Raw genomic sequence first — 72,089 nt, forward strand, 5'->3', positions numbered from 1 at the left:
GAGGTATTCCATACCACAGCACGTCATGCCCAGGGAGGTAACTGGGAGCTACCCGGAAGGGCACGTCCTCTTTTCTGTCGGGCTCTTTTTTCCGGCGGGCGGTATCGTATTCTCTTCCCTTGTTATTTCTCTTATCATTATTATTATTGGTGGCAGCAGTAGTGATTTGTGTTATACCTTAGTTACTGGACTGTTTTTATCTCAACCCGTGGGAGTTACATTCTTTCGATTCTCCTCTCCATCCCTCTGGGGGGCGGGAGGGAAGTAGACTGCGTGGTTCTAATTTGCAGCTGGAGCTTAAACCACGACAGAAGGACATGAAGGTGTTGGAGCAAGTCCAGAGGAGGGCCACGAGGACGATCAGGGGACTGGAGCACCTCCTGTATGAAGAGAGGCTGAGAAAGTTGGGGCTGTTCAGCCTGGAGAAGAGAAGGCTGCGTGGAGACCTCAGAGCAGCCTTCCAGCATCTGAAGGGGGCCTACAAGGATGCTGGGGAGGGACTATTCATCAAGGACTGAAGTGACAGGACAAGGGGTAACAGGTTCAAACTTAAACAGGGGAAGTTTAGATTGGATCTAAGGAAGAAATTCTTTACATGAGGGTGGTGAGACACAGGAATAGGTTGCCCAAAGAAGTGGCAAATGCTCCATCCTTAGCAGTGTTCAACACCAAGTTGGACAGGGCCTTGGGTGACATGACATGGTCTAATGGGAGGTGTCCCTGTCCATGGCAGGGGAATTGAAACTAGATGATGTTAATGTCCTTTCCAACCATAACTGTTCTATGATTCTATGATTCTGGGGTTCTATGATTCTATGATTCTATGATTCAATGTATACGTTAACATTTGAATTTAAGTATTAGAAGCAATTTGATGAGTAGTAGAATCTGTAAGCCTAGTTAGCAGTTGCTTTGTTGTGTTTGTGAATCCTCTAATACCTTTGTCGTGGTTTAAGCTCCGGCTGTAAATTAGAACCACGCAGTCTACTTCCCCCCACCCAATTCCCCAGAGGGATGGGGAGGAGAATCGAAAGAATGTAACTCCCACGGGTTGAGATAAAAACAGTCCAGTAACTCAGGTATAACACAAATCACTACTGCTGCCACCAATAATAATAATGATAAGAGAAATAACAAGGGAAGAAAATATGATACCGCTCGCCGGAAAAGAGCCCGACCGAAAAGAGGACGTGCCCTTCTGGGTAGCTCCCAGTTACATCCCCGGGCATGACGTGCTGTGGTATGGAATACCTCTTTGGCTAGTTTGGGTCAGGCGTCCTGTCCCTGCTTCCTCCCGGCTTCTCCTCCTCCCTGGCAGAGCATGAGACTCACAAAGTCCTTGGTCAGTCTAAACATCAGTGTTATCAGCTGTTCCCAGGCCAAAAGTCAGAAACACAGTGCTGCAACAGCTACTAAGAAGGAGAAAAATTGACTGCTACTGCTGAACCCAGGACAGTATCCACCCCTTATTCCATACCATTCACGTCATGCTCAGATCCCACATTTTCCATATACCCTCACTCTCATTTCAGTGCACTGTTATCTTAGTGCACGGACGAATTCCTATAAAGCTACTGAGTCCATTCGGTTCATGATGTTGGGCTCCATCTCTTGTAACAGTCTTTCAGGGCAGGAGAAGCTGTGTGCAGTGTTGGATCGTTATCTGCTGATGCTGATCATTCCTTTACTGTAGAACTCGTCCGGTTCTATCAAAGTTCATTCTCTGTTGGGTTGATGGTCGGAGGGAAGTCAGGGCCAGTCGCTGGTGCCCTGCAGACTTCTAGTTGATGGCTATAGCAGGCAACAGCGTACAATTGAGTTCATTGTCTGTTTTCCCCTAAAATCAAATCCCCTTGAGGTACGCATCGGACTTCCCCATCTTCCCACATTACCCACCAAGTATATCCAGGTCCCTGAGCAAAAGCAATCCCACGAGTGGGTTTGCCTTTACCTGAAGCAGGAATCACCCAGACTGTCTTCCCCAGAAAATTCTTCATGTGCACCACAGGAACTTTATCCTGTTTTACAGCATGTGAAAGTTCTGACTGGGCTGGGCAAGCCCTGTTGGCAGATCCTCTGGTGTTGACCAACCAGGTGGCCTTTGGTAAGTGTGTATCCCAATGCTTGAAAGTTCCCCCACCCATTGCTCTCAGTGTAGTTTTTAAGAGCCCATTATACCGTTCGATTTTCCCAGAGGCTGGTGCATGGTAGGGGATGTGATATACCCACTCAATGCCATGCTCTTTGGCCCAAGTGTCTATAAGGTTATTCCAGAAATGAGTCCCATTGTCTGATTCAATTCTTTCTGGGGTGCCATGTCGCCACAAAATCTGGTTCTCAAGGCCCAGGATAGTGTTCCGGGCAGTGGCGTGGGACACAGTGTATGTTTCCTGCCAGCCGGTGGTTGCTTCCACCATGGTAAGCACATGGCGCTTGCCTTGGCGGGTTGGTGGGAGTGTGATATAATCAATCTGCCAGGCCTCCCCATATTTATACTTCAGCCATTGTCCTCCATACCAAAGAGGCTTTAACTGTTTGGCTTGTTTAATTGCAGCACATGTTTCACAATCATGAATAACCTGAGCAATAGTGTCCATTGTTAAGTCCACCCCTCGATCACGGGCCCATCTATATGTTGCATCTCTGCCCTGATGGCCTGAAGTGTCATGGGCCCACCGGGCCAAAAATAATTCACCTTTATGTTGCCAATCTAAGTCCATCTGAACCACTTCAATCTTAGCAGCTTTATCCACTTGTTGGTTGTTCTGGTGTTCCTCAGTGGCCCGACTCTTGGGTTCTAATTTACAGCCGCGGCTTAAACCACGACAATGGGCGTCTACATGGCGTACCTTCACCACCAGGTTCTGCACCCGGGCAGCGATATCTTGCCACAGTGCAGCAGCCCAGATGGGTTTACCTCTGCGTTGCCAGTTGCTCTGCTTCTATTGCTGCAACCACCCCCACAGGGCATTTGCCACCATCCATGAGTCAGTATAGAGATAAAGTACTGGCCACTTTTCTCGTTCAGCAATGTCCAGGGCCAGCTGGATGGCTTTCATCTCGGCAAACTGACTCGATTCACCCTCTCCTTCAGCAGTTTCTGCAACTTGTCATTGAGGACTCCATACAGCTGCCTTCCATCTCCGATGTTTTCCCACAATACGGCAGGACCCATCAGTAAACAAGGCATACTGCTTTTCACTTTCTGACAGTTTATTATATGGTGGGGCCTCTTCAGCACGCATCACCTCCTCCTCTGGTGACATTCCAAAATCTTTGCTCTCTGGCCAGTCCATGATGACTTCTAGAATGCCTGGACGACTGGGATTTCCTATTCGAGCTCGTTGTGTAATTAGTGCAGCCCATTTACTCCATGTCGCATCGGTTGCATGATGTGTAGAGGAGACCCTGCCTTTGAACATCCAGCCCAGCACAGGCATCCGGGGTGCCAGGAGGAGCTGTGCTTCAGTGCCAATCACCTCCGAAGCAGCTCAAACCCCTTCATAGGCTGCCAGTATCTCTTTCTCAGTTGGAGTATAGCTGGCCTCAGATCCTTTGTATCCCCAACTCCAAAAGCCGAGGGGTTGACCTCGAGTCTCCCCTGGAGCTTTCTGCCAGAAGCTCCAGGTAGAACCATTCTCCCCAGCTGTGGTGTACAGTACATTTTTTACAGCTGGCCCAGTTCGGACTGGTCCAAGTAGCCCTTGGGCTACTGCATGAACTATCTCACGTTTAATTTGCTCAAAGGCTTGTTGTTGCTCAGGGCCCCATTTAAAATCGTTCTTCTTCCGGGTCACATGATAGAGAGGGCTTACAATCAAACTGTAATTTGGGATGTGCATTCTCCAGAACCCCACAGCACCCAAGAAAGCTTGTGTTTCTTTCTTATTAGTTGGTGGAGACATTGCTGTTATTTTGTTGATCACATCTGTAGGGATCTGGCGACGTCCATCTTGCCATTTGATTCCCAAAAACTGAATCTCCTGTGCAGGTCCCTTGACCTTACTCCGGTTTATGGCAAAACCAGCTTTCAGCAGGATTTGGATTATTTTTCTCCCTTTCTCAAAGACTTCTTCCGCAGTATCACCCCACACAATAACGTCATCAATGTACTGCAGGTGTTCTGGAGCTTGCCCCTGTTCCAGTGCATTCTGGATCAGTCCATGGCAGATGGTAGGGCTGTGTGTCCACCCCTGGGGCAGTAGGTTCCAAGTGTACTGGACGCCCCTCCAAGTAAAAGCAAACTGTGGCCTGCACTCTGCTGCCAAAGGAATTGAGAAGAATGCATTGGCAATATCAGTCATGGCATACCAGTTGGCTGCCTTTGACTCCAGTTCATACTGAAGTTCTAGCATGTCCGATACGGCAGCACTCAATGGTGGTGTGACTTCATTCAGGCCACGATAGTCTACTGTTAGTCTCCACTCTCCATTAGACTTTCGCACGGGCCATATGGGGCTATTAAAGGGTGAGCGGGTCCTGCTGATCACTCCCTGACTCTCCAGTCTACAGATCAGCTTATGGATGGGAATCAGGGAGTCTCGGTTGGTGCGATATTGCCGCCGGTGCACCGTTGTGGTCGCGATTGTCACTTGTTGTTCTTCAACCTTCAGCAACCCCACAACAGAGGGATCCTCTGAGAGACCAGGCAAGGTGGACAGCTGCTCATTTTCCTCAGTCTCCAAAGCAGCAATACCAAAAGCCCATCGGTACCCATAGGTCTTTGAAGTACCCTCTCCTGAGGTAATCTATGCCCAGGATGCATGGAGCCTCTGGATCAGTCACAATGGGGTGCTTTTGCCATTTCCTCCCAGTCAGGCTGATCTCAGCCTCCAGTACTCTTGGGATCCTCCTATCACTCCAGAGATATAGATGGGTTCCACCCCTTGACAGCTTGACGGCATCAGGGTACACTGTGCACCGGTATCTACGAGAGCTTTATACTTCTGTGGGACTGATGTGCCAGGCCATCTGACCCACACAGTCCAGTAAATCCGATGGTCCCCTACCTCCACCTGGCTGGAGGCAGGGCCCCTTTAATAGTCGTCAGAACATTGGACATTTAAGTTGTGTTGAAAGGGATTATTCTTCATTATCACAGGAGCTGGAGTAAAATCAGCTCTTCCGCTCCATCTGGGAACCTGCTCACCAGAGACTGAAGCCGCAGCTCTCATGGGATGATTAGTCTTGACCCTTGTTCCTATTTTCAATTCATGCACCCGTTCCTCCAAAGCTGAAGTAGGTTTTCCATCCCACTTCGTCATGTCTTCTCCATGATCCCGCAGGTAAAACCATAGGGTGGCCCGTGGTGTTTGCCTTCTATATCTTCTGTCTCAAACAATAGGACGTCTTTTGTTAATAGCTGAGACGTGTGTTGGTACACGTGAGGAGCTGGATAAATCAGATAGATTGTCCCTCAATTGTTTGACATCCTGGGACAGTTTTTCCACAGCTGAGATGATGGAAGGGGTGAGATTGTCTTCGAACTCTTGGAGTTTATGAATCATTTCATCTACTGTTGGGCACCAAAAAAAACTGTCATGGTTTAAGCCAGTCAGCAAGCCAGCCATGCAGTTTCTACTCCCTCCCTCCCCCCCCGCCCCGAGGGATGGGGAGGAGAATAGAAAGAATGCAACTCCCACGGGCTGAGATAAGAATAGTCCAGTAACTAAGGTATAACACGAATCACTACTGCTACCACCAATAATAATAATGATAAGGGAAACAACAAGGGAAGAGAATACGATACCACCCGCCGAAAACGAGCCCGACAGAGAAGAGAACGTGTCCTTCCGGGTAACTCCCACTTACATCCCTGGGCATGACATGCTGTGGTATGGAATACCTCTTTGGCTAGTTTGGGTCAGGTGTCCTGTCCCTGCTTCCTCCCGGCTTCTCCTCCTCCCTGGCAGAGCATGAGACTCACAAAGTCCTTGGTCAGGGTAAACATTCTGACCAGCAACTGAAAACATTTGCTTTATCAGTATTATTCCCAGGTTGAAAGTCAAAACCATAGCGCTGCACCAGCTACTAAGAAGGAGAAAAACTGACTGCTGCTGCGGAACCCAGGACAGGTATGATATGCTGAAACTCTGAGATTAAGAGTAACAACTTTGAGAGCCAATAAATCAACATTGTGATGAGTGACTATTAGTCTGAAGCAATCAATGCTTATCACAAATACAATTAGACACACTCTGGCCAGATCTGTCATTATCTCAACCCTTTGAGCCTCATGTTGGGCTCCACAAAGAACTGTTGTGGTTTAAGCCCAGACGGTAACTCAGAACCATGCAGCCACTCGCTTACTCCCCCTTTTGATACCCAGCCTGACCAAATCAAAAATCTAGCCCTTCCGGCTAACTCCCCCCACTTTATATGCTGGGCATGACATGCTGTGGTATGGAATACCCCTTTGGCTAGCCTGTGATCACCTAGATCAGGTGTCCTGTCTCTGCTTCCTTCCGGCTTCCCCTCCTTCCTGGCAGAGCATGAGACTCAGAACGTCTTTGGTCAGAGCAAACATTACTGAGCAACATCTAAAACCTTTGGTGTTATCAACGCTGTTCCCAGGCTGAAAGTCAAAACCATAGCACTTCACCAGCTACTAAGAAGGAGAAAAATGACTGCTACTGCTGAACTCAGGATAATAGGTCATGACAAATGACCCCAGCTGACCCAAGAGATATCACAAGGGATATGACATCATGCTCGCCAATAGAAGGTGAGGAAAGAAGAAGGAAGGGAAGGACATTTGGATCTTTGGCAGTTGTCTTCCCAGGTAACTGCTGCTTGTCATGGAGCCCTGCTTTCCTGGACATGACTGAACACCTACCTGCCAATGAGAAGCAGTGAATGAATTAATTTGCTTGGACACACAGCTTTTTCTATGCATATTAAACCATCTGTTTTCCTATACATATTAAACTGTCTGTTTTCTCAACCCCTATGTTTTTGTACTTTTCTTCCATTTGTCTTTTCCATCCTTCTGGGAAAGGGTGAGTGAGCAGCTGTGTGGGGTGCAGCTGGCTACCAGGTTTAACCCATGACACTTAGAAAATAAAGTACAAGTGTCAACAAATGTCAATGTGTGTGTATTTTTATACTAACTGACAAGGCTTCTAGTGATGATTCTTGCTTTTAACCACAGATCCACAACTTGAATGGGTAAGGAAAAAATTAATAAACAACCATCTTACCCTTGTAATTCCCTCCACCTCAGTAAATTTTCCGGAGGTATGATAGCTGAATAGCACAGGATAAAATAACATTTGAACATAGCATTTAAAAATAATTATTCTTAGGCCATATGCTGTAATGCTGGCTTGTATCATTGAGGATGAGAGGTTTTTCTGAAATACAGAAGTTGACTGGAATGCAGCTATGTCTTAAATCTGTGGTTTGAATTGACTTTGGAAGTCATATATATACTTCTGCCTGTTCCAAATGGAATTAATGATGGGCAAGACATCCCACTGCAGTTTTTTATCCTGAGATGAGTTCATTTCTACAGCTAAAATAAATGTGCTTTTCATTATGAAATATATTTGACTGTGGATTGAATATGAATGCAGTACACTTCATCAGTGTTTTCTTCCTACAGTGTGTCACAGGGTATAGATTTTCCTTTCTAAGTGGGGAAACAGTTCTAAATTGATACCTTTGACAGCTGAATACATTTTTCATTCCCAGGATATCATCAGGTACAGGCTGCAAATGATGTGAAAAACTTATTATGTCATGGAATATCTCAGGCAAAACAGTACTTTCATTAGTTCTATCCTCATGTTTCCAAAGTGTTTATACTAAATCTCTTAATCCATCCTTGCAAATTCTGCCATGCAACTAATTTAAATGGTAGCTCCAGATTGCCCTGCACAACTTCTAGTATGAAGCTTGGCTCCTGTATAAATAGATATATTATTCTCATCAAGAGCATAATTTGTGAGCAAGGAAAGTTTGGTTGTGTTTTGGAACAAAAGATAAATGTTAATTCTAACCATTTATTTCTATTGTGGTTTAAACCCAGTCGGCAACTCAGCCACGCAGCCAGTTTGCTCACTCCCCCCTCTTCCTCTCTCAGCTTCTGGAGGAATGGGGAGGAGAATGGAAAGAATGTAACTCCCATGGGCTGAGAGAAGAACAGTCCAGTAACTAAGGTATAACACAAAACCACTACTGCTACCACCGATAAATAATAATGATAAGGGAAATCACAAGGGAAGAGAATACAACCGCTCATCACCCACCAATGGATGCCCAGCACAACTGAGCAGTGAGCTAACCCTTCCGGGTAACTGCCCCCAGTTCTACACCCTGGGTATGATGTGCTGTGGTATGGAATACCTCTTTGGCTAGTTTGGGTCAGGTGTCCTGTCCCTGCTTCCTCCTGGCTTCCCCTCCTCCCTGGCAGAGCATGAGACTCAGAAAGTCCTTGGTCACAGCAAACATTACTTAGCAACAACTAAAACCATTGATGTTATCAGCACTGTTCCCAGTCTGAAAGTCAAAACCACAGCACAGCACCATCTACTAAGAAGGAGAAAAGTGACTGCTACTGCTGAACCCAGGGCAATTTCCTTGATGTGCAATATAAGTCTCAGCATGCTTTATGATATATCTTTTCAAATGTTTGTTCCTTTCTAAAGATATGTTTTGCTACTATTTCTTCTATGCATAAATATGCAGTTTCAAGGTATAGATAGGAGGTTTGGGTTTTAGCTCAGTGCTGCTATCTATATAATTGTGCCCATTGACTCTTGTTCTGCCACTGGGCACCCCTGAAAAACATCAGGCTCTGTCTTCTTTATACCTTCCCTTTAGGTATTTTTACATTATTACAAGATGGAACTATTCAAGGTCAGGCTGGATGGGGCTCTGAGGAATCTGATCTAGCTGAAGATGCCCCTGCTCATTGCACGGGCATTGGACTTATGACCTTTAAAGCTCCCATCTAACCCAAACTATTCTATGATTCTAAGATCCTCTCTGGTCCTTCTTTTCTCCAGGCTGAACAGTCACAGCTCTCAGCCTTTCATCACATGAGAGATGCTCCAGTCCCTTAAATCATCTTAGTGGCCATTTGCTGGACTCACTCCTGTATGTCAATGGCTCTGTTGGTGTTACTATGTCACCCCAGGTTACTGTTGCCAATGAATGGGCATATGATGACGGTGCATTCCGTGTAAGTTTTCGCCACATGGGTCGTGTACATTCGACTTCATCTGGGTCTATGGGTATATCTCCGTTATTCGGTTTGATGTGATAGATCATCTCTACGATGGCTGATTCCCTCAGAGACTGGATGCCTTTGTCTAAAGTAGTCCACTTGGCCGAACGACTCGTAACATCGTCCTTGTATGGAAACCTTTCTTTCACAGCTGCCAAGAGCCGCCTCCAAAGACTGAGGGACTTCTTCTCTCTTGCAATTGCTTTGTCAATTCCCCCTTCTCTAGCAAGTGATCCCAGCTGCTTGGCTTCCGTACCTCCTAGTTCGTGACCATCGGCCCCATTGTCCCAGCATCGGAGCAACCAGGTGATGATGTGCTCCCCTGGTTGACGGGTAAAATCTTTTCGCATATTCCGTAGCTTGGTTGAGGTCCGAGGTCGAGAAGTCACCTCTTCTTCTTCGTCATGTGATGATGACTCCTGATCAGATGGTGGCCCGGGTGGTGAATACATTGTTTCTTCATCTTGCTTCACCCTTCTTGCCTCTTTTTTGCTTTTTCTCTTGCGTAGAGGGGCAATCGATATTGGTACGAATTGGTCCTCTGGTTTAGCTGCAGTCATTATCACTGTGCTTTGAGTAGTAACAGTACTTGTTGCTGGGGGTGGTGTAGCTGCTGTGCTTGGAGCTGGGGTAGCTTCGCTGTCTGTCGCAGTCAAAGTTTGAGTAGTGTCTGTACTTGTCACTGGGGTAGCTGCACTGTCTGTTGCAGTCGAGGTTTGAGTGGTGGCTGTACTTGTCGCTGGGGGTGGTGTAGCTGCTGTGCTCGGAGCTGGAGTAGCTGCGCTCTCTGTTGCTTCGCCCTCAGATCCAGGGACATTTTTTTCCTTTTGAAGGTGCTGGATAGTGTTGAACAAGGCCCGGTAAGCATAGGCCAAGCCCCAGCATGTTGACATGATTTGTCCCTCTCTGGTATGACCAGGATGACAACACACCTCATTGAAGTGTTTTACTAATTCTTCTGGATTTTGCAGTTGTTCGGTGGTGAAATTCCAAAGCCCTGGAGGGGCCCACTGACCTAGATACTTGCCCATACTATCCCACACACCCTGCCACTCATGGCTGTCCAGCCTCGGGGAAAATCTCTCGGTCCCCCTATTTTGTCGTCTAACCCCAGACAAGGCCCAAACCCGACTCTGCTTAACTCTTGAGATCAGACATAATGGTTGTGAACAAAACACACTCTGTATGCGTGCCAACATGGTGATCCCCATCACAATCAGCAAACAGGTCTCAACAATATTAAAAGGCCACTCAAAAATTTCAAAACTCTCAAACGATGCTGCAAACGGTCTGGGAGGGGCACTGGGAGGGTGAAAGAATGTCTCCTTCAAAGGTTGACCACCCGGGAAGGAGAAAAAAGATGTATAGTTGCTAAGCATTTGTATTATATACCTCCCAAAGTATAAAGGTGGTGACTACACTGGGAACACAAGCCAGATCAGTTTCATGATCAATCCTTCTATTGTATTGCAAGTCATTGCCACAAAATACAACAAGACAACAACCTTAGCCCAAGCCCCACACTTGAAAAACACCAACACAGCAAATACCGGCTCTAAGTAAGCTACGGCATATTGAGACTGTGAGATCAAAACGAACAACCTTGAGAGCCAATAAATCAGCATTGTGACGAGTGACTATTAATCCAAAACACTGAATGCTTATCACAAATACGATTAGACACACTCCGATAAGATCTGTCGTTATCTCAACCCTTCGTGCCCCACGTTGGGCGCCAAAAAGAACTGTCGTGGTTTAAGCCCCGGCTGTAAATTAGAACCACGCAGTCTACTTCCCCCCACCCAACTCCCCAGAGGGATGAGGAGGAGAATCGAAAGAATGTAACTCCCACGGGTTGAGATAAAAACAGTCCAGTAACTCAGGTATAACACAAATCACTACTGCTGCCACCAATAATAATAATGATAAGAGAAATAACAAGGGAAGAAAATATGATACCGCTCGCCAGAAAAGAGCCCGACCGAAAAGAGGACGTGCCCTTCTGGGTAGCTCCCAGTTACATCCCCAGGCATGACATGCTGTGGTATGGAATACCTCTTTGGCTAGTTTGGGTCAGGCGTCCTGTCCCTGCTTCCTCCTGGCCCCTCCTCCTCCCTGGCAGAGCATGAGACTCACAAAGTCCTTGGTCAGTCTAAACATCAGTGTTATCAGCTGTTCCCAGGCCAAAAGTCAGAAACACAGTGCTGCAACAGCTACTAAGAAGGAGAAAAACTGACTGCTACTGCTGAACCCAGGACAACCTTACAGGAAGATGAGCCTTTTCTTGCTTTTTCTCTCCTATGTGCTTAAAATTCAGATCTTTAAACTGCATTTATACACTTAAATGTGACTTCCCTGAATCAAGCAGTGTTCCCTTCGGCATTGCCAAAAAAATAAGGTTCTCAGCTCCTCTTTGAATAAGATCAGCTATAGATCAAGAGCCACCTTACAGCAGAATCACAGAGATGGTCTTGGTATCAGGAAGGGAAAGTGCATTGGAAAAAGTAAGCATATTACATGACACAAAAGGAAGAAACTCATACTTGGTTAAGATTTACATGTTTTTAAGGAAACCAGACCATCTCTAAACCCTCAGCATGTTCAAAATTTCCTAGAGTTCAAAATTAAAAGAATAAGATTGTATTTTATCTCCTATATGGAAACTGGATAAAATCAATTCAAAGCAGTTTTAATAAAAAACAGTATCCCTAAGTTTGTAGCTAGTTACTCAATGCATAGACTCCCATATTTAGTATGTCTGCTTTTAGTAGAAGCCCTGCATTATATATTTGTTTGTTTCAAGGAGGAAAAGAACTCTAAAAGATCTCTTTTGAAAAGAAAATCAAACATATTCTTTAAATTCAAGAAATGGTATGCCAGCCTGAAAGTGTTGATCTCAAATTATTGTAAGCTGTAGAACTGAATTAACATGGAACTTGTGTAGCTAACTGACTCGCAAGCAGTTTGTCTGTAGAAAATACCTGTAGTGTTGTATGAAGAAAATTTGAAAAACAGAGAAATTACAAATACAACATCTAAAGATGTATGGACTGACTGGAAAATGTAATGCTGCAAATGATGAGAATATCAATGTGTGTTTAGTGTGTTTATAAGCACATAAAATTTCATATGGGATGCATGATAGAGTAGAATAAGCAATATAAGAATGTGTGATACAACATATAAAAAACATACTGAGCAGAATTGTGGTTGATATCTTTGAAACTGGGCAGCTGAGTGCCATGATATGCGGATAGACTCCACAACTCGTTAAAGTTGTAAAGTAGGTACGCTTTTATTCAGCTGAGGCGCATGGGGGATCACTCCTCCAAAAGCATGCGAAACCCTTCGTCGTTTTCCCTCTATATTTATTCTTTAAAGGTATACATATTAATCAGGTTACATGACATGCCTATACATGTTAATGATCTATCTCCGCTTCATATTATAATGAGGGAAAAAGTTCTCTGCGCCTGCGCAGTGCTTCCTGATGGTCGTGGGCGAGGGTCTCAGGATGAAGTAAACGAGTCTTCCTCGGCTCTGAACTTTTCACCTTTAGTTGTCACGCATGCTCCCTAGTCCCTTGGTCTCGGTCCAAGCTCAGAGGCTGGTTTCGGCTGGCTTAGAGGTCCAAGGAGCAGGAACCAAGTCACGGTTCCTTTCCTTTTATCAATAGCCTTGCATCCTTCCAACCTGCCTTGGCAAGCACAGTAAGTATTTAGCAAGCAGTATGCATTGTTTAGCAAATAGCTGTAGCCCCTAATAAATCATGGTAAGGCATGGTAGCCGTTAAGCAAGCGATGTATTCTAAACAAGACCCCCCTGTACAACCCCCCTGTACAATAGTCCATATCAGCCACAGCTGGTTTTCTCAAGAGCTGCTGAGAGCCATGTTACAGTTATCCCACTGCCCCAATAGCCAAATAAGCAGAATTCCTCCAGGGTAGTCCAGGTTCTCCAAGGGCAGTGATGAGTAAGTATGGTACCTCCCAGAGGCATGAGATAGACAGAACATGGGTCAGGCGGGTGTAGCGCATCACAGAGCAGCTGCAGCTTTAAGTCTCAGTGGGGGCTTGGCAGGATGGGAGCAGTGAGCCAAGTGGATAGCAAGAGAGGACAACTGCAGAAAGAGTAATCGGTGCAACTGATTTGATTAGGTGAAATTCAAAGAAAAGACAGTTGCACCTGTGACTTCTTAATTTTAAAATACTTTTACATATTTAAATCAGAAGATGCTGCAACAGTCCTTGTTGACTTTGCCCAACTCTTCTATTATAATAGTACCTTTCTGCTTCAGGAATATTTCACATTACTAGAAATATCTTCTTGCTGTTACTATCATGCAGTGAAACTCTATACCTGCACAATCTTATAACTGAGCAGTGTCTACAGCTCTAAAGCTAGTTGTCAATTTATTGTCATACATCGGTTATATTTTATCATATTTATTGTAAGAGAATTGCCGTTAGGATATAAAAGCTTTATCGTCCTATCACTGACTTAAATTAGCCTGAAACTGTGCTTGAAAGTCCATTATTCTTCCATTGCATAGGCTCAGACTATGATAGAGACCCATCTACAATATCAATACATCAGCTGATAGCGTTCAATGGCAGTTTTGAATAACAACAACAACAAATCAAACTTTCAAGGCTTGTGACTGAGCTAACTTCCCACGTGTAGTTCATTGCTAATGGAGATCTGTTAGAGGAACAGCTTGCAGAAGTTTATGCTTTCTCTACACAACCAGTTTTCTACCTTGTGAAATAAACCCACCATTTTTAATGCATCTATCTGCAACTCCCCTGAGCCATAACTTCACATTAAAGTTAGAAATAATGTAAGTTTGTTTTCTCTCAACTTAAAATACAAAAAGCACTCATATTGCCTCAGTTACACGCTAGACTCTTGCCCCTTCAATTTTCCCAGTTGAAATGTCTTTTCAAGGCATGTTAAAATAAAAGACATGAGTACTTCTCTCTAAATTGCATATTTGTACTGTTATTCTATGATTCTATTCTATTTTATGTTTCTACAGTATTTTATTTTAGGGAGCATATAGCACATTAGGTTTGTTGACCTCATGAACATATCCACACTAACATCAATGAGACTTCTTTTTTTTTGCCTGATTTTTAAGATTCAGCTCCATATCTTTGGTAAACATATCTGGAAAATACTTGAACTTGGAAATCTTTGAATTGACACCATTCTGTACTCTTTGCATTGTTATATAAAATACGAATGGTGAGGATACTGAGCACAGTACCTTATAATAAGGTACTCCGCTGTCTAAAAAAGAGACTATTATATTTGAGGAGTTAATCTAGTCTTCCTTAGCCTAATCTAGACCAATATTTTTAGCTTTCCCATAAAGTATTGTGCCACTTTAATTCACTTCAGGTGAAACAACAGAATTTGCCAGTTCTATTTTAAACACACCATCTGTGACAGTTCTGTTGTGAATGTTGGCAGTATACTGACACTACATTGCTAAAATGAATGAGACCTGACACATGGAGAAATCCCCGGTTCCTGTTCTAGCTAATATATACATATAATATATATATATATGTAAGTTGGCTCTTATTCACAATTATTTTTTTCTTTGGGGAAGGTGACTTATACTACCAATAAATTTTTGGAGATGAAGAAGTCTGCCTTAGAAATATGTGCATGAATGTGATATGAGAAAGCAAGGTACCTCTTAAATGTCAATTTTTTGTCATCCAATCCTTTACATTACTTGTACAATATTTTTAATTCTGATAACTAATACAAGTCAGAATTAAATGAATATGCAGCTCCTCTTGTCACTTTACTAGTATAACTAATTATGTTAAGGCTAAAATATAGCTTCACTTAGAAAGTGTAACATGTAAGTTAGCATGTTCTCCAAACATTTTTGCATGTCAATGTACCTTACAAGCTTACTTTTTTTCAGAAATGAAATGCTTATTTTCTTCTTGCTTAGTTTCCTCAGAGAAAGGACATTTCTCAGTATTCATGAAAACCAGGCTAAGCTTAAGATCCTAAATATAATGGTATTAACTTTTTTTAGCAGTTAGCTATATAACCAAGTAGTACAGTATATGACCAGCATTAAATCCATCACAGCAGTTTCATGTTCTTTCCAGAAAAGCTCCCTTCATGCTTTATAGATGGCTCCTACAGTTCTCTGGTCTTTTAAAGCAAAGGAGGACTCCAGAACAAAACTTGTGTGTGATTGTGTGGGGCTGGAGAAGCAGCTTAAAAATGCATTGCAAAAAGTTTATTTAGGTCATAGAATCATTTAGGATGGAAAAGATCTTTGAGAACACTGAGTCCAACTGTTAACCCAGCACGGCCAAGTCTACAATAATGTCCTGGGTTCAGCAGTAGCAGTCATTTTTTTCTCCTTCTTAGTAGCTGGTGCAGTGCTGTGGTTTTGACTTTCGCCCTGGGAACAGTGCTGATAACACCGATGTTTTTAGTTACTGCTCTAATATTTAGTCTGACCAAGGACTTTGTGAGTCGTATGCTCTACCAGGGAGGAGGGGAAACCAGGAAGAAGCAGAGACAGGACACCTGACCCAAAGTAGCCAAAGAGGTATTCCATACCACAGCATGTCATGCCTGGGATGTAAGTGGGAGTTACCCGGAAGGGCACGCTCACTGCTCAGTTGGGCTGGTTTTCAATGGGTGGTATCGTATTCTCTTCCCTTGTTATTTCCCTTATCACTATTATTGTTGGTAGTAGTAGTAGTGGTTTAGTTACTGGGCTGGTCTTATCTCAACCCATGGGAGTTACATTCTTTTGATTCTCCTCCCCATCCCTCCAAGAGCGGGGGGAGGGGGAGAGTGGACTACGTGGCTAACTTGACGACAGGGTTTAAACCACAACACATAAATAGTGTCCCTGAATGTCTACACATCTCTTAAATACCTCCAGGGATGGTGAGTCCACCACTTGCCTGGGTGTCCTGTTCCAATGCTTGATAAGCAAACTGTGTGGTACAGTTGACACACTGGAGGGAAAGCATGTCATCCAGAGGGACCTTGAGAGACTTGAGAGGTGAGCCACTGCAAGCACCATAAATTTCAAGAACGCCAAGTGCAAAGTCCCAGACCTGGGTCAGGACAACACCAAGAACAAATGGAAGCTGGGCAAAATTTGATTGGGAGCATCCCAAAGGAGAAAGACTTGGGCCTTTTGGTTCATGTGAAGCTCAAAATGGCCTGGCAGTCTGTGCTTACAGCTGAGAAAGACAGCTGAATGCTGGGCTACTTCAAACAGAGTGTGATCAGGAAGTCAAGGGAGGTGATTTTCCTCCTCTACTCTGCTCTTCTGAGACCCCTCCTGCAGTACTGCGTTCAGCTTCAGAGTCCTCAGTACAGGAAAGACATGGACCTGTTGGAAAGGGTCCAGACAGGGGCCACAGAAATGGCCAAAGGGCTGGAGCACCTTTCTGATGAAGAAAGGCTGGTAGAGTTGCAGTTGTTCAGCTTGGAGAAGAGAATGTTCCAGAGATACCTTAGAGCAGCCTTCCAGTACTGAAAGGGAACCTACAATAAAGCTGGAGAGGAACTTTTTACAAGGAGCTGTAGGGACAGGACAAGGGGGAATGGCTTTAAACTGACAAAGGGGAGATTTAGATTAGATATTAGGAAAAAATCATAGAAACATAGAATCATAGAATAGTTAGGGTTGGAAAGGACTTTAAGATCATCTAGTTCCAATCCCTTTGCCATGGGCAGGGACACCTCACACTAAACCATGTCACCCAAGGTTCTATCCAACCTAGCCTTGAACAATGCCAGGGGTGGAGCATTCACAACCTCCCTGGGCAACCCATTCCAGTGCATCACCACCCTCGCAGTAAAGAACTTCTTCCTTATATCCTATTTAAATTTCCCCTATTTAAGTTTGAACCTGTTACCCCTTGCCCTATCACTACAGTCCCTAACGAAGAGTCTCTCTCCAGCATCCTTGTAGGCCCCCTTCAGATGCTGGAAGGCTGCTCTGAGGTCTCCACGCAGCCTTCTCTTCTCCAGGCTGAACAGCCCCAACTTTCTCAGCCTCTCTTCATGCGGGAGGTGCTCCAGTCCACTGATCATGCTCATGGGCCTCTTCTGGACTTGTTCCAACAGTTCCATGTCCTTCTTATCTTGAGGACACCAGAACTCCAAGTGACACAATACTCCAAGTGAGGTCTCATGAGAGCAGAGGGGCAGGATCACCTCCTTCAACCTGCTGGTCACGCTCCTCTTGATGCAGCCCAGGATACGGTTGGCTTTCTGGTCTGCGAGTGCACACTGCCGGCTCATGTTAAGTTTCTCATGAAATCCTTTACTGTGAGGTTGGTGAGCAGGTTGCTCCGAGAAGTTGTGGATTCCCCATCCCTGGAATTGTTCCAGGCCAGGTTGGACAGGGCTTTGAGCAACCTAGTCAAGTGGTAGGTGTCCCTGCCCATGGCAGGGAGGTTGGAACTTCATGATCATTAAAGTCTTTTCCAACCCTAATCATTCTATGATTTATGATTCTATGATCTTGATGTTAGGTCTGCACCATCTTTTAACTGATTAAATGCATTGACTTTTAAAACAAGTTTGTGCTAGACCACTCTTTTTTCTTCCTGCATTGTAGAACAGTGCATTTGTAACCCTATATAACTATATTTACAGTAAATATAATTTATCTTGTACCTTGTTGTACTGCATGTGGGTGACAAGGTTTTGGTAATTGTGGGAGCTGCAGAGGTGGCCTTTGGGATCAGAAGCCAGACCTGTCCATGTCAGACACAGGTTGTTCCAGCCACCTCCAAACTGCACTCTGTGCAGGACACAGCTGAGACTCACAGAGGAATTTGTGGTGTTTCCTGGAGAATATGTTTCAAAAATTGCAAAATCACTGCTCAGCACTGAAGTAGGGGAAAGTGTGAGAAACAATCCTTCAAAAACCAAAGTTAGAGAAGGAAGAGAAGGTGCTCCAGGCACTGGGCAAAGATTCCCCTGATGCCTATGGAAGACATCACAGTGGAGCAGATATCCATGCTACAGCCTGTAGTAAACCCATACAGCAGCAAGTGGGTATGCCCTGAAGGAAGCTGGGAGCCTGGGAGATCCCACGTTGGATTAGAGAAGAACTTTACCATGAAGGATTGCAGCTCACGGAGATGATGCACACTGGAGTAGAGAAGAAGTCTGAGGAGAAAGAAGTAGCTGACAGGAACTGTTACGGACTGACTGTAGCCCTCAGCAACCCCTTTGTGATGAACAAAGGCAAGGGAGAAAGCGTGTTGATTTAACTTGCCTTTATTTCTCACCATCAAACTAACTACTAATGAATTAAATTAATTTTCCACAAGTAAAGCATGTTTTGCCCATGATGGTAATTTGTAATTGATCTCCCTATCTTTATCTCAACCCATGAGCTTTTCTATCTTATTTCTCCACAGCGCCTGCTGAGGAGGAGGGTGAGAGTGGCAGGGTGCACATCTGGCAACCTGCCAAGGTCAACCTACAACAGTTACAAAAAAACATTAATCAGGCATCTCTCAAATGCCATATAGAGTATTTAAAATCCAAATGTCAACACTTTCTAAAGAAATATTATCTTAAAAAAGTATTTTTCTTCATGAAATCTATGCAGTGGCAAAACATTTCTCTGCTTTATCATTTTTAAAGGGTTTCTAGAGAAATTCTCAAAAAGTGTAATGCTGTTGGACCCAGCCTTTCATCTGAACAGCATTAATGACATTCATTCTTTATTTTTGAAAGCTTTCCCAGTGAATCCACAGGTGCTGGCAGATGTTGGGGTGTGGCAGAAGGGAGTCACAGGATGTGCTTTTACCTAGCCAAGCAGTCTCCCGTGGACTGTGATGTATGCTCACTATGACCTGAGTGTCACTATAATCCAATGTTTCCTGGGTAAACTTAAATAACCACCCACCACTTTAGATCTTCTTCAGTCAATCTATATTTATACTACTTTTATAGATTGATTCAGGGCCAGAGGTGATCTTAGAATCTCTCCCATTCCTGTCTAAAATAAAAGTCCTGGGAAATCTTTACCTACAATCCTTTCAGGGAGTAGTCCATTGCAATAATCAGGCTTAAGGGGTGCTGAGAATGCCTTTAAAATAATGTCTAACAGGAGGGTGGCAGAACTGTCATTTCTTTATCAACAGCAGTCTTTCTTCAGTCCTTGGTCTTTGTTTGGTGCAGATGTGAATATCCAGGATGCCTGACAAAACGAAAGACTTATTCCAAAGCAGCAAGCATCTGGAATATCTTTAGCATTGTACCTAAAGGTGAACAGATGCCACCTAAGAAGATGGCGGTAGTGTGCTTCCTGGAAAAAAACGGCAATGATGCAGTCACTCCGTACATATATTTAAAGGCAGTTTATATTTATGTGAGATCTCTGCAAAGCCTAGCAGAGAACACAAATCTCTTCTGAGACTTTTAATACTCTATGCATTTTTATAATAAAGAGTTACATGCCCAGAATTTTTGAAAGAATATAATCCTCTATGTAAGGGAAATGGTATCTCAGCAAATTTATACTTTTTCACCCTTGTTAAATTCTGTGGACTTTGTCATAAAATTATCTGATCTATGAGCAGGAGCTCTGCATTGAGATAATAAATGGAAGAATAACCATAGAATACCTTCAGCTACTAGCCATATATTCAGATACATATGTACATATGTATATATGTGCTTGATACTATAGCAACACCACCAGATCTGATAGCCTTGATAGTTTGTATCTTTTACAAGAAATAATAGCTTTCAGTTGTGAAGAAACTGGTACCTGCAATAGCATATCAGCAGCATTATAAGGGCTCACTACGCAGTTTGAAAAAGCTTCAGCTTTCTCATTCCATCAAGTTGCTGCCACCAATTGATCAGCATGACTTTCACCTTCTGAGAACTGAATTTTTTAAAATCTATATTCTGCCAAGGGTTGCAGTGATGAGAAAAATTGCTAACTGCATCTTCTTTGTTCTGGAAGATGGATCACTATGACTGATCACAAAGTGGAAAGTGTAAACAAGAAATCTACACTGTTTACAGAAAAAAGCATCTTTTTATCTCTGTCAGTTACAGAGGAAATTATTAAGGAACCAGGAAAAGTAAAAAATAGATTTTATTTCCAAAGTTTTCCAATGTAATTTTGTGGGAATAAAATTCTATACAGCAATGCAGCATCTATGAATACTTGATTTGCCATTCTGGAGCAGAGATGCCAAACAAAAAATTAAAAATCTTTCTTGAGTTATTTTGGTTCTTTTGAATCCAAATTCTTCTAAAGCTTGTGAAAGATCTTTTCCTTGTTAAAGGTGATATACATGATACATGATGTGGATGTTATATTATTGGTTTAAATTCAAACCTTCTGCTTTATGATTCTCCTAATAAGGACAAGAATAGAGAGTGAGTTTAAAAACTCTGTATTATTTCCTCTGAGGGTTTTATTTCCTGGGATTTTTGCTTTCTTTTACAAAATGCAACATATTTTTTTCTGATTAAATGTTTTATTATTTTGCTGACTGTTAAAAGTATGCCTTCATTGTACAAATGTGTACATCACATTACCACTTCTACACTTACTTTATAGTCCACAGGTGCCTTTAAGGGGGAGGAAGTGGACTCAGTGACATTAAAAGGTCACTACAATCCTAGGGTTTTAATTTTGTTCCTTTCGGTTCTGAAAAACAGAACAAAAATAAAGATAATATAATCACATGCATGTTCTTTTCGTTGAAAGTGGTGATCAGTAGAGGAAAGAATCAGAAATGCAGTCAGGTAGAGGAATGAATCAGACATGCTGACAGACTGACCTGAGAAGCCAGCAGAGGAAGGATGGGACTGGGGATGTCCCTGCACAGTGGCAGTGGAAGAGCAAGCGCTGAAGTGGCAGAAACACAGCACCAGCAGGGCATTAGGAAGGCAAGCAGAGGGTGAGGATCAGCAACATGAGTTGAAAGGGCATTGTGCTGTCAGTCTCTGTCCATGTCGCAGTGTTGACCAACATCTGCAATCACTCACATATCCAGGGTATGAGCAGCTGAGTTAATTCCGCTTAACATGGTACCTGGACACAGAGATTCCTCATATAAATACAAGATGGATGTGTTGTGCTAAAAAATACAGCTGAAATATAGCCTTCTGAGTTAGAACATTTTATTGTCTCATCAGCACTCAGCACCTTTGCATCACAGTATCACAGTATGTTAGAGATTGGAAGGGACCTCAAAAGATCATCTAGTCCAATCCCCCTGCCAGAGCAGGAACACCTAGATAAGATTACACAGGAATGTGTCCAGGCAGGTTTTGAATGTCTCCAGAGAAGGAGACTCCACAACCTCCCTGGGCAGCCTGTTCCAGTGTTCTGTCACCCTCACTGAGAAGAAGTTTCTTCTCAAGTTTAAGTGGAACCTCTTGTGTTCCAGTTTATACCCATTACCCCTTGTCTTATCATAGTTTGCCATTGAGAAGAGCCTGGCTCCATCCTCATGACACTCCCCCTTTATATATTTATATACACTAATAAGGTCCCCCCGCAGTCTCCTCTTCTCCAAACTATAGAGACCCAGCTCCCTCAGCCTTTCCTCATAAGGGAGATGCTCCACTCCCTTAATCATCTTTGTCGCCCTGCGCTGGACTCTCTCCAGCAGGTCCCTGTCCTTCTTGAACTGAGGGGCCCAGAACTGGACACAATATTCCAGATGCGGTCTCACCAGGGCCGAGTAGAGGGGAAGGAGGACCTCTCTCGACCTACTGACCACCCCCTTCTAATACACCCCAGGATGCCATTGGCCTTCTTGGCCACAAGGGCACAGTGTTGGCTCATGGTCATCCTGCCGTCCACTAGGACTCCCAGGTCCCTCTCCCCTACACTACTCTCTAACAGGTCGTTCCCCAACCTATACTGGAACCTGGGGTTGTTCCTGCCCAGATGCAGGACTCTACACTTTCCCTTGTTATATTTCATCAAGTATCTCCCTGCCCAACTCTCCAGCCTGTCCAGGTCTCGCTGGATGGCAGCACAGCCTTCTGGCGTGTCAGCCACTCCTCCCAGCTTAGTGTCATCACCAAACTTGCTGACAGTACACTCAATTCCCTCATCTAAATCATTGATGAATATATTAAATAATACTGGTCCCAGTACTGACCCCTGAGGCACTCCACTAGATACAGGCCTCCAACTGGACTCCGCCCCATAGACTACAACTCTCTGGCTTCTGTCCTTCAGCCAGTTCGCAGTCCATCTCACTACCTGATCATCCAGGCCACACTTCCTCAATTTAGCTATGAGGATGCTGTGGGAGACTGTGTCAAATGCTTTGCTGAAGTCAAGGTAGACCACATCCACCGCTCTGCCATCATCCATCCACAATGTTATTTCCTCATAAAAGGCTAGGAGGTTAGTCAAGCATGACTTCCCCTTGGTAAAGCCATGTTGACTGCCCCTCATAACCCTCTTATCCTTGACATGCCTTAAGATGGCATCAAGGATAAGGTGTTCCATCACTTTCCCAGGGATGGAGGTGAGGCTGACTGGTCTATAGTTACCCAGGTCCTCCTTCTTGCCTTTTTTGAAGACTGGAGTGACATTTGCTTTCCTCCAGTCCTCAGGCACCTCTCCCGTTTCCCAAGACTTGGTAAAGATGATGGAGAGTGGTCTAGCAATGACTTCCACCAGTTCCCTCAGCACCCACGGGTGCATCCCATCTGAACCCATGGCTCAAAATAGATGAAAACCAAGCAGAGGAACAAAGAGGTTTAGAAGAGGAGATAAAAGGATAGCAATGAAAGTAAAAACATGTCACTTAAAAAAAAAAAAAAAAAAAAAAAACTTAAAAAAAAGTAAAAACACATGCTCAGGGAAAGGCAGAGAGCAGTGGCAAAGCCTGAAGCTCTGTACTCATGGGATCTTCCTTCCAGTGCTGCATGTGTTACAGATGAGCATATAATGTGGAGGTCAATTTTTTATTGATAGTGGATGAACACAGAGGTCTTTGTTTGCCTCTGATAACTGAAGTGATATAGAATCATAGAATCATAGAATAGTTAGGGTTGGAAAAGACCTTGAGATCATCTAGTTCCAACACCCCTGCCATGGGCAGGGACACCTCACACTAAACCATGTCACCCAAGGCCTCATCCAACCTGGCCTTGAACACCGCCAAGGATGGAGCATTCACAACCTCCCTGGGCAACCCATTCCAGTGCCTCACCACCCGCTCAGTAAAGAATTTCTTCCTTATATCCAATCTAAACTTCCCCTGTTTAAGTTTGAACCCGTTACCCCTTGTCTTGTCACTACAGTCTCAGATGAATAGTCCCTCCCCAGCATAATTGTAGGCCCCCTTCAGATGCTGGAAAGCTGCTCTGAGGTCTCCACGCAGCCTTCTCTTCTCCAGGCTGAACAGCCTCAACTTTCTCAGCCTGTCTCCATACGGGAGGTGCTCCAGTCCCCTGATCATCCTCGTGGCCCTCCTCTGGACTTGTTCCAACAGTTCCATGTCCTTCTTATGTTGAGGACACCAGAACTGCACACAATACTCCAAGTGAGGTCTCACAAGAGCAGAGTAGAGGGGCAGGATCACCTCCTTCAACCTGCTGGTGACACTCCTTTTGATGCAGCCCAGGATACGGTTGGCTTTCTAGGCTGCGAGCGCACACTGAAGCCGGCTCATGTTCATTTTCTCATCGACCAACACCCCCAAGTCCTTCTCTGCAGGGCTGCTCTGAATCTCTTCTCTGCCCAACCAGTAGCTGTGCCTGGGATTGCTCCTCTTGGTCCAGCTGGAGGACCTTGCACTTGGCATGGTTAAACTTCATCAGGTTGGCCTCAGCCCATCTCACAGGCGTGTCGAGGTCCCTCTGGATGGCATCCCTTCCCTCTGGCGTATCAACCGAACCACACAGCTTGGTGTCATCGGCAAACTTGCTGAAGGCGCACTCAATCCCACTGTCCCTGTCACCAACAAAGATGTTGAACAAGATCAGTCCCAACACCAATCCCTGAGGGACACCACTCGTTATCGGTCTCCAGCCAGACTTCAAGCCATTGACCACAATTCTCTGCATGCAGCCATCCAGCCAGTTCTTTATCCACCGAGTGGTCCACCCATCAAATTGATGTCTCTCCAATTTAGAGGCAAGGATGTCGTGTGGGACAGTGTCGAAGGCTTTGCACAAGTCCAGATAGATGACGTCAACTGCTCTGTCCCTGTCTATCAGTTTCCTAGCCCCATCATAGAAGGCCACCAAATTGGTCAGGCAGGATTTCCCCTTAGTGAAGCCATGCTGGCTGTCACCAACCACCTCCTTGTTTTTCATGTGCCTTAGCATGCCTTCCAGGAGAATCTGCTCCAAGAGTTTGCCGGGCACAGAGGTGAGACTGACTGGTCTGTAATTCCCCGGTTTATCCATTTTCCCCTTCTTGAAAATGGGGGTTATATTTCCCTTCTTCCAGTCGTCGGGAACTTCACCTGACTGCCATGATTTTTCAAATATGATGGCCAGTGGCTTAGCAACTTCATTTGCCAGCTCCTTCTGGACTTGCAGATGGATGTCGTCAGGTCCCATGGACTTGTGTACGTTTAGGTTTTTAAGATGGTCTCAAACCAAATTCTCTCCTACAGTGGACCTAGGCTCTTCATTCTCACAATCCCTGCGTCCACCTTCCAAGACTTGGTGGTGCGGTCAGAGCCTTTGCCAGTGAAGACCGAGGCAAAGAAGTCATTGAGAACCTCAGCCTTCTCCAAATCCCGGGTAGCCACTTCTCCCGATAGCTTCCAGAGGGGGCTTACATTGTCCTTAGTCTGTCTTTTATTCGCTATACCTATAGAATCCCTTCCTGTTATCCTTAACATCTCTAGCCAAGTTCAATTCTAACTGGGCCTTAGCTTTCCTCACCTGGTCCCTAGCTTTCCGGACAACATCCCTGCATTCTTCCCAGGCCACCTGTCCCTGCTTCCACCTTCTATAAGCCTCCTTTTTCCTTTGAATTTTCCTCAGCAGCTCCTTATCGATCCAAGGAGGTCTCCTGGCCCTCCTGCTGCACTTCCTTCTAGTTGGGATGCAGCACTCCTCAGCTTGTAGCTGAGAGGTGATCCTGGAATACCAACCAACAGCCTTTGGCCCCGCTGCCCTCTAGGGCTCTATCCCTTGGAACCTTACTAAGCAGGCTCCTGAAGAGGCCAAAGTCTGCTCTCTTGAAGTCCAGGGCAGTGAGCTTGCTGCACTCTCTTCTCACTGTCCCGAGTATCTTGAATTCAACCGTCTCGTGGTCGCTGCAACCAAGGCTGCCCTGGAGTGTCACATTTCCAACGAGCCCTTCCCTGTTGGTGAGCACGAGGTCAAGCATGGCACCTCTCCTTGTCGGCTCCTCTATTACTTGCAGAAGAAAGTTGTTTTCCACACAATCGAGGAACTTCCTGGATTGCTTGTGCCGGGCCGTACCTTCACTCCAACAGATGTCAGGGTGGTTGAAGTCTTCCATGAGAACAAGGGCCTGTGAGTGTGAGGCTGTTCCTATCTGTCTATAGAGCACTTCATTCACAGATTCCTCTTGATCAGGCAGTCTGTAACAGATCACCACAGTAATGTCCCCCACAGCTGTTCTCCCTTTAACCCTGACCCACAAACTCTCTGTCAACTGCTCACCCGTCCCCAAACAGAGTTCCATACTCTCCAGCCTATCCCTAACATAAATAGCAACTCCCCCTTCCCGCCTGCCAGGCCTGTCTTTTCTAAAGAGCCTGTAACCTTCCATTCCAACACTCCAGTCATAGGAGCCATCCCACCATGTTTTGTGATGCCTACTGTATCATACTCCCGTAGTCGTGCACACATCTCTAATTCCTCTTGTTTGTTCCACATGCTACAGGCGTTTGTATAGAGGTATCTGAGTTGAGCTCCAGCTGAAGCCAGCTCATTGGCTGGAGTGGCTGGAATATCTCTGCATTGCTCCGAGCATTTATTATAGGTGCTGGCAACTGACTGGGTGTGATGGGATGAAACAGCACCCCCCTCCCCCAACTCATGTAGTTTAAAGAAACCTTGACCAGTCTGGCAAGCCTCCTACCAAAACCACTCTTCCCCTTTTTCATCAGAGCAGCTCCACCAGCCCCCAGTAGACCTGGACTTCTAACTTGGGCCCCATGTTCAAAACACCCAAACCCCTGACTATGGCACCACCCTTTTAACCATTTATTAACTTGGCCAATCCTCCTAGCTTTTTTAAGGTCCTCCCCTGTATCCTGGAGAATTGACGAAAAGACAATCTGAGCTCCAGAGCCCTTAACCACCTCTCCCAGGCCTCTGCAGTCCTTTATGTTTTCCAGGCTGTAATAGGTATAACACAGCTTTCTTGAAAATTTGTGTTTCTTCCCTGTTTAAAGTATTTTTGGAAATGGGGTGTCATAATATAACTGGAATTTGGTTACTTTATTTGGACATAACTGAGTAACTGGCCAAGAAATTAAAGTGTAGCAAAATGTGTACTTAAGTATGATGACTGTCACTCACAAATCTGATATGGATCTCGCTTATCTGAACTTTGGCAGAAGCATGCCAAGAAGAGGAAACTACTATATAAATGAATGGTGGTTTCTGGAGAAGGTTTTGTGTATCATATTTTATGGGAAGGAAAAGCTCACATTTAAAGACCTTTTTAAAATTTTTTAACTGAATTTGGTAGCTAAATAGATTGAGTTTCTATAAAGGTAGAAGATGAGGAAAACCACTTGCCTTTTATAGGTCAAAAGGTTCTGTATGGCTCTATAATGTGCCTGAGAGCTTGATCAGAGGTTTAGTCTGGAGCCTGGTTTTCTACTCTGAACTGACTTAGCAGCTCTCAGAGTCTGGTTTTTTATTGTGTTTATCTCTTAAAAAAATCCCACAAAGGATAGTTCTAAATTTTTTTTTTATTATTTTTTTTATTATTATTATTTCTGTCCTCTAAAACTCAGGCATTGATTTTTCTCTCTTGAGTCTTTAAGGACTTAATAATTTCTAAAAATGTTGACACTGAAACTTTCAAAAATTTAAACTTGTATGCTCCTTAGGAGAAGCCTGACACCTCTGAAAATGTTGGCTAGGTTGCAAGGATCAAATACTGAAATTTAATAAATGCCAAAAATGTTTCTTTGTTTCATTGAGTCTTATGCATACGGATTAATGTTTCAGTCCCCTGAATTTATCAGAATGTAAACTCACAAATGAGTCTGGCATATCCTGACTTTAACTTAAGTCATCTTGGTGCTGTTAGAGAAAACAGCATGTCTACGCAGATACACTTTACATCTCCAATATGACTAAGTCTCAGTTTAGCACCACATACTGAATAGAATAAGTCCAGAACTGAGCCTGAGGGAAAATGGCACAATCTGGCTTATGTCCATATGGCTGAGTTCTCTTCACTGCCAAAACAGAGTGCCTTGCAAATATTTTCTTCTGGGCTGGTCCTTGAATTGGGTTATCTCAAATAACCAGGGACTCCAATAACAACCAGGATTGCCTTCATCAGTGCAAACTGGTACAGGCTAAAACTTTTACAGGAAACAAATCATTAAACAGCATGGATGATCATGTACCATTGTAAAAAACTAAGGCACAATTTTTTTATTAATTTAAGTATAGTTTTTGTGACCAGGAGTGGACAATCCCATCCAGGCTTGCTATCCTCTCCATCTCCCCATCACAGAATGTGCTGTTGCTGCTGTTGTTCTTTTAGAAGACTCAAAATATTTAGGCTCAGCTTCTACTACTGTATTGCACTTTTCCTGGGAAAAGAAGACATAAGGGAAATAATGTCTTCATATTTCAAATCACAACTAAACTAGAATGAAATTCATGGGACAAAGAAAAGGCATAGCTTTAGCATGAGGCCTTTTTCAATGCAAAACTGGAAAAGCCTACTACATTGAACGAAAGGGCCATAGCTTCTCAAATGAAGGTCACTAAAACAGTGTATAGCACAGATTAACCAAGAATCTAATTCTTTGATTAATACAACAATACTGCATTCCCTCATGAGTCAGTACTAGGACCTGCACTGTTCAACATCTTTGTCAGTGACATAGACAGTGGGATTGAGTGCACTTTCAACAAGTTTGATGACAACACCAAGATATGTGGTGTGGTCAACATGTTGGAGGGAAGGGATGTCATCCAGAGAGACAGGCTTGAGAGGTGAGATAATGCAAACCTCATGAATTTCAGGAGGGCCAAGTGCAAGGTCCTGCACCCAGGTCAGGACAACACCAAGCACAAATACAGGCTGGGCAAAATTTTGATTGAGAGAAGCCCAGAGGAGAAAAGATTTGCAGGGTTTAGCTGATGAGAAGCTCAACATGACCTGGCTGTGTGTACTGCCAGCCCAGAAAGCCAACCATATGCAGGGCTGCATTAATAGGAGCATGACCAGCAAGTCAAGGGAGGTGATATACCCCTTCTACTCCGCTCTCATGAGATCTCACCTGGAGTACTGCATTCAGCTCTGCATCCCTCAACATAAGAAGGATGTGAGCCTGTTGGAGCGAGTCCAGAGGAGGGCCGTAAAAAGGCTGGAGCACCTCTCCTATGAGAGAGCTTGCTCAGCTTGGAAAATAAAATGCTCAGGTGAGACCTTATTGAAGCCTTCCAGTACCTAAAGGGGACGTACAACAAAGCTGGAGAGGGACTTCTTATAAGAGTAACTAGCAATAGCACAAAGGGTAATGTCTTTAAACTGAAAAATGGTAGATTTATATTAGATATAAAGAAAAAGTTCTTTACTGTAAGGATGGCGAGGCACTGGAACAGATTGCCTAGAGAACTTGAGGATGTTCTGTCCCTGGAAGTTTTCAAAATCAGGTTGGATGGGGCTTTGAGCAAACTGTTCTATGGAAGGTGTCCTTGTCTATAGCAGGGAATTGGAACTGGATGATCTTTAAGGTCCCTTCCAAACTTAACCATTCTATGTTTCTGTTCCTGTTAAATGCATGCTTAAATGATGATGTCTCAAAATACTGTAAGCTTTGTTTCTTATCTGCAAAGAATATGAGGCCTGAAGAATGTGACAAAGTATTTCTCTGAGGTTTGCTTTACATTTTACCTCACAGTGTTCACACCTTGTGCTGTGCCAGTGCATGCTACAAATACTTGTAAACATCAGGGGGAAATGGTTTAATTTCCATAATGTGCAATCAGTATGCCTTTCTGCTCATGCTTTTCTGCCATTTCTCTGAAGTCGTCTCACATTTTATCTTGTGGTAGTAATCTGCAGGTCATCCTGTGGTTCTTTGACTGATTGCCCATCTAGCCCATTTTCTGCTTAGGGGTTTCTCACTGCAGTCTGTCTCATTTTCCCACTCCAGACCTCTGCCTTTGTCTCCTGCCTTTCCTCAGCTACTTCTACCACATTTGCTAGTCACAGTCCCAATGTCCAGTCAATTCCAACATTTCTTTCCTTCTGCTGTAATTTCTTTTCCATGCAGTTAGAGCTCTCCTTCTCACTCAGTCCCAGCTCCCGTGTTCTCATTTTCAGCGAACTTCATGTTCCAAACTATTTGTTTTTCTCCCACATGCTGAATTCCTGACCTCTGGATTTCTCTTTCAAATTATTAAGTAAGTGGTCACTAGGAGTACAGGAAAGACAGGGTTCCAGACCCATACTCAAAGAGCTTGAAGAACTTTCAGCAAAGCTATCCAGTGTTTTAAGCTTTCAGTGATCTATTGTGTGTTTTCTATGGATGATGCATGTCTGTGCTTCTGTTAAGCACTAGAAAGAATGCCACAGTGGAAAAAAACTCAAACATGCTGAGCAAGAAGAGTTGTTAAACTCTAGTTAAGTCTTACATATTGCAATTGTTTAGATATTTATGAAGAGAGCAAATTAAGGTTGTTTTTCACAGGTTCAGTAAAAAAAATTCCCAAGAACAGCCTGTCCTGGGTTCAGTAGCAGCAGTCAGTTTTTCTCCTTCATAGTAGCTGTTGCAGCACTGTGGTTTTGACTTTCGGACTGGGAATGGAGCTGATAACACCGATGTTTAGACTGACCAAGGACTTAGTGAGTCTCATGCTCTGCCAGGGAGGAGGGGAAGCCGGGAGAGAGTGGGGACAGGACACCTGACCCAGACTGGCCAAGGAGGTATTCCATACCACAGCACGTCATGCCCAGGGGAGGTAACTGGGAGCTACCCGGAAGGCCACGTCCTCTTTTCGGTCAGGCTCTCTTTTCCGGCAGGAGGTATCGTATTCTCTTCCCTTGTTATTTCCCTTATCATTATTATTATTGGTGGCAGCAGTAGTGATTTGTGTTATACCTTAGTTACTGGACTGTTTTTATCTCAACCCGTGGGAGTTACATTCTTTCGATTCTCCCCCCCATCCCTCTGGGGGGGGTGTGGGGGGGCAGTAGACTGCGTGGTTCTAATTTACAGCCTGGGCTTAAACCACGACAGCTCTTTTTGGCGCCCAACGTGGGGCACGAAGGGTTAAGATAACGACAGATCTGACCGGAGTGTTTCTAATCATATTTGTGATAAGCGTTCAGTGTTTTGGATTAATAGTCACTCGTCACAATGCTGATTTATTGGCTCTCAAGGTTGTTGGTTTTGATCTCACAGTCTCAATATGCCGTAGCTTACTTAGAGCCGGTATTTGCTGTGTTGGTGTTTTTCAAGTGTGGGGCTTGGGCTAAGGTTATTGTCTCCTTGTATTTTATGGTAATGACTTGTAATACAATAGAAAAATTGATCATGAAACTGATCTGGCTTATGTTCCCAGTGTGGTCACCACCTTTATACTTTGGGAAGTATATAATACAAGTGCTTAGCAACTATACATCTTTTTTCTCCTTCCCGGGTGGTCAACCTTTGAAGGAGACATTCTTTCACCCTCCCAGTGCCCCTCCCAGACCGTTTACAGCATCGTTTGAGAGTTTTGAAATTTTTGAGTGGCCTTTTAATATTGTTGAGACCTGTTTGCTGATTGTGATGGGGATCACCATGTTGGCACGCATACAGAGTGTGTTTTGTTCACAACCATTATGTCTGATCTCAAGAGTAAGCAGAGTCGGGTTTGGGTCTTGTCTGGGGTTAGACGACAAAATAGGGGGACCGAGAGATTTTCCCGAGGCTGGACAGCCATGAGTGGCAGGGTGTGTGGGATAGTATGGGCAAGTATCTAGGTCAGTGGGCCCCTCCAGGGCTTTGGAATTCCACCACCGAACAAGTGCAAAATCCAGAAGAATTAGTAAAACACTTCAATGAGGTGTGTTGTCATCCTGGTCATACCAGAGAGGGACAAATCATGTCAACGTGCTGGGGCTTGGCCTATGCTTACTGGGCCTTGTTCAACACTATCCAGCACCTTCAAAAGGAAAAAAATGTCCCTGGATCTGAGGGCGAAGCAACAGAGAGCGCAGCTACTCCAGCTCCGAGCACAGCAGCTACACCACCCCCAGCGACAAGTACAGCCACTACTCAAACCTCGACTGCAACAGACAGCGAAGCTACCCCAGCTCCAAGCAGAGCAGCTACACCACCCCCAGTGACAAGTACTGTTGCTACTCAAACCACAGTGATAATGACTGCAGCTAAACCAGAGGACCAATTCGTACCAATATCGATTGCCCCTCTACGCAAGAGAAAAAGCAAAAAAGAGGCAAGAAGGGTGAAGCAAGATGAAGAAACAATGTATTCACCACCCGGGCCACCATCTGATCAGGAGTCATCATCACATGACGAAGAAGAAGAAGAGGTGACTTCTCGACCTCGGACCTCAACCAAGCTACGGAATATGCGAAAAGATTTTACCCGTCAACCAGGGGAGCACATCATCACCTGGTTGCTCCGATGCTGGGACAATGGGGCCGATGGTCACGAACTAGGAGGTACGGAAGCCAAGCAGCTGGGATCACTTGCTAGAGAAGGGGGAATTGACAAAGCAATTGCAAGAGAGAAAAAGTCCCTCAGTCTTTGGAGGCGGCTCTTGGCAGCTGTGAAAGAAAGGTTTCCATACAAGGACGATGTTACTAGTCGTTCGGCCAAGTGGATTACTTTAGACAAAGGCATCCAGTCTCTGAGGGAATCAGCCATCGTAGAGATGATCTATCACATCAAACCGAATAACGGAGATATACCCATAGACCCAGATGAAGTCGAATGTACACGACCCATGTGGCGAAAACTTACATGGAATGCACCGTCATCATATGCCCATTCATTGGCAACAGTAACCTGGGGTGACATAGTAACACCAACAGTGGATGAAATGATTCATAAACTCCGAGAGTTCGAAGACAATCTCACCCCTTCCATCATCTCAGCTGTGGAAAAACTGTCCCAGGATGTCAAACAATTGAGGGACAATCTATCTGATTTATCCAGCTCCTCACGTGTACCAACACACGTCTCAGCTATTAACAAAAGACGTCCTATTGTTTGAGACAGAAGATATAGAAGGCAAACACCACGGGCCACCCTATGGTTTTACCTGCGGGATCATGGAGAAGACATGACGAAGTGGGATAGAAAACCTACTTCAGCTTTGGAGGAACGGGTGCATGAATTGAAAATAGGAACAAGGGTCAAGACTAATCATCCCATGAGAGCTGCAGCTTCAGTCTCTGGTGAGCAGGTTCCCAGATGGAGTGGAAGAGCTGATTTTACTCCAGCTCCTGTGATAACGAAGAATAATCCTTTTCAACACGACTTAGGTGTCCAACGTTGTGATGACTGTTAGAGGGGCCCTGCCTCCAGCCAGGTGGAGGTAGGGGACCATCAGATTTACTGGACTGTGTGGGTCAGATGGCCTGGCATATCAGTCCCACAGAAGTATAAAGCTCTAGTGGATACCGGTGCACAGTGTACCCTGATGCCGTCAAGCTGTCAAGGGGTGGAACCCATCTATATCTCTGGAGTGACAGGAGGATCCCAAGAGTTGACTGTACTGGAGGCTGAGATCAGTCTGACTGGGAGGAAATGGCAAAAGCACCCCATTGTGACTGATCCAGAGGCTCCATGCATCCTGGGCATAGATTACCTCAGGAGAGGGTACTTCAAAGACCTATGGGTACCGATGGGCTTTTGGTATTGCTGCTTTGGAGACTGAGGAAAATGAGCAGCTGTCCACCTTGCCTGGTCTCTCAGAGGATCCCTCTGTTGTGGGGTTGCTGAAGGTTGAAGAACAACAAGTGACAATCGCGACCACAACGGTGCACCGGCGGCAGTATCACACCAACCGAGACTCCCTGATTCCCATCCATAAGCTGATCCGTAGACTGGAGAGTCAGGGGGTGATCAGCAGGACCCGCTCACCCTTTAATAGCCCCATATGGCCAGTGCGAAAGTCTAACGGAGAGTGGAGACTAACAGTAGACTATCGTGGCCTGAATGAAGTCACACCACCATTGAGTGCTGCCGTATCGGACATGCTAGAACTTCAGTATGAACTGGAGTCAAAGGCAGCCAACTGGTATGCCATGACTGATATTGCCAATGCATTCTTCTCAATTCCTTTGGCAGCAGAGTGCAGGCCACAGTTTGCTTTTACTTGGAGGGGCGTCCAGTACACTTGGAACCTACTGCCCCAGGGGTGGACACACAGCCCTACCATCTGCCATGGACTGATCCAGAATGCACTGGAACAGGGGCAAGCTCCAGAACACCTGCAGTACATTGATGACATTATTGTGTGGGGTGATACAGTGGAAGAAGTCTTTGAGAAAGGGAGGAAAATAATCCAAATCCTGCTGAAAGCTGGTTTTGCCATAAACCGGAGTAAGGTCAAGGGACCTGCACAGGAGATTCAGTTTTTGGGAATCAAATGGCAAGATGGACGTCGCCAGATCCCTACAGATGTGATCAACAAAATAACAGCAATGTCTCCACCAACTAATAAGAAAGAAACACAAGCTTTCTTGGGTGCTGTGGGGTTCTGGAGAATGCACATCCCAAATTACAGTTTGATTGTAAGCCCTCTCTATCATGTGACCCGGAAGAAGAACGATTTTAAATGGGGCCCTGAGCAACAACAAGCCTTTGAGCAAATTAAACGTGAGATAGTTCATGCAGTAGCCCTTGGACCAGTCCGGAATGGGCCAGATGTAAAAAATGTACTGTACACCGCAGCTGGGGAGAATGGTCCTACCTGGAGCCTCTGGCAGAAAGCTCCAGGGGAGACTCGAGGTCGACCCCTCGGCTTTTGGAGTTGGGGATACAAAGGATCTGAGGCCAGCTATACCCCAACTGAGAAAGAGATACTGGCAGCCTATGAAGGGGTTTGAGCTGCTTCGGAGGTGATTGGCACTGAAGCACAGCTCCTCCTGGCACCCCGGTTGCCCGTGCTGGGCTGGATGTTCAAAGGCAGGGTCTCCTCTACACATCATGCAACCGATGCGACATGGAGTAAATGGGCTGCACTAATTACACAACAAGCTCGAATAGGAAATCCCAGTCGTCCAGGCATTCTAGAAGACATCATGGACTGGCCAGAGGGCAAAGATTTTGGAATGTCACCAGAGGAGGATGTGATGCGTGCTGAAGAGGCCCCACCATATAATAAACTGTCAGAAAGTGAAAAGCAATATGCCTTGTTTACTGATGGGTCCTGCCATATTGTGGGAAAGCATCGGAGATGGAAGGCAGCTGTATGGAGTCCTCAACGACAAGTTGCAGAAACTGCTGAAGGAGAGGGTGAATCGAGTCAGTTTGTCGAGGTGAAAGCCATCCAGCTGGCCCTGGACATTGCTGAACGAGAAAAGTGGCCAGTACTTTATCTCTATACTGACTCATGGATGGTGGCAAATGCCCTGTGGGGGTGGTTGCAGCAATGGAAGCAGAGCAACTGGCAACGCAGAGGTAAACCCATCTGGGCTGCTGCACTGTGGCAAGATATCGCTGCCTGGGTGCAGAACCTGGTGGTGAAGGTACGCCATGTAGACGCCCATGTACCCAAGAGTCGGGCCACTGAGGAACACCAGAACAACCAACAAGTGGATAAAGCTGCTAAGATTGAAGTGGTTCAGATGGACTTAGATTGGCAACATAAGGGTGAATTATTTTTGGCCCGGTGGGCCCATGACACTTCAGGCCATCAGGGCAGAGATGCAACATAGAGATGGGCCCGTGATCGAGGGGTGGACTTAACAATGGACACTATAGCCCAGGTTATTCATGACTGTGAAACACGCACTGCAAGTAAGCAAGCTAAACGGTTAAAGCCTTTTTGGTATGGAGGACGATGGCTGAAGTATAAATATGGGGAGGCCTGGCAGATTGATTATATCACACTCCCACCAACCCGCCAAGGCAAGCGCCATGTGCTTACCATGGTGGAAGCAACCACCGGCTGGCTGGAAACATACGCTGTGCCCCATGCCACTGCCCAGAACACTATCCTGGGCCTTGAGAACCAGATTTTGTGGCGACATGGCACCCCAGAAAGAATTGAATCAGACAATGGGACTCATTTCTGGAATAACCTTATAGACACTTGGGCCAAAGAGCATGGCATTGAGTGGGTATATCACATCCCCTACTATGCACCAGCCTCCAGGAAAATCGAACAGTACAATGGGCTGTTAAAAACTACATTGAGAGAAATGGTGGGGGAACTTTCAAGCATTGGGATACACACTTACCAAAGGCCACCTGGTTGGTCAACACCAGAGGATCTGCCAACAGGGCTGGCCCAGCCCAGTCAGAACTTTCACATGCTGTAAAACAGGATAAAGTTCCTGTGGTGCACATGAAGAATTTTCTGGGGAAGACAGTCTGGGTGATTCCTGCTTCAGGTAAAGGCAAACCCACTCGTGGGATTGCTTTTGCTCAGGGACCTGGATATACTTGGTGGGTAATGCAGGAAGATGGGGAAGTCCGATGCGTACCTCAAGGGGATTTGATTTTAGGAGAAAACAGACAATGAACTCAATTGTATGCTGTTGCCTGCTATAGCCCATCAGCTAGAGGTCTGCAGGGCACTGGCGACTGGCCCTGGCTTCCCTCCGACCATCATTCCAGCAGAGAGTGAACTTTGGTGGAACCGGACAAGTTCTGCAGTGGGGGGGGCAATCAGCATCAGCGGGCGGCGATCCAACAATGTACACAGCCTCTCCTGCCCTGAAAGACTGTTACAAGAGATGGAGCCCAACATCATGGACCGAATGGACTCAGTAGCTTTATAGGAATTTGTCCGTGCACTAAGATAACAGTGCACTGAAATGAGAGTGAGGGTATATGGAAAATGTGGGATCTGAGCATGACGTGAATGGTATGGAATAAAGGGTGGATACTGTCCTGGGTTCAGTAGCAGCAGTCAATTTTTCTCCTTCATAGTAGCTGTTGCAGCACTGTGTTTTTGACTTTTGGCCTGGGAACAGCTGATAACACTGATGTTTAGACTGACCAAGGACTTAGTGAGTCTCATGCTCTGCCAGGGAGGAGGGGAAGCCGGGAGAGAGTGGGGACAGGACACCTGACCCAAACTAGCCAAAGAGGTATTCCATACCACAGCACATCATGCCCAGGGAGGTAACTGGGAGCTACCCGGAAGGGCACGTCCTCTTTTCTGTCGGGCTGTCTTTTCCGGCGGGCGGTATCGTATTCTCTTCCCTTGTTATTTCTCTTATCATTATTATTATTGGTGGCAGCAGTAGTGATTTGTGTTATACCTTAGTTACTGGACTGTTTTTATCTCAACCCGTGGGAGTTACATTCTTTCGATTCTCCTCCCCATCCCTCTGGGGGGTGTGAGGGGGGAAGTAGACTACGTGGTTCTAATTTACAGCCGGGGCTTAAACCACAACACAGCCATACTATCAAAAGAAAGGGTTGCAAAACCATTAGCATCTAATTTTTCTCATGAAGATTTTTTTCTTTTTTTATTTTACCTTATTATCTGAAATAAAGGAGCTTTTGGCTGTAACAATAAATTAGAAAAATCAGTTAAAATATTAACAGACATGATGTAACTAAGACTAGCATTTCAGTACTATGCAAACTAACCAAATCCCACCACTTTCTCCAAACACTTCCCTCATGCAGTAAGCAATGCTTCATCTGAGTTCCTTGCAAGTTATTATGGACTTACTTTTAATAAATGTTTCAGTCTAGGAGAAACAACGAAGGAAGATGAAGTAGTTTTTCTTTTTCATCTCAGTGACTACTTGTTTTACATAAATTAGTCATCCAAATCGCTTTCTTCCAGTACATTGTTTCATTAATTGTCAATATGATTTAAGGTTATAGAAGGGGACATGAACAAAATGAAAAACTATCAGAAAAAGAAGAGAACTAGAGTGGCAGAGCAGCAAAATTATCTGACCTAAAATATTGAGAAGTGCCACCAGCTTAGAGGCTATGGTTTGAATACTTTACTCCAATTAGAAAAGAAACATTGCTTCATCCTGTAAGGAACAATGATTTATCATATTGATTTCAACTAGAGGCTTCATATTTTCTTTAGGGCCAATAGAATTCAGTTAATGCTAAGATTATATATCTATATCCATATCCATATATATATAAACATATTTACATATATAAAAACACATGATAAAGAGATTTTGTTGATTACAGCAATTGCTTTCATTTTGATTGTGACCCTGCAGTATGACCCCTAAATTGACAAACTGTATTTTTCCTCAATTTGAATATAAATAGATTACTAGTTTCCTGGCTTAAGAATCTGTTGGACTTAATTTTATGAAGTTCAGCTACATAAAGAGCACATTTCACCATCCAAGCTGATTTTAAGTGTCACTATTTTTTCCATCTTAATTGACTCTTTGGTTTTTCTCTTTGCACAATAGTCTTTAAAATTAAGAAATAAAATATTTCCCGTAGTAATAAAAAATCCCAACCAGCTAATGCTATCAGAGATTTCTAAATATGATAATATTTTAGTAAAGGTATTTGAAAGCCTTTGCAGTGTGATATTTGCATATCACTCTAAGTTAAATAACTTGCAAAATGCTAATTTTGAACTGAAGGACGAGCAAGCAATGAAATTCATTATGTTATTATTAGCAGACTTCACAGCTATCAAATAAAATATAACTTGATATTCCAAGAAGCAGGTCTTCAAAACAGTGTGCAGGGAGCTATGCAAACAAATCTTTTTATGTAAACGTGACTTGAACACATAACTTCCCAAGAGGGATCTATGAAAGGTACCCCTCATCATCTCTAAATGTGATTGAGTCAAAGTGATATCCCAGAAGAATGAAAATACTTTTTTGTTATGTTAATTAAATACTTGCAGCTCTACTAATTTGTTTCTAATTACTAATGAACCAAAATAAGGAAAAATATAGTAAGAATGAAGGATGGAAGCAGTTATTTTAGTGAGGACAAAAGAAAGAAGGTGATCAGACGGCTGGACCATGTCTCTTATGAAGAGAGGCCAACAGAGCTGGGCTTGTTCAGCCTAGAGGAGAGAAGGCTCCAGAGACACCCTATAGCAGCTTTCCAGTACCTAAAGGGGCCCTTTTTAGAAGGGCATGTAGGGGTAGGGATAGGGATAATGGCTTTAAAGTGAAAGAGGATAGATTTAGATTAGATATTTGGAAGAAAATATTTACTGTGAGGGTGATGAAGCACTGGAACAGGTTGCCCAGAGAAGTTCTGGCTGCCTCATCCATGAGAAGTTCTGGCTGCCTCATCCATGGAATTGTTCCAAGCCAGGTTATATGGAGCTTTGAGCAACCTAGTCTAGCGAAAGGTGCCCCTGCCCATGGCAGGGGGGTTGGAACTAGATGATCTTTGGGGTCCCTTCCAACCCTAACCATTCTATGATTCTATGCTTCATAACTGTCTAAAAGGTGATAACCTTTATATAACTATTCTTGAAAATACTTTATTATGGTAAGTTAGCATGAGCTGGTGTTGTTCTTTTTGCTTTGTATGAAACAATCTTTTAAATGTATATTGCAGTTGGCCTGGAATTTAATATAATTAAAATAAAATAGAGTTTCTCAATGGATGAGATAAAGTCAATGATGACATTTTTATCTGTCACAAATATACGTTCAATTCTTATTTAAGTTGTCTACAGGCTGGCAGAATATTTGTGAAATATTATGTAGGCCAATAAATAAAACTTTGGGGATCAAGAGTAAAATAAATATGTAAAATGGCTATGCTTCATTGTTCCTGTGATTGAATTTTCCCAATTGAAATGTCAGGAGATTAAACCCTTTTTATTTAGAATGTGCATCACTTAATTAAATTTGTACTGTACTGTCGAATGAAAGACCATCATTGTTCCATTGCTAGAAATTGTATTTAAGTTATAAGCAAGATAGAAAATATTGGAACTTTCTGGTTTAATGAACTGCCATCTTGAAAGCCTCAGCCCCTCTTTTCACTGAAAATTAGTAAACATTGTTGTACGGTAACTGCCAGCAAAGAATGTGCATAGATCCACTTTATATGTATGTTTTCGTCCCTGAATACACTAAAAAATTACAGTTGAAAAGCGTTTTGAACTGTATCTCTGAATATCAGCAAAAGCAGTCTGAATTGATTCAGGGAAAAAAAAGCAATTTGATTTAATAATGCACCTTACGTATTAGTGAAAGTTATATGGTAGGTCCATCACCATATATATAGATCTAGTTTAAGTTGGTATTAATTGTCAAGAAAGCATAATTTCATTTACATTCAACTGAAAGCAGTATCTTCCTTAATTTCTGAATCTTTTTGTTTGAGATACCTTTATATATATATATAATTTTATCATCTTAGTTATTGCCATGTATTTATCGCATTGCCTGATGACAAAACACCATGTAATAACGACTTGTTGAGACTGATGGGAGCTACTATACAACATCAAGAATATGCTAGGCAAGATTAAGCAGTTTATTTTTCTAATTTAGTGGGTGGTTGCATTTATTGCTTTGCAAAAGTACTTCTGTTATTGTGCTGCTCATGTTTAAGGCAGCTATAGCAGAGCTGTTTTCAGTGGTGCTGCTATGAAGGAGAAAAGGATATTACATGCTGGATAATATCCAGTAACTGAACCAAGCTATGAAAGCAGTCATTCTTTCATTCTTTGAAATTTGTATTGAGTCACTGGAAAACATAATCATCTATATCCTGAAATAGCCTGTGTCTGTTGCTTCATCGAAAGCCATTTTTCACAAAGAAAAATATTACATCTAATTGCAGTGCTACTGCAGGTGAAGAGATTATTTTTTCTATTGACATAAACTATTTTTTTAGACTACCTATTTTGAGGTAATGCTAGGAAAGGTTCTTGTCCAAATCACATCACAAAAAAAAAAAAAAAAAAAAAATATTGTGGCTTCTTTTTCAGGTGATTTCATTTCCATTTCATATGTTAAATGATCTTGGAAAAGTTCAATATTTCAATTAGTACTTGTTTAGAGTAGCATTTGTTGAAGTTTGGTAATTAAATAGTATTTTGCATTAAATAATAATTTTAAAGCTAAAATTGTGAGAAATAGTTCTAAATGTCAGCCAAATGGGCTTTTACGTATGTAAACTCATGACCTTAAGCCAAGTCATTCCATTAACTGGTTTTGCTGTCTTTCATGTTGTTTCGTATAAATTCATGCCTTCAGTATGGAAAAGAAGTACCTGAAACCACATGAGGCCATTTTCTGTTAATTTTATGTTGTTTATTTTGAAGCTATCTTTAAAAAAAGCTCAAGTACTCTGCATATATTAATCACTATTTAAATATCCAAAAGTCATAGAGAGAAAATTCTGAAGAACTTGCTTCTACAACTCTTTACTATGATGGCATATATTCTTTTCCAGATAACAAATTTATTTCATGAGCTTCAGGCTATATTGGAAAAAATTGGGACACAAATTGGTTTTCATGTGTACAAAGAGATTTTTTTGAGAATTTATTACATTTTCTATGCAATTAATGTATTTCTTGTTGTTTAAATATCTGTATTCATGAAAAAATCAGAACTAAAATATGCTGCTATACACCTTCTGTCATTAATAATCTCTATTTAGCACTCTGGTTAAAATCATGATTTCAATCTGATAAACGTAATCACTTCATATCTATGAATTAATTCCTGGTTTGGTTTTTTTTTTTTTTTTTTTTTTTTTAAGTTGAGGCACGGCTGAGTCCACTGTCCTTTCTGGTCTTTTTCACTTTCCATTCCATACATCCTTGAAAGATTTTCTTCCTCCTGTGGAAGACTCTCACCCAGCTGCTCTGTCACTTCCTTTCTTCACAGGGCAAGAGAAGAAAATAAGATGAAAACGCTCCCAGGCTGAGATAAGGACAAAGATGTGGCTTAACAATTACCATCACTGGCAAAACAAGCATGATTTAGGGAAATTAATTTTATTTATTCCCAACTAAACATGGAGTTGGATGGTAACAGAGACAAAATTAAAAACAATTCACCTTCCCTCCGTTCTCCACAATATAAAGTGTAAACCCAATACACTTCCATATTCAGTCTTTCTTTTCTAACTAAATAATCAAAATGCTTCTCTTAACTTTCTTAGATGTTTTAAGATAATATTATATCTGACCATTTTTCTCCACAGCCAGTTAACAGTTTACTAAACTGTTTTATTTTTTTTTTTTTTGTTTTGTTTTGGAGTAGCTACCAAAGTACTCAGATTGTTATCATAAATATAAAAAATCATAGGGTCCTTTCATCAGGATCTAGATATTCTGCAGTCTGGGGAATTCCATGATAATTAGGCTATAATGCCATTCTTCTCTAGCCTTTGGCTATTTAATAATTTATTTAAAGGTTACCTGGTTTCAGCAACAGAGGTTTATTTGCCAGAATAACCTAAATAAAATTCTCCTGGATGAAAATGCAACATGGATTTTAAGTGCTTCAAGAAAGAATATCTTTGATCTTCTCTCCAATGACTTTCTTATCACAGTTTACTTAAATGAATTCTGGAAAAGTTTAAGCCTAATTTTCCCTATGAAGCATTAACATGGTGGGTGCTTTCTGTTTAATCACTGAACTATTCAATCACAAGGCTTACACATGCTTTGTGCCTCACAGACAACTCATGTACTCTGTTTCTTCTCTTCCATCTCAGCCCACTAGACAATAACTCTGTTAAATCAATCCGTGCCATATGAGGTATTCCTAAATACATTTTTCAACATTTAGAGAAACTTAATACTAAATATGGTGGTAATAATGCACAAAATTAGAGTACATAGAAAATACAACTCGATGTAGAATGATGAAAGTAATACACTGATATATTGTGATATACAATCAAAATTATGTATAATTTCTGTTACATACATTTTATGAGTCATGGGTAAATTATACGTAATCCACAGGTGTGTAAACGTTTAATTGGGTTTTCTCATTTTTCCAAGCAAGAAGGTGACATGCTTGCATATTCACATATGTTTTCACATTGTTATATCTCTGGGAAGCTAAAGAAAATGGGCTCTCTCTCACACTGTTTCTCACATTCATGTAACACTATTAAACCGTATTACACTGCTGCATGCAGAATTTCTCTTTTGGGGAAATACAAAGTGGAATAAAACCATAACCGAAAAATAGTGGTGACACTGCCTAACGCCCCTCACTGAGAAAGTTGAGTACCACAAGGTTGAGAATGGTATAAACAATTTATAAATAATTATACCTAAAGTATGTGAATGTGCTGTGACAGTGCTGAGATGCCCACTAAGGTGTGCTGTATATAATATTTAACTAACAGTTTTCAGATCTGGGTGACTGCATGTTTTTTCCTCTCTTGGGTGAGCCAGGGGTTAAATCCTTTGTCTTTGATAGTGCTTATACCATCAGGCACCAATGTATATTGATGGTTTTGTATGTAAATGTATGTATCAGGATTTAGGTTGTATTAGGACAGAACTACAGTAAAAGATATTTATGTTCAGCTCAGGTATGCATCTAATTTATAGTTACTTAAACATGTCAGTCTTTCTAAGTGAAGGAGTTAGATAAAGCATTATTTTCTGTATATTAAGAAAACAATCTTTCCTAGAGACGAAAATAGCAGTGCAAATCAATAAGAGGGAGGGTGAGAATGAATAATATAAACTTCTAGACTCTAAATTACCCTACTTCAGGCACATATTTCCTATTTTATGTGCAAGCCTCAGATTTCTTTGAAAATCCTGGTCCTGCTATTTTATGGAGTTTACATTCTAAGCCTGTGGTGGTATTGGTGACAAACCTGTGGCAAGCTTTAAAAATCTTTGCAAAACTTTGAGCATTGCTGTCGCTGCTGTCTAATCTATTTAGATGTTAAACTCTTCAGAGCAAGGACTGCACTTAACCATGCACCTAATACAATGGGATTTCCAATCTTGGCTTGGGTTCACAGACAATGTTATAATAAAAAGGATTAAGAGTTGTAGAAGCTTTAAATAATGCTGATGACATGGCTTTGATGACATCCCCAGGGAGATTATTTATCACAGTCTAATGAGATCATTAGGAGGAAAAGTTTTCTGCTTCAGTATACAGCCAACATAATTTCGGCTGAATCAATGCAAAGTCCAAGTGGCTGTGAACCATAATGGTTCTGCTGCAGTGACTGTGGGGTAAGATTCATGAAAGAAGCTGGATCTTGTGACTTAAGTAAATCTCCCAGTTATCTGAAGAACAGAAGAAGGACAGATGTGGAGATGGAGTATGTAAAATAGATCAATAAATAAAGATCAGGCTCTAAGCCTCAGAAAAAACCCAGACCTTACAAAAGTATATTTGAGATTGTAGTAATACTTCTCATGCATAATTTTGACTTCTGACCTGAATAGATCTCTGAAGCTGATAACCATAATCTAAGAGATATATTTCCTGAAAAATTGTTATGCAAGTGTTCCCAGCGGTGGTCATTGTTGAGTGAGTGATGGTTTTCTCTATGAAACAGTATTGAACCTTGGTTGAGGTAGAGGAGGATACAGAACTGGTACAGGTAACTTCACATAGATAAAATTATAAAATATTGATCTCCTATGCTCATTTAAAATATTTATTACTATTTGTATACTCTGCCCAAAGCAAAGATTGGGGTTTTTTATTCACAATTTACACTTCTGATTTCATTGATATGGTAGACATCACAGTCTTACTCTGTTAAATTATATCTATATTTTATCATGGAGCTAAAATGACTAGGTGGCAAAAGTGGTTGTACATGAAACATTATTTTTTCTGCTTTATTAGTTATTAACAATTCTCATATAGTTTTTTTTTCCAGAAAGTTTTGACGAAATATAAAATTCAGTGATGGGGATATCAAGTTTAATTTTAATGGGAATAAGAACCAGTGGAATGAAGTCTTTGGTCTGAATGTAATAATTTATTTTTTTTAATGGGAATTCTCTTTGAGAAATATCTGAGTGATGATTGTGGAGCTGGGCCCGATATTTATCTAAAAAAAAAATCAAGATAATATACAATGTAACTTGAAAGAAATTACAAGATAGTCAGAAAGATTTCATGTGTTAGTCAGACTGTGAACATTAAGTTTAATTACTTCAATTTTCCTTCTAATCTTTAGATTGTGGAGATAGACATACTAAAACTGCCTAGATTGGGAAGTATTGTCTTTTTTCAATTTGGATATCTTTAAACATAATTATGAAAACCAATCTGAGTGCTTTTAATGCAAGAAATCACAGAAAAAGACATTCTTGTTTTACGGAAAAAACATTACGTATATTAAAAGTACATAGTATTCGGAATTACTTTTGTTTTCTTTCAGTGATATAACTTGATTCCTGAAAGGAATCAGCGTTCACAGGACTGATTTGGTAACATGTGAGGTGCTGCCTTTTCACACACAGAATAATGACTACTTGCAGTTATAATGAACTTTCTTTTAGAAATGAAAATCCAGGCAATGCTATAGTAAGCTCTCTTGTCTTTTCTGCAACGTTGAATCTAATGTGTGCCTGCCTGGTGGCCTGTGTGATTGCAGCTCCATAGTAGAGTCATTTCTGTTTAATAGGCAGAGTGATTGATACGAACAGAAGTTGGACATAAAAGAAAAAGAACAGTATCTATAGGAATTATTATTTGATCATAATTGAATTAACTATAAAACAAAACCTCATAAATATATCCAGATCTTTTGGGCTCAAGAACTGTGATAACAATCTTGCATAAATGTTGAGATTGTGTAAAAACTGTCTGAAATTAGTTACAGTTCTTTTCAGAAGTAGAAATGGGACTATTTCACACAAATGGAGGAATAGCCAAAAAGTCCAGTAAAATAAAGATTTTTAGTTTAAGTCTTCCATGCCAGATATAACTTAGTCTTGATTATTTTTATATTGATGTTCAAGATTCTAATTTCTGGTATTGAGAAAATAACCACAAAGGCATAGTAATTACTTTTGTATACTTGAGTTGGGTTTCACTAATAGATTTTTACTATATTAATACTTTTCTGTGATGTTTATACGAAGGCATTTTACATAATGCATACAAACACTACAAAAGTGTATATCAATTATATTTTTTAATTATTTACCTAAGTCATAGAATCATAGAATACCTAGGGTTGGAAAGGACCTTTAAGATCATCTAGTTCCAACCCTCCTACCATGGGCAGGGATGCCTCACGCTAGACCATGTTTCCCAAGGCTCTGTCCGACCTGGCCTTGAACACTGCCAGGGATGGAGTCCCTTCTTTGGGCAGCCCATTCCTATGCGTCACCATCCTCACAGTAAAGAACTTCTTCCTTTTATCTAACCTGGACTTTCCCTTTTTTAGCTGGCTTTCTGGGCTGTGAGCGCATGCTGCTGGCTGAAGTTCAGTTTCTTGTTAACCAACACCCTCAAGCGCGTCTCCACAGGGCTACTCTGAATCAATTCTCCACCTAACCTGTAGCTGTGCTGGGGATTGCCCTGACCCAGATGTAGGACCTTGCACTTGGCATTGTTGAACTTCATGAGGTTGGCACTGGCTCACCTCACAAGCGTGTCAAGGTCCCTCTGGATGGCATTCCTTCACTCCAGTGTATCAACCGAACCACACAGCTTGGTGTCATTGGCAAATTTGCTGAGGGCACACTCAATCCCACTGTCCATGTTGCCAGCAAAGATGTTGAACAAGATTGGTCCCAACACCAACTGCTGATGAACACTTGTTACTGGTCTACAATTGGACATTGAGCTGCTGACCACAACTCTTTGTGTGTGGCCATCCAGCCAGTTCTTTAACCACCAAGTGGTCAATCCAGCAATCTTATGCCTCTCTAGAGACAAGGATGTCATGCAGGATAGTGTCATGCAGTTTGCACAGGCCCAGGCAGATGACGTCAACTGCTCTGCCCCTATCTGTCAGTTCTGCAGCCCCATCATAGAAGGCCACCAAACTGGTCAGGCAGGATTTCCCCTTAGTGAAGCCATGCTGGCTGTCACCAACCCCCTTGTTGCTTTTTCCATGTGACTTATCATACCTTCCAGGAGAATCTGCTCCAAGAGTTTGCCAGGCACAGAGGTGAGACTGACTGGTCTGTAGTTCCCCGGTTCATCCATTTTCCCCTTCTTGAAAATGGGGGTTATATTTCCCTTCTGCCAGTCGTCGGGAACTTCACCCGTCTGCCATGATTTTTCAAATATGATGGCCAGTGGCTTAGCAACTTCATTTGCCAGCTTCTTCAGGACCCGCGGATGGATTTCGTCAGGTCCCATGGACTTGTGTACGTTTAGGTTCTTAAGATGATCTCAGACCTGATCCTCTCCTACAGTGGGACTAAGGTCTTCATTCTCACAGTTCCTTCATCTGCGTTCCAAGACTTGGGTGATGTGGTCAGAGCACTTGCCAGTGAATGGAAAGAAGTCATTGAGAACCTCAGCCTTCTTCAAATCCAGGGTAGCCAGTTCTCCTGATAGCTTCAGGAGAGGGCCCACATTTTCTTTAGACTTCCTTTTGGTGACAACATGCCTATAGAAGCCCTTCCTGTTACCATTGACATTCCTGGACAGACTCAATTCTATCTGGGTCTTAGCTTTCCTAACCTGGTCCCTAGCTTCCCAGACAACATCTCTGTATTCTTGCCAGGCCACCTGTCCTTGCTTCCACCTTCTATAATCTTCTTTTTTGTTTTCTAAGTATTCTCAGCAGTTCCTTATCCATCCATGAAGGTCCCCTGGCCCTCCTGCTGCATTTCCTTTTAGTCAGGTTGTAACACTCCTGCACTTGAAGCAGGTGATCCTTAAATATCAATCAACAGTCTTGGGCTCTCCTGCCCTCTAGGTCTTTATCCCATGGAACCTTACTAAGCAGGTTCCTGAAGAGGTCAAATTCTGCTGTCTTGAAGTCCAAGGCAGTGAGCTTGCTGGCTTGCTGGGTGCCCTTCTCACTGTCCTGAGGATCTTGAACTTGACTATCCCATGATCTCTGCAGCCAAAGCTGCCCTGGAGCATGACATTCTCAACCAGCTCCTCCCTGCTGGTGAGCACGAGGTCAAGTATGGCACCTCTCCTTGACATCTCCTCTATTACTTGCAAGAGGAAGTTGTCTTCCACACAACTCTCTCTCCTATCTGTCTGTTCTGCCAAATGTAAATTGCATCTATGACCAATCTTATTCATAAGAAAAATATTTGAGATGGATAGGTTAAAGATAAAATTGAAACTGATCCATTTTGCTTTTATCAAATAGCTAACTTCTGTGACACACATTTCATTTGAAAAATCACATATAAAATAGATTACGCTGGTTTTAGTGCTGAGCGTGATATTATATGGCATGAAATATCTGTTTGGTCAGTTCAGGGCAGCCATCCTGATTAGATTAGATATTAGGAAAAAATTCTTTTAGGACAGAAACAGCTTGCCCAGAGAATCTGTGGCTGCCCTATGCCCAGCAGTGTTGGATGGGGTTTGAGCAACCTGGTCTCATGGAAGATGTCCCTGCCCATGGCAGGGGGTTGGGACTAGATGGCCATTGAGGACCTTGCCAACCCAAACCATTCTATGATTCTTTTTTAAACTTACTAAAAGTTAACAAAACCACCAAAAATTAATACCAGTTCATATGACAGAAGGGAATCTTTTGTCTGAACACGACTTGTTTTGGTTCCTGCCTCTTGAGTACCCATGAAAACATATCCACTAAATAATAGTTTATATTGTGAGATTATTTGGTTTTTTCACCCTGAAGTTCATTTGTTTTTCTTTGAATTAAAAGATGGATACAGTAAGTGAAACACACTCAAATATAAAAGAGCTGTTCATGAACTTTATACAGAAGTTTAACTGCAAATTTTATAAACCAGTTCAATTTATCATTTAAAGTTTTACAATTGAGTTTACCCCTGACCATATGGAAAAACTGTTATGAATTATTTATAACTAAAAAGCTAGCTTGGTCATAAAAGCCCAAGCTGAAGAAATGTTGTATTGAGAGTCAAATTCTTCCTCAATATTAAAGTCATAGTTCAGCTAGCTGTTAATTTTCATATTCAGTGATTCTTTCAATTTTTTGTAGCAGCATTTTCAGGACAGATTTTAGAGGAATGTTGTTTTGCTGGGGTTCTGAGTGCTCTTAGAAAATTATATATAATCACATCGTTTCTTTTTCTTGTCTCTATATCTTACATAACACAAAAATATAGAGAAATATAATATTAAATGTTTATTTAATTACATCCAAAATTAGAACTATAAGTCCAAGTAATACAAGGTGAATGCTTGTATAGAAAAACTTAAGTTAAAAAGAAGAACTAAATAAGCTAAGTTACTATGTTGATTATACTCTCTATAGATGTATTACAAAACCCTTTCATTAGGATAAAGGCATTATGGTGTATTATCAGATTAAGCTGATATTAGGAAACTCTTCTTTTTCCCTTTAGATCTCTTAAGTGAAGAAAAGTAAGATACCAGGTTTAGCAATCTCCAAATCTGAAAGAATGACATAAAAGCTCAAGAAAGGGGTCTTAGCCGACAGTCATAACCCACTGAGGATTCAATAGTTGCAAATGTGTGCAGTCATTTATGCATTATACTGTCATGCAAGAAATCCAATGAGTTTTCATATGACCAAGATTAAATCATGAGTTTGTTTTGTCTTAACCTTTAGTGACAGGTTTGTGATTTTACAAGACCACTATCAAATCAGTCTAAGGAAAAACAGTCCTAATATATTTGTGCATTACATTTATGCATTTATCTGAAATATCTGTTGTCCACAGCCTTTATCAAATGAGAGTAAATATTCAGGTTGTTTATATTTTTAAATAGTACTTGATCTTAAAAACTTTCTTTTACAGTTTATCAATTTTTTCACTATCTTCAGGGAGAGATCATTCCTTAAAGTGATACTACAAAGAAAGCCTCTGAAAAGAAACTGCGTTTACCGATTTATATTAAACACCAAAATGAAGAATTATTTCAGAGTTTCTTTCACCTGTTTCCTTGAATGATCCTTTTGACCACTATCCCTCAGTTTCTCCCTCATGTTCCTTACAAAGCTGTGAAAAAGATTTTATTGATAGTTTTCTCATTCCTCCCTATACGTCTTCTGCCCTCACTTTTTACAATTTTATTGTTAACTTGTCAGAATCTTTGTTCGTTTGTACATTATTTGGGAATGGTTTCCACTTTTAGAAAAAAAAAAAAAATTATCATACTTCTAACCATCTCCTTTATTCTTTTATGCAACTGTGCAGGCTTTTGCTTTGTCCCTTTACTTTTTTCCTAAAATTCTAAATGGTGCATCTCAAAATATTCTCTCATACTTGAAAGCATTTTAGCAATTCTGCTGCTTGTAATTTTGTCTGTATAGCATTCATATATTTAACTAAGTTCCCTTTCTCAATTAAATATGAGTGCTGTTATTGCCTGAGGTAGCACTAAGTCATAGTTGTCTCACCTTACTACAAATGTTGACTTGTCTTTATAACTCTCCAATTCTAAAACAGATTCAAAATTAGAGTACATAAATTGTAAATTCTTTTCAATAAAAATAGCACAGAGTCAGTTTATTTTATATGTATGAAAAAGCTGAGGTGTATGTTACTTATTTATTTATTTATTTATTTATTTTTATTAAAGTGATTCAGGAGAGAAGGCAAAGGCAAGAGTGGGAAGAAGAGAAGAGAAGGGAACAGAAGGGCAGATGAAGGAGAAAGAGGAAAAGGAGAAGGAAAAGACCGTGCTGAGGTTCCCTATTTCTTCAAAGTAGAATATGTTTTTTGTAGTTTGAATCACTTTCACGTTCCCAAACATATATCATTTATCGCTTGTAGTGAACAAACTCATTTTCTCATTGTCTTTTTCTGGGAAGGTCTTTATCCTAGTAAGAAAAGTCAGGAAAAAATGTTGGAGGAAGCTGCACATCTCTTTTTGCCTACACATACAAACTTGCTGAAAGAACTATAGCTCACCAATGTCCTTGCTTTGCATCCCTTGTTCAGGACCGTGAGCTCAGGGACAGATGTGAATCTATGCCTGCCTCCGCGTACCACCTCAGCTTTTTGTGTGCACTCTTCTTTCTGACAGATTAATAAACAGCAAAACCCATTTTGCTCAGCTTGACTTACACAGGACTTCCATTACCTATTCTTGCTTGTACGCTGCCCTTATTCTCAGAAAACATCAGAGAAAATTACTAATGCACAGAAGGTGGCACCCATCCAGTTATTGTGGAGAGAACTGATAGACCCACTACCTGTTAAAAGATCAGCTCTGTAGCAGTTGCTTCAACTCAAGAATATAGTCACAACATGTGGGAAGAATCCTGAATCAGAAATTACTAATTTCAGAGCTATTACTATGAGTCATGCTGTCACCTCAATGCAGGAATTGTCATTCTGGTGCTGCTCTCAGCATGCAGAAACAAAGTGGACTGTATTAATTTAGAAAAAAATAGCTTTTGCAGAGTGTGATTTTCACAGTTATCATAGACCAATAGGTGCCACCATTGCACTGTGACAGTCACAGAAATTAGAATCATAGAATAATAGAATAGTTAGGGTTGGAAAGGACCTTAAGGTCATCTAGCTCCAACACCCCTGCCATGGGCAGGGACACCCCACACTAAAACATGCCACCCAAGGCCTCATCCAACCTGGCCTTGAACACCGCCAAGGATGGAGCGTTCACAACCTCCCTGGGCAACCCATTCCAGTGCCTCACCACCCTCTCAGTAAAGAATTTCTTCCTTAGATCCAATCTAAACTTCCCCTGTTTAAGTTTGAACCCGTTACCCCTTGTCTTGTCACTACAGTCCCTGATGAATAGTCCCTCCCCAGCATCCTCATAGGCCCCCTTCAGATGCTGGAAGGCTGCTCTGAGGTCTCCACGCAGCCTTCTCTTCTCCAGGCTGAACAGCCCCAACTTTCTCAGCCTCTCTTCATACAGGAGGTGCTCCAGTCCCCTGATCATCCTCGTGGCCCTCCTCTGGACTTGTTCCAACAGTTCCATGTCCTTTTGATGTTGAGGACACCAGAACTGCACACAATACTCCAAGTGAGGTCTTGTGTCTTTAGATCATAGTACAATGTAAAGTGTACTATATTTGATGTAATTTGTTTTCCTATTTATAGGCAACTGTAATATTGTGACACTGAGAAATGGCAGATATACAAATACTTGCAAAGCCAATTTGGGTGATAATAAGGGAAGTTTCCTATACTGTCCAACTTTACTTGTCTGTACGCGAGTTTACTCCAAGATGAGGAGCAAATTCTATATAATTGTGATGATAAATATTTCAGTTCTTATCTTGCTGCTCTGACTTCTAAATGAGTAAGCAATATTCAAGGTTTGTGTGTAATTGAGATGGATGTAGAAAATGTGATAAAGCAACTTTATTTTGTAGCAATTATCAAATAATTTGCAATAAATACCACTATGTGACCTGGACTGCACAAAACAATATAAAGATGAAAAAGTTGCCCTAGTTTCTTCAGTTATTTAGTCTTATCTAATGCATGACTATTTTATTTGTTTTTCTTTTACTTAATCCTGTAATCTATCATTAATATATTAAATAGTTAGAATACTCACTCAACCACTTTCCCATTCCCTATGTATCTAGAGAGCTTAATTCTTTCCCATTAAAACCATGGGGTTTTCTATCATTCTCATAAGCTATTGGAGGAGGAAGTAAGTCAGATCCATAATGCTCCTTGTCCTAGTGAATTGAGTCCCTTGTGGTCAAGAGTGATAGGGGTGACCATAAAAATAAACTTTTCTGGTTGAAAGCAGCCCAGAACCAGGATTTGCACAGTTCAGTGGTGCACAATGTCTGAACCACTATGTATGATTTATGAAACATAGTTTATTAACCAAAATACATATGTGCTAACACAGATTAAATCTCTGCCATATCCAAACTAGGCATTGCATATGTTGCTTTTTTTGATTTTTTTTTTTTTTTTTTTTTTTTTTTTTGTTTGGGTTTTTTTTGGGGGTTCTGTCTTTGGTAAGTTTATGCTAGCTGAGGCACTGGAATGGGTTGCCCAAGAAAGTTGTGAATGCTCCATCCCTGGTGGTGTTCAAGACCGTGCTGGACAGAGCCTTGGATGACATGGTTTAATGCGAGGTGCCCCTGCCCATGGCAGGGGGGTTGGAACTAAATGATCTCAAGGTCCTTTCCAACCCTAACTATTGTATAATTCTATGATGTATCTCTGTATTGATTTCCTTATAGAAGGCTACTTGGAAATATCTGCAACAGTAAATGAAATAGGGTGAAAGAACATGCTGACACACAATTATTTTTGCCATTTGCTCAACTACAAATTGGCATGGTTTTCGCTTTTGTCAACAGCGCTCTCCCAGGCAGTTCCCAGCTGTAGCCTGTGGGGTAGCTCAGAAGGAGGATATGGAACCTGAGAGCAAGGTATCCAATTCCAAAGAGAATGAAACCTTAAGTATTTCAACACTGACAGTCAAGCTCCTTACAAAACACCTTAGTGCCACTGACATTTTTTAATTTCATATAAAATGTTTCATGAATCACAAACCTGCCTTTCTTTCTGCCAGCTAACATTTTCACTAAAAATATTTGTCGCTTTTGTCCCGCAGAGCTGAGGAGCTTTCAGACTTTCAGATGAGTCCAAAAGGAAGTGCAAGAGTGAGAGTCTCATAGTACATTTCATGTATCAGACTGTCATTTCTCTGTGTAGTTGATTAGATATCTCACTCCAGGATAAGGGTGATAATGAAAGACCCTCAGCATACCAAAATACTTATCCTGGTCTGCTCTCTAGTCTGTGTTCTGGTCTGGCAAACCAATTCCATTGCTTGCATGCTCCCCTCATCGCCCAGCCTTTTCTTCTTGACTTTCATACACATAACCATCTGATTTTCCTGAAATATCAGCACTTTAGAAAAGTGTTACAGGGGGTTGTTTTTTCTTAAGCAGTTGAATGGTTTTCCTATTAATTCCCTATCTATGTGTGTGTCTGTCTTTCTTTTTATTTGGACCAATTTCAGGAAACACTTGAGCAAATGTTCCCTGTCATCAGCAATATTTAATCTCATGTCTAAACCATCATGCATTTGTAGGTTTAGATGAATAGAGATTAATTAATTCCTTAACCTAAACAGAATGATTTAAGACTTATTTTGTGTCTGTGTGGTCCAGAATAGAATCTATCCTGCTTGTCCAGTAAAGTTCTTGGTAACCTGAATGTTTATTATACTGGTATTCAACATCATACTTCCTGTAAACCTTCCTTGTATTTAACTTCCAAGTAAAGTTGAATGGGACCATTCCAAGTGTGTACGGTCCCATTGACAACAGAGCATTTGATCACATGGCAAAGTCTTATAGAATATTAAATAAACTCAGGCACTTTCATATTAATAGGACATCAGGACACTGAGAGTTGAATGACTGGTATTAGGACACTTGTTTTCAAGGGAATCTGGGAGAAACTCTAAATGAATCAGTAAGAATCAAGGCAGATGTTCAAAGTGTAGCATCCCTCTGTTTCACTATAATTATAGATGAGATGTTTCTTCATGTGTGAAAAGCTCCGCAAGGATTTTTGCATAAGGATGCATTTGTGATTGTGTTTTCTTCTGGAGCTCTCACTCAGTCATTAGCCCAAGCTCAAACGAATTTCACTTCTCTTTTTAGCTCCACTGATATTGTACAGCAGTATCACAGTACAGCAAAGCATCCTGGCAGCCAGAGTGTCCTGCTAACAGGCTGCTGAACCAGAATAACTATTCCCAGAGATGGCTTGTGTCATCTCCCCATACAAATTTTCAAACTCTGCCAGAAATAGCTGATTTTATATGTTTCATAGCCCTGTACTGCACTAAGTATTCATTAACCTTAAGAGAAAAACACACTTAACATTCAGATGTGGCAAGCATTTTCAGTTTACATTTTCACTAACAAACCTTGTTGAGTTGAGGAGTTTTCTTCCTTCTGTTCCAGTACTTAAGGTTGCTGATGCAGCACCTACAATTCTTCATGTGAAGTCACTTTCATGTCTATTTCAGGTATTCAATACTTTGCAGTCTAAGCCCCACTCTAAATGAGAGAATTTTACTTTATTTCTTCTTTCACTTATTCTTTTTGAGCTATGCAATTAGTTTTGTGAAATACCTGTTTCCTGAGGCTGAATATTATTCTAGAAGCAGTGTCTAATCAATAAAGACTTTGTTTAGTATTTTATATAGAGGTTTCACTGACTGATTCATTTTTCCCAGTATAGGTGCAAGAAAATATTCTAACAAATTATGTACCCAGAAAAAAAGGGCAGATAATTACCTGATATCCAGTTCTTACCACTTACAAGAGGACACCATGACCAACACTGGAAACTGCTGCCAATGCTTAAAAATTAAAACTTCATAGTTCAAGGTGATAAAGATTCATAATTTTGGATCCTTATAAAATTCACATATTATATAAACTGGCCTTAGAGGGGCAGAGGCATACATTAAAAGAAGATTTTATCTGTTTTCAGAAAACATTAAGTCAGCAGAGTCACATTCATAAATCTTGTAAAAAGTTACTATAAAGAGTAAAAGTCTTAGAGATAGATATATCTTCCTATATTCCTTAACATACCTTTGCCATGGAGGCAGCTAAATAAAACAATCAAGGCTGCAGCTATTCCTCTGTAATTAAAATTTGTGCACACTGTGAAAATTACAGACCAGTAACAGTAATGAACAATTTTGCAATGAGAAGTTGCTTGGCATAGCTGAGACATGGAGCTCCCAAGCCTTTTACTAAATCAGATAATGAGTCAGACAGTCCAGGTGGCATTTTTCATAGCTAGGATTGTGTGTACACTAGCAGTGGAAAATCCAGTCTGGCATGAGCTCAGATATCTCAGGGGAATCTGCTTGAAGCAAATAGAGTGGAGTCAAAATGTTTTTACTAAGTCTTTTAGTCCTAAAAAAAAAAAAATTCAAAAATTTGAAGAAATTCTAATCATATATTTATTATGTTTTTCTATAGTAATAATTATTTTTGAGAAGTGGAGACCCCAGATTTTAAGCTATGCAAACATAATTAAAGGGAAAATATAAGACTATTTTGCCACCAGTTCCATCAAGCCAGTAAATTGCCTTAATAAATGAGGGCTTATTGTGAATTGTTCGTGATCAGTCTAGCAGTTTATTTTGCTACAACTAACACTCATAGCAAAACATGGAGTGCCTTCACAACACGGGTAAATTCAAGGAATTGTGATTTGACTAGGAAAAAAGTGAAGGGGGAAGGGAAGGAAAGGGAAGGGAAGGATAAGGTCTGATTGTGAAAAGATTGGTAGCTTTCTGTAAGATCGCTAAACAGGTATTTACATTTGGAGGGAGGAAGGAATGCATCATACTGTCCTATTGGGACAATGCTATCCTATAGGACAATGCTGTGTCATACTGTCCTATATGGAAGTTCTCATTACCCTATAAAGTGTAAGGAGGAACTAGTTCCCTCATCTGAACTTGTCCCTGCTCATTCAGGTAATTCAAAATTGATCTGCACACCTTATAACAAGCAGGGTGAGGCAGATATCCTCTCATATATTCCCAGTCCCCAGACTGCAATACCTGCTATGCAAGCAGTCCTTCCAAGCAGATGCTCATTCATGCTCGATTTCTTTGTATTTCCCTACACAAGGGGCAATAAAGCTTATCCCTGGTTCATTCCCTTGAACTCTCTGCTGAAGAAATACCCTGCCATTGGCTTCAGAAAGCTGCTTGCTGTAGTTTCTAAGTGTTTTAGAAATATTTTGTCAAACAACACAAAGGAGAAGATCAATAATTAATGTGGGTTTTTTAAAATAAAAAATATAGAAACCAAATGTTGTTTTTTCCTTGCTGGTTGATTTGGAGACTATCTGAAGAGATTCTGCCTAGTGAAGTCTTTGATTTTTTTTTTTTTCTTTTTCTTTTTTTTCCCTGTGTACAAGGGTAAATATAGACAGGGAGATTTAATAAGGAACTGAATGAAACAGTAGAGGCATGGGTCTTTCAGTCCATGCTATTAAGATTGCCTAATCGCGAAGATCTGCTTTTTTGTTTAGTTGAAACTTGGTAAATTGAAATAAGCACTGATGGCTTAAACACTTACTTTTCAATAATAAAATTGTCAATCCCAGTAAACTTAATTGCTGTCAACATTGTGAATTTTACAGGAGCATCAGTTTTAAGTTTTTGTGTAAATATTTATGTATTATTTGCTGTGTATGAAATTTGAAAGTAATTTTTTTATTGCTTTAGTATAAAATGGAAGCTATTTGATTTTTTTATACCACTATGATCAAGTGCATATCCAAGCAATGATGTGTTGCATACAAACACATTATATGGCTGTGTCAGAGGCAAGGCACTGTCTGGAAATCTAGACAAGCTGACTGATAGCAAAATACACAGGATACTTTTATTCCAGACCAGCATTCTATGGATTTCAGGCAATATTTTTTTCTTTTTTCTCTTTAACTAAAGTTAGAGGAGACAAAGAACATAATTTCCGCTCCACTGGAATTTTACTGGGCACAAAATAGATATGGAAAAAAAATCTGGTTTTGCAAAAAAAACCCCACTTTTTTATTCATCCAAATGCAAAAAGTTTTTCATCTGAAAGTCTATAATTTTTGGTACATGATTTTCAATTTTCTAAAGAAAATCACAGTAAGTACAAAGCCAAATACTCAAGTCTAAAAAAAAAATAGAGAAAAAATTGACAGAAAACTCTAGTTGGGGAGAACTAGTGCTGGTTCCAATGTCCTTGTAATTGTTAAATAAGCACCTGATTTGCTTTTTTCTGCCTTTAATTATTTATTCAAATCTGAGATACTGATACATAAACATTTTTGCAAAGAATTTAAAAATATCTCTAAAATGCTTTCAGTGTTAGTGAAATTCTTCATATACCTCATTCCAGCTCTGTGCTGGCTGTTCTTCTCCTTCATAGGACTGAATTCTAGAAAAAGGAGGCGAGACTGTCTGGACTTCAGTTCCCCCACACTCTCCTTCTTTCATTTTTTTGAAGACAAGTGCGAAGTTTTCCATTTTCATTGGCATTGGGAACCTACCTACTTGCAATGGTGATGAAAAGTAGCCTTGCAAAGACATCAGCCAGCTACATCAGTGCAACTGCAAAACATTTGGTGCATGGGCTTTATGGTCCCAAATTGGCTAAGTGATCTCTAACAGCCTTCAGTTTCCACTTCAAAGCCAGAATGTATGCTAAGAGGCCTTTGAGATCTAAGGGCAAAGTTTGCAAAAAATCCATCAGTATCTCAACTTTCCCAATGTCCATCACCAGATCCCCTCCCCATTGAACAGTGAGCACAGAGTTCCCTCAGCCTTCCTTCTGCTACCAATGAACTTCTATAAGCTTCTCTTCTTGTCCTTGGCGTCTTTTCTGAGTGCTGAATTCTGCTCAACTATGGCTTTCTGATCTCCAACCTAGCACACACAAGAAAAGTTTCTGTGGTCCTCCCAGTTGCCCCATCCTTGTATCCATCCTTGATGTACTTCTTTCTGCATCCAGACTCAGCCAGGAGTTCCCTGTTCATATGTCCTGGCCTTCTTTCTTGTCTACTCAGCTTCCTGCATGTCAAAATTAATCTTTCTGTGCCTTGAAGACATTGTCCTAGAAGGCCAACCAGTTGTCTGGTGCCATTTTGCTTTTCAGGTCAGTCTCCCATGGGATCTCACCAAGCAGAAAGTTAAACAAACTGAAATCTGAAGTTCATCTGAATCCAGAAGTTCATGGCTGTAATTCTACTCTTTCCTTGCTCATTTCTCCGAGTATCTCGAACAGCACTGTCTCACAGCAGTTATAGTCAAGGTTGTCCTCAATAAGCATATCAACCACAAATTTTTCCTTATTAGTGACAAACAATCCCAGCACAGCTGCCCCCATACATCACCTGTGTCAAAGAATTGTCCTCAGTGCTCAACAGAAACCGTATATAAAGCTCTTCTCTTAGAGTTAGCAAGCTAGGTGACAAAGACGTGTGCATCTGTGTCACTTGACTGTTAACTATTCACACAACTTGGGCCCTATTTGTTTGTGCCTGACAAGACTTTACTGTATCCAATACTCTGATACTAACTGATTTGTATGATTTGTCTTCTAATAAACTTCTGCATTTCAGAAAACTTTAAAATAAAGCAGAGGAAAAAAACAAAGCAATTCTGATATAGAATTAATTTTTAATTCATACATTAGTTTAGCTTAAGAAAATAATAATAATAACTTTAAAAAATCATTCTTATACCTTTCCTTTTGGGCATAATTCTTTCAAGCAAATTTTGGAGAGAGTACTTTTTATTTTCTTCTTTATAATATTTCTTTTCATTAGACGTTTATTGAAGCACACAGAAATTTTTGACTTTGAGCTACAGAACTGTATTAGTCTAAATTAGAAAAAAAAGTCTTTATATTTTAGATGTTAGCAGTGCCATATGAAACAAGACATTTTTGTACTCCTCCTCTATAAAAATAACTTTCCATCTGAGCTACAGTTAATAGCAAAAAAATTAAAAATATAACTTCAAAATAAATAAATAAAAAAAAAATCTAGAGCTTCACCCTTTTCATGACAAAGGAATCTCCCAATTGTATGAATTCTACTATGTCCTGGGTTCAGCAGTAGCAGTCATTTTTTCTACTTCTTAGTAGCTGGTGCAGCGCTGTGGTTTTGACTTTCGGCCTGGGAACGGAGTTGATAACACCGATGTTTAGACTGACCAAGGACTTTGTGAGTCTCATGCTCTGCCAGGGAGGAGGAGAAGCCGGGAGGAAGCAGGGACAGGACACCTGACCCAAACTAGCCAAAGAGGTATTCCATACCACAGCACGTCATGCCCAGGATGTAGAACTGAGAGTGCCCGGAAGGGCTGGAACGCTGCGGGATGGGGGTGAGGTACCGATCTGTGAGCGGTTGTATTCTCTTCCCTTGTTGTTTCCTTTATCATTATTATTATTGGTGGTAGCAGTAGTGATTTGTGTTATACCTTAGTTATTAAACTGTTCTTATCTCAACCCGTGGGAGTTGCATTCTTTTAATTCTCCTCCCCGTCCCTCCAGGAGCGGGGTGAAGAAAGGAGGGGGGGGGAAGTAGACTGCGTGGTTCTGATTTACGGCCTGGGCTTAAACCATGACATACTAAAAGCAAACAAAAAATCTCGGTCTTCCAGATGTTTACAAGTTCATACTGCGGTCCCCTCAGGGATCGATGTTGGGACCGGTCTTGGTCAACATCTTTGTCAGTGACATGGACAGTGGGATTGAGTGCACCCTCAGCAAGTTTGCTGATGACACCAAACTGTGTGGTTTGGTTGATACACCGGAGGGAAGGGATGCCATCCAGAGGGACCTTGACACGCTTGTGAGGTGGGCTGATGAAGTTTATGAAGTTTAACCATGCCAAGTGCAAGGTCCTCCAGCTGGGTTGGAACAATGCCAGGCATGGCTACAAGTTAGGCAGAGAAGAGATTCAGAGCAGCCCTGCAGAGAAGGACTTGGGGGTGTTGGTTGATGGGAAGATGAACATGAGCCGGCAGTGTGCGCTCGCAGCCCAGAAAGCCAACCATATCCTGGGCTGCATCAAAAGGGGTGTGACCAGCAGGTCGAAGGAGGTGATCCTGACTCTGTACTCTGCTCTCGTGAGATCTCACTTGGAGTATTGTGTGCAGTTCTGGTGTCCTCAACATCAAAAGGACATGGAACTGTTGGAACAAGTCCAGAGGAGGGCCATGAGGATCATCAAGGGGCTGGAGCACCTCCCGTGTGAAGATAGGCTGGGAAAGTTTAAGCTGTTCAGCCTGGAGAAGAGAAGGCTGCGTGGAGACCTCATAGCAGCCTTCCAGTATCTGAAAGGAGACTACAAGGATGCAGGGGAGGGACTTCATCAGGGACTATAGTGACAGGACAAGGGGTAACAGGTTCAAACTTAAACGGGGAAGTTTAGATTGGATATAAGGAAAAAATTCTTTACTGTGAGGCTGGTGAGGCACTGGAATAGGTTGCCCAGGGATGTTGTGAACGCTCCATCCTTGGCGGTGTTCAAGGCCAGGTTGGATGAGGCCTTGGGTGACATGGTTTAGTGTGATGTGTTCCTGCCCATGGCAGGGTGGTTGGAACTAGATGATCTTAAGATCCTTTCCAACCCTAACTATTCTATGATTCTATTATTGGCAAGGGGGATTTTTAAAAGCATTTCATTTATAGAAAGCTATGTTTTTATATGTTTCCTACTGATGGTTTAAGGATCTTGGTTGCAATAAACACTAAAATTAATTTAGCTCAACAACCTTCTTTTTCCTTTGGTTAAAATAAGTGGAAGCTTCTTCTTCTTTTCCTCCTTTCTTCAGCAATATAGTTGCAAAATTCAGGCTTTACACAAGTAAAAACCACTGAAGCACATAAAATAAATTCCAATTAACATCTGTGGGTTTAGTCAGTTTGCTAAAGAACATTACAAGAACATTAATTTTTCAGTCATGTTCATAATTCATGAGTGAGGTTTTTTTGTTTTTCTTAAATTCCCTAGCAAAATAATTTGTTCATCTTTTTCTCTAGGTTCTTCCAAAAGCTCTTGTTCAAAAAGCTTCTACTGATGGTCACTTTTTAAACATTTAAATATCTGTCTCCTCATATATTTTTGTGATTTGTGAGTGACCTCATCTATGATACTGTATTAAGGAAATACAGTGGCCTATCCTTCTTTGACCATGTTTGTGAGTGAGGGACCATATCTATTGTGGTTGGTGATGAATTGCAATACTAAGAACCTAACTGAAAATCAGCTGGGGATGAGAAGTCCACTGAAATATGAAAGACTTCATAATTTAGATGCTAGTTCAGAAGCTGAAATAGGCAATTTGCCTTTGAGAGAAACAAAAATTCATCTCACTTAATTTTAGCTGCATGACAATCAGGTCCTCCTCTAAGCAGTGTGTCTTGAATCCCTAGATCTCAGTGGACTGAGTAGAGGACAGTGAAAATGCAGAGATCACACATTCATAAAATCACAACAGTTTATTTCCTAACCAGTTGATAAGAATTTATTTTCATGTAGTGTATATATAGAGGTAATTATTTTTTCTAATTATAAAACTATAGGTAATAAGATATCCATTGTAGAAAAAAAAAAAAAAAACCATTTTCAATTCACTAGGGAGATATTATTAAAAAAAAAAAATCTGATTGTCTGCAAATCATATTAGTTTTATTAAATACCACATTTGAAATTTATAATGAGGAAAATAGGAAATATTTTTTTCCTGATCTTATTAATGCCATAATATTAAATTTCTATTAAACTGCAAATCCCAATTTATATCTGTTTATGTCTTTGTTCCAAAATCTTTTCTCCACTCTAAGTCTTATCCTGGTAGGACATAAATCTGAGACATTTTTATATGTAGAAATTATAAGTGAGAATCAGTTATGATTTTGTGAACGGAAATTTAATTTTCCATTTAGTAATCAGTTTATATTTTTAGATGTAATGTAAGATATGTTTTTCATGAGTTCCTTACAGTAACCGCTGTTACAGTGAACATTATTGACCATGAACATTGATACAATTATTCCATTGTAATTCTGATATCGAAATGTAAAGAATTTAAGTATGAATAAAAACTTGATTACAGTTAAACTGCTTGATGGTACATCAGCAAATTTTATACATTTCCATGTTCACTTTGTCTGGATTTTCTCATGACTCTTCCTGATTAAAAGACAAAATTATTGAAAACCTACCAAAATTTTCACTTTGCTGACAATGACAAGCAGTTGTGAAGTAATTAGTGTTCATGGGATAAGCTCTCTGAAACATTCCTCTAGGAGGAAGATCTCATACTTTTAGAAAGCTTAGTACACTGGTGGGTCTGGTGCAGGATGTCATATATGAGAACAAATTAAAGATTAATCTGAATATAAATTACTTACAAACTACTTAGACAAGCCCTCCAATGTTCTGCTCATCAGAAGTTACACATATGGCCTTTAAGGACTCTGATTCTCCTCCCTTGCCCTTCAGTCCAGTTAAATCTTCTGTTCACTACCCTGAGACAGGACCGATTCTAATCAGTTTCTGATTCTCTGTGCATTAATTTAAATTCAAATGACTTCATTAATTATGATAAGGTTGCCTCCCACTTCCAGCAGTGTAAACAGAGAGCAGATATTCTTTGTCCAATTCCTTCTGAAACATTGTCTTCTGTCAGTAAAGAGTGAAGAAAATAATTAAATGTATTGGCACAATGTGAACTATGTAAATAATACTTTTTATACAAAAAGCAGCTTTTTAATTACTATTGGGACCTTTTCTGAAGACAGTGACAATAAAGTGAGAATGCAATTCAAAAATATGTACTTTGAATGTGCTCAAAAAGGGATTTTGTGAAATTATTCATGTGACTCTACTTGTAACATCTGGAAAACAAAGACTGGACTGCTTGAAGTAAATGGAAAATTTCTGATTGTTTCCATGCACAAGCATTTATGCCAATAAGAGAAAAAAAGTGAAGGATCATAAAGAACCAAACACAAAATCAACCAAACAAAACCAACCACCTATCCATACCATTTTTATAAGTTTTTAAGGGATTTAAAGAAAAACAAAGCCTGATCTCTACTTGGTTCACTCAGCAGAAATGTTTTGGACCTCCATTTATGATATAGCTAATCAAATGTTGCACTGGGGGAGATACTGTTGATAGGAAATCCAAGTTACTTAGCCAGCAGTTTAATACTTTTTATCTTTCCTGGGTTGTGAGTGCTGAGTCACATACAGCCTAAATCATTAGCTTTACCTTTGCATGTGCAAACCTCTGCTGTTGTGGTCTTTTTTGGGGAAGACCAGTCCTTTTCATGAACAGTATGCTTGCATATATGCTGACCTCTGTAGCGCTCTGCAGGTCAGCTTCTCTACTTTAAAAAAGGTGTGTTGCTGAGGTATTGAATCAACACTAAAAGCCATGCACCCTTCCTTGGAATATTAGGGAGCTGTAGATCTGCTAAGTGGTTATGTTTACAATGGTCATTAAAATATGTATACACATATGTGTCTCTGTGTGTGTATGTATGTATTTTTGTGTTTGCATGTGTGTAGATAATATATAGTGATCATTACTATGCTTCTTAATCTTCATTAATTTCTTTAGACATAACAACAATATAAGGAATTCCCTAGTAAAAAGACTTTAGTAAGAAAAAGAGATCATACCTGCTGCAAAAGCTAAAATTAGAAGAGCAAGAATGATATGAAGCATGTAGCAGTTACAAAAGACATGCTGATTGGAACTTAGGTGACAAAGGAACATCTCAAGTGTGTACAATGATGTGTGTGGGTGTGTATGCATGAAGTCTCGGAAGAATTAGAAGAAAGAGGTGGAGAATTAAACTTTGGGAAGTATGAAGAGACTCTTCTAGCAGTCAGCTTTGCTGGCATGCATGCTGATGTTCCCAAGAACACAATATTCAAAAAACATTCCCTATACCTGTGCCTTATTTGGAAATCTGGTCAGATTAACTATGAGATAAAGTTTATGCTCTCAAGCAGCCTATGGGCTTACCTCCCAGCAATCATTTTTAGATAGCACATTAATCATCTTCAACTGGAGATGAACTTGAAAAATACCCAAAATATCTTCCACATACCAGCCAGATGTAGAACTGCCACAGGTGTCACTTATGGGAAAAACGTCACCATGTCTGGTAATCAACATTTTATTTCATCTGAATCTCTTCTGATAAGTGTTCTTGAGGACAATATTCCGGCATGATATAAGAAACTCAGTAACATTCCACTGCAGGCATATAGGTTATGTCATGTTATACTTAACCGCAGCCAGTTAAGTGCAACCTTTTCATCCTTCAGCTCCCTATCATAAATTCCAGTTGTGTGAAAACGGCTAGATCTTCTCCTAAATTCCACTTCTTTAGACAGAAGTATTTTTTAGCCTTATCTTATCAGTACCACAATGTGTTTACATGTCAGAAAGGAACAGCATAAAAATAAGTTCTACTCATCTGTGACAGACAAATGTTTTAATTTTCATTAGTTTTGACAGGACTTAGTTTGCCATAGGTAGTATACATATACAAGTTGTATTTTATTAGCACGTCAAATCATGTTGCAATGAATTACAGTTTGTCATCTAGTATTAGTGTTACATTGTATCTGACAGGACATTACTTCCACTTAAACATACTAAAAATTTTATAAACTTCTAGGCATTTTCTGCATTTTGTATGTATCTTCATCTCCCAGAAGGTGGGACTTTTTTGTTGTTTGTCAAATGAACAGATACCTGTTAATGAGACTTTTGTGTACTTTATTCTGACTACACCAGATAGTGTATTCTGTTGACCAAAATCTTAGAATTTATTGTTTCTTATTATTTTTTTGGCTTTTAAATAACCAATTTTAGGAAGCTTTAATAGAAAGTATAAAATGCAAAATTCACTAGTGGCCTAATCCTGTGTCATTTAAGGGGCTTTGTCACTACCTTCAAACATTTGTTCCCTGTCAATAAAATTGCTAAGGCACTATTGCACTTCACTGTAGTTTTTGCAGTTTATTTTATGTAGGGTGTGTTCTGAATGTTTCATAAAGTAACATGATAGGAATACAATGCTAACCGCTATTTTATCCATACTGAGAAAAAGAAATTAAAAGGGATAAATAAGATATGTTTTCAGGAAATGGTGAAAGCACACTGACCTACTGATTCCTTTTACTGCCATTTGTCCATTAAAAGGAGAGGCAACATCTCATGAGACTTAGAAGAAATTATTAATCTACACTAATATTCATAACGTATTCTTTATGCATAGGTCCCCCGGTCAGACAGACAAGGATTCCACAATTTCTCATTTGTACCAAATTCAAACAAACAAACAAAAACAAAAACCAGAATAAAAAGAAAAAAGCACTAAAAATTTAATGGACTAACATGAGATGAAACACAAAATAGAGGTAATCAGAAGTCACAGTACAAGCACACAGTAAGATTCTAACGATCAGTTTAACAGATTTGAAATGCAGTGATTTTTTGAGTGGCCTGTTGTGAATAACTATTCACTTTTTCTGACTTTAAATGTATATATACACTATAAATATTGTGAAAAAAAATTATTTTCACCTATTGAATTTGTAAATACTTACTTAACAATATCTTTACAAAAGTGAAGTTCTTTACTGCTTCAGGAAGAGCTTTTTACTAGTAGTAATGGATATATATCTTTCAAAATGTGCATCAAACAGGAACGCTGATTCCCAATCTATTTAATGTTTTGTTGTCAGTTGTTGTAATCTTATTAACTACTGTTTAATAGTTCCTATTATTCCCTGTTGCTAAGGGTATAATATTAATCTATAAAAACTTTTCATGACTCTAGTAAACATCTATAAACTATAAATATTATTTATAAAATTATATATGTAAAACATGTATATAAAGAACATACATAAAAATTAAGCTCTTTTTCATTCAGGAAAATGTAGTCAAAGCCAAAATAAGATCACCTCTCTTTGTCTTTATGAAAGAGCTCATTACTTTAAGTTTAAGGCATCTTCTGTTATGATGATATATTATGAATGTCGTCTTGACCTGACACCTAATTATCTTCACCAACACTCTTATGGGTAAAGGAACCTGCAAAAGCTCTTATAGTGTGAGTTTTTAAGAAGGGATTTAACAAAAGGATACCAACCTAAATATATGTCTAAGTGTTTCTGCATTAGACTGCGTGAACTGCCAAGATTCGTTTCAGACTTTCATAATGATCTTTTATATGCATCCAGTCATCCACACAGGCGGTGGGTGATGATGCTTATTTATTTTTTTTAGTTGGTGTGGCAGGTTAACCTTGGCTGGCTGGTAAATGCCCACCAAGCCACTCTCTCATTCCCCCTCCTCAGCAGGGCAGGGAAGAAACTCATGGATTGAGATAAAGACGGTTTAATGAAAAAAAGCAAAGGCCAATGGAGAAAGGAAGGAAAGCAAAGATTTATTATCTACTTCCCATCAACAAGCAAGTCCAAACACTTCCTGGTAAGTAGGAACTCAGTACATATAGTGGTTGCTTCAGAAGAGAAACACCTTCAGAACAATTCCTCCTTTACCTCAGCTTTCATCACTAAGCATGACATCATATCATATGGAATATGCCTTTGGTCAGTCTGGGTCAGCTGACCCAGCTTTCCAATATTTTTTCCCATCTCCAGCCTTCTGGCGTTTGTTGAGGAGGGGTGCTGCAGAGTCAGCCTTGATGCTCTGAGAGTACAGCTCAGCAGTAGCCAAGACATTAGTGTGCTATCATTATGTTCTAGTTGCCATTATGAAGCATAGCACTGTAAGCATTAAAGTCCTTGGGTTTGGTTAGCTTGGAACCTAAATTCTAGTTTACATAAAGTTTCTCTTGTTTTCCATCCCAACATTATCTCACATTGATTATATACTTTATATAGTTCTAAAATGTTTCAAGTTCCTAGCATGAAAATTGCTATATGTCCAGTATCATTACAAAAGAGAAAATGACATGTTCTAACATTTTAAATGCAAGGCAGGGAACTGGGTACTTGAGAATTCTTGCAAAAAATGATATTGTGGATTTAAATAATAATAATAATTCTATAGCTATTACTTAATGTTTCATATGCCATAGCTTCTAAATGTCGAATGAGAATATAATCAATTCCAATCCCATGCAAATTCTACAGCCTTTTACTAAGTGAATAACCACCTCAAAAAAAAAAAAAAAAAAAAAGAAAAAGAAAAAAGAAAAGAATATATAATATAAAGGAAGGGCTGATATCCTTCAACTACAGACTGGGAGGAAAAGCACTGAATAATTAAGAAAAAAAATCCTATGAAGCACAATTCATATGCTCTTTTAATTCTCAGGAATGGGTTTATATAGCAAGGCTATTAATTTGATTTATATTATATTTAACAGCAAAGAAGATGACCTTGAAGAGTTTGAACTCGAGTTTGAACTCAAGTGTGAAGTACAGCTTAGACAGGCTACAATAGCCTTCTTGCAACAAATCCTGAGCAGTGCTTCATTCTCAATCCATCTTTGTTCTCCTTGAATTAGTGCCTACTTTAGTTAAAACCAAATTAAACAAAAAAAAATGCCTAATTACAAAACCAAAAGAAGGCCAAACTCAAGATCATGAGATCAGTTGTACAGGTTTGTTGTGAAGAATAACAAGACGACTTCAGAATTTTGAAAAACCCCTTTCAATTTTTATTTGATTAACTTAATGCATAATCCATTCCCTTTTGATATGCACTGCACATAGTACAGCACTGTTGCATATTGGTGAAAGATATTATTTACCATTATAAAATGTCACCTTTCTTCCTGCCAAAATTCTTTGCCCATCTGTCCTGGTTTAGCAGTAGCAGTCATTTTTTCTACTTCTTAGTAGCTGGTGCAGCGCTGTGGTTTTGACTATCGGCCTGGGGACAATACTGATAAAGCCGATGTTCTCAGTTGCTGGTCAGAATGTTTACCCTGACCAAGGGCTTTGTGAGTCTCATGCTCTGCCAGGGAGGAGAAGAAGCCGGGAGGAAGTAGAGACAGGACACCTGACCCAAACTAGCCAAAGAGGTATTCCATACCACAGCACGTCATGCCCAGGATGTAGAACTGAGAGTTACCCAGAAGGGCTAGACCACTGCTGGGTGGGGGAAAGGTACCAATCTGTGAGGTGTGGCATTCTCTTCCCTTGTTATTTTCTTTATCATTATTATTGGTGGTAGCAGTAGTGATTTGTGTTATACCTTAGTTACTAAACTGTTCTTATCTCAACCCGTGGGAGTTGCATTCTTTTAATTCTTCTCCCCATCCCTCCAGGAGCAGAGGGAAGAAAGGTGTGTGGGGGGGGAAGTAGACAGCGTGGTTCTAATTTGTGGCCTGGGCTTAAACCACGACACCATCTTTAAAGTAATTAGTTTTGTTATGACTATTCCAAATTCATTAATAGAAAATTCTGGCCGATTAAGCACATCCAAAACAAACAAACAAAAAAAAGTGATTCCTCTGATTTACATGTATTCCCACAGTAAATGTTTATTTAATGATGAGTCAGAGCTGCCTACATCCTTTATACTATGTTATCAAAGATTAGGTTTTGCTCTTAATCAATCACACAATTTCACTGCACTTATAAAAATGGAATAGAAAGCTCAAACCCCCATTATTTACCCATGGGGACTAAACTCTAAAAACACTTAGATATTGTTCAAAAGACAGCATTTCCAATAGCTTTTGTGCTTCTCTCTTGGTAAGGGAGAGAAACTTGAAACTCTAACACAGAACATGATTTTTTAAATAAGGACTACCCCTTTACACTAACAGTATGAAATCTGTTGACTGTGTCATTTTTTCTCCATCTCCTGATTTCATATGTCCTATTGGCAAGCCTATAGAGAAATATTTGTTACAGTGCATTGCTCATACCTTGAAAACTTCTGCAAATTAACCATTGTCAAAGTTAAGAAGAATTAAGTACAGTCTGCATTCAAAAAAAGGGGGAAAACAAACGAGAAAACAAAATTCTGCAGTGGGAACACAAAGGTGTAATGAAAAGTTTTGGTTTTCTTCTGAAAATTATACCATTCCTTATATTGCTTCTTTCAATAAGTTCTTTTCTAAGTTTTTCTACAGGGGTACAGGAGGTCATGAAGATATGAATGTTAAAACTCTTTTTATCATTCTGTGCACTGTGGAACTGTTTTCTTGCTGATTAATCAAAACTAGGACATTTATAGTCAAAGATTGTTCTCATTCATAGATCAAAAACATCAGGAATAATTTTTAAATGATTGAGACTTTGTTTCTAAGTGTTCTTAATAATGCTCTATGATGCCTTAACTCTAGGAATCAAATTCTATATGCCCTCTTATAAATCAACTAATAATTTAAAAGTATTTGTTATTAACAGTCTTCTCAGCTGTGTGTTATGAGGTTCCAGCCTAGTATTAGAGATCATGAATTAATAATGCTTGCTCACCATTAAACAAAGGAATCGCATAAATTTCCTTTATTACCATGAATAACATCTAGGAGAGAGGACAGCTAAAAGACAGAAAGTCACAGTGAACAGAGGAGCACTGGCATCTGAGCAATGAAAGCACACTGGGATTTGAACTAAAATTCTAAAAAGTATAGAACAGGAGTGGAAAATAACATTCTGAAAGTGTTATACCATCTGGTGGCAATTACAGAGACGTGGTGGGACAGCTCGCATGACTGGAATATACTCATGGAGGGCTATGTCCTTTTCAGGAAAGACAGGCCAGCCAGGCGGGGTGGTGGGGTTGCTCTTTATGTGCGAGAGCAGCTGCAATGTACTGAGCTCTGTCCAGGAACAGGGGATGAGCGAGTTGAGAGTCTGTGGGTGAGAATTAAGGGGCAGGCTGGCAGGGGCGATACTGTTGTGGGTGTCTGTTACAGGCCACCAGATCAGGGTGAGGAAGTTGATGAGGCCTTCTACAAGCAGCTGAGAGCAGCCTCACAGTCACAGGACGTGGTCGTCGTGGGGGATTTTAATTTCCCTGATGTTTGCTGGAAGGACTACTCAGCAACCCAGCCACAGTCCAGGAGGTTCCTCCAGTGTATGGATGATAACTTCCTCATGCAAATGGTGGATCAGCCAACCAGGAGAGGAGCGCTGCTGGATCTCATCCTCACTAACAAAGAGGGTCTGGTCGAAGCAGTAAGGGTTGAGGGCTGCCTTGGTTGCAGCGACCACGAGATGGTGGAATTCAGGATCTTGTGTGGTAGGACCAGTACAATAGCAAGTAGAATTGCAACCCTGGACTTCAGCAGGGCAAACTTTGGCCTTTTCAAGCAATTGCTAGGGGAAGTCCCATGGGCAAGGCTGCTTGAAGGTAAAGGGGCCCAAGATAGTTGGTTGGCATTCAAGAGTTGCTTATTCCAAGCTCAAGAGCTGAGCATCCCGACACGTAGGAAGTCAAGGAAGAGGGCCAGGAGACCTGCGTGGCTGAATAAGGAACTGCTGGATATGCTCAAGTGGAAGAACAGAGTTTATAGGTCATGGAAGGAGGGGCTGGCCACTCAGGAGGAATATAAGGCTGCTGCTAGAGGATGTAGGAAGGCAGCTAGGATGGCTAAGGCCTCCTTAGAATTAAATCTGGCCAGAGGGGTCAAGGACAACAGAAAGAGCTTTTTCAAATACATAGCTGATAAAACTAACACCAGAGGCAAGGTTGGCCCACTGGTGAATGGGATGGGTGCCCTGGTGACAGAAGATACAGAGATGGCAGAGTTATTGAATGCTTTCTTTGTGTCAGTCTACTCTGCCGGAGGCAGTCCTGAAGAACCCTGTACTCCTGAGACCTCAGATGAAGTCAGGTCACTGAAGCGGTTTGCCTTAGTCCGTGAGGAATGGGTTAGGGACCAGTTGAGCAATCTGGACATCCATAAATCCATGGGTCCAGATGGGATGCACCCGCGGGTGCTGAGGGAACTGGCGGAAGTCATTGCTAGACCACTCTCCATCATCTTTACCAAGTCTTGGGAAACGGGAGAGGTGCCTGAGGACTGGAGGAAAGCAAATGTCACTCCAGTCTTCAAAAGAGGCAAGAAGGAGGACCCGGGTAACTATAGACCAGTCAGCCTCACCTCCATCCCTGGGAAAGTGATGGAACACCTTATCCTTGATGCCATCTTAAGGCATGTCAAGGATAAGAGGGTTATGAGGGGCAGTCAACATGGCTTTACCAAGGGGAAGTCATGCTTGACCAACCTCCTAGCCTTTTATGAGGAAATAACATTGTGGATGGATGATGGCAGAGTGGTGGATGTGGTCTACCTTGACTTCAGCAAAGCATTTGACACAGTCTCCCACAGCATCCTCATAGCTAAATTGAGGAAGTGTGGCCTGGATGATCAGGTAGTGAGATGGACTGCGAACTGGCTGAAGGACAGAAGCCAGAGAGTTGTAGTCTATGGGGCGGAGTCCAGTTGGAGGCCTGTATCTAGTGGAGTGCCTCAGGGGTCAGTATTGGGACCAGTATTATTTAATATATTCATCAATGATTTAGATGAGGGAATTGAGTGTACTGTCAGCAAGTTTGCTGATGACACTAAGCTGGGAGGAGTGGCTGACACGCCAGAAGGCTGTGTTGCCATCCAGCGAGACCTGGACAGGCTGGAGAGTTGGGCAGGGAGAAACTTGATGAAATATAACAAGGGAAAGTGTAGAGTCCTGCATCTGGGCAGGAACAACCCCAGGTTCCAGTATAGGTTGGGGAACGACCTGTTAGAGAGTAGTGTAGGGGAGAGGGACCTGGGGGTCCTAGTGGACGGCAGGATGACCATGAGCCAACACTGTGCCCTTGTGGTCAAGAAGGCCAATGGCATCCTGGGGTGTATTAGAAAGGGGGTGGTCAGTAGGTCGAGAGAGGTCCTCCTTC

This window comes from Psittacula echo, assembly GCF_963264785.1.
Source record: "Psittacula echo genome assembly, chromosome: 2".
NCBI lineage: Eukaryota > Metazoa > Chordata > Aves > Psittaciformes > Psittacidae > Psittacula > Psittacula echo.